This window comes from Nannobrachium achirus, assembly GCF_963921795.1.
Source record: "Nannobrachium achirus genome assembly, chromosome: 11".
Classification (NCBI taxonomy): domain Eukaryota; kingdom Metazoa; phylum Chordata; class Actinopteri; order Myctophiformes; family Myctophidae; genus Nannobrachium; species Nannobrachium achirus.
In genome coordinates, this window is record NC_137820.1 from 49,633,093 (window position 1) to 49,705,181 (window position 72,089).

A 72,089-nucleotide genomic window follows, 5' to 3' on the forward strand; every position below is an offset into this window, starting at 1 on the left:
GATCACCAAGGGTGTGCAGGTAGACCACATGACATGCCTCTAAAAATCTATAATTAAAATATAAAATATATGTCAATATGACATCAAGAAGGGCCTGTCAGCTGCCTTCGTGGCTTCTAAAGTAGGCAAACCTCCAATGCAATACTTTGTTCAAGAGTTAGTAGCATTACAAAGAACCTCAAAACCTACTGTACCACTTCCATACAGAATGGGATGAAGACATTCTCCCCAGTATTTCCCATTTATTTCCCCCTAAAATGTAACGCCAGTGCTGCTATTCCAAAGCCTCCCTCAGGCCCTCAGCATTTTGGATGGGTAGATCATGTTGAGCTAGTCATTTTAAAGTAGATCTCACGTCAGAAAAGTGTGGGCATCCCTGCCCTAGGGCCTAGGCCCTAGCTCTGGTCCATAGCATAAGAAGGAGTTGCCTCCTTAACACTATGGGCTGTATTTTGATTGTCTTAAGTACCAGCTCTTATGCCTTAACTTTAAGGCCTGTCCATACTGTCTCCGACCACCAAACCTTTCGTCAGAGAGTTCCAACTTTCCGACTTGCAGCTTTCCGAACTCTAATTCGGCGTAATGCTTTTCAAAAGATGAAAGTGACGTCATTCTGTAGTTGAACCGGACCTTTCTGACGAAAAGTTTGGTGGTCGGAGACAGTATGGACAGGCTTTTAAGTTAAGGCATAAGAGCTGGTACAAGACAATCATAATAGAGCCCTATTTCACTAACCTAATTTCACCTCACGTCTAAAATACACTTTTTGGCCAGAATAGAAAATATTTCACCGGAAGGTAAACATCTGGTCAATGGACATTTCTATTGACAAGATCTGTAGGGGCGCTGTGGAATAGATAAAATCTCCGGTTTCATGAGGCGTCAAGGTCAACCAAAGAATGTGTTTCTTGCAGAGGGTCGCCCCGCTGCATGGTCAATAGCAAAACACGTAAGACTCTAGGAGGTGCACTTATTCTGCCCCTCATTGGAACCTCATATGGTATCGCGAATTCGCGATGCCCCAATTGCCTTAAAATCAAAGCTACAAACAGCCCAAAACAAACTTATTAGGGTCCTGCTTGGTCTTCTTTCTCAGGCCCACCTCACTGCTTATTACTACATAAGCGTGGGGTGGCTCACGGTAGCTGACAGACTACAGCATCTTGCAATGGGCCTGGTGTACAAGATACACTACACCTCTAAGATGTACCTGACAAAATACTTCCTAAACGTGAAGGATGTCCACAATTGCAACACCAGGCACCTCCACAAATCACGTTCAACTCAGATTAAAATAAAAATTGGCACAAATTCGTTCTCCTGCTATAGCCCTAAAGGTAAAAAAGTAAATCCCAAAAGTAAATCCCTAACCTCCTTCAAAATTGGTCTGAAAAGTCACCTACTGTACAGACGGCTGCTACTCGAAACTTGTAATAGACTAAGCCCATACTTACCTCCCCTTTTCCACTATAAATATATTCCTTTTCTTTTTATTCTATTTCCCCTTTTTCTTCTTTTTGAATGCTTTTTTTACCCTTTTGTTATTGATGATATCCTATGCAAAGTTAATACATTCTTCAATCAATCAAACCAGATAAATGAATTAATTTGGCTTTTTCCAACTGCAGACTGTAGTCATGTGATCTTTGTCTTAGTGATGTAGCTTTTTTTAGTGTAGGCGTGGTGGTTATATTTTCTATTCATTGCAAGAGAAACCATGCTGTATATTTATCCTGTTGCGAGGAGATAGATACACAAACCGGCAGTTTTACCCTAGCATGGCCTCAATCTCAGCTCATCGAACGTTTAAGGTTTCAGAACAGAAAGGCTCTCAGGTGCCCTTGAAGCTCTCTGTCGTCATCGCATCACACGCGACATGGTGGCTGAAACGGAGAACGACTCTCGTGTTTCAGCCTAACGCCGCACCGCTGTTTGAGAGTGACACCGTTGACCTGGTATTTTTCATTGTACTCTTGAGATCCTCACACCCCTCAGACAAAGGGAAGATCATGTGAAACGAAGTTGTCCTGGGAGGTGGGGGATCAAATATTCAATAGCCCTAAAAACACTCATACACTGGGCGAGGAGGGGATTGACTTGAGGACACGCAAGGGTGGACGACCTCACGATGCAAGGTCATTGCTGTCCGCAAGACATCTGCTCACTGTCTCTCTCTATCCACCATGTGTGATTTGTCATATGATGCAAGCACTCTCACTCTCTCACACACACACACACACACACACACACACACACACACACACACACACACACACACACAGACACACACACACGCGCACACACACGCACATACAGACATACTGTAGGCCTAATTACATTACGGCACCTACACTAATAAATCAAAGAACTTAAAGTCCAATGTACCAGTAAGACTCCCTAATCAGGAGATAAGCGACCGTCAGGTCAGCAACCTCATGGTGGCGCTAGAAGAGGGGCATGTGAGAAAACAGGGAGTGGAGGTTTTGGTTTGCCAGTCAAGGAGTGTGTGTGCAAAGTTTGGCATGGATAGGTGCAACGGTGCCGGAGATAAGAGTGTGACGGACAAACAGCCGGTGGAGCTTTTCATAGTAACTTGCGACCTGACGGTCGTAAATCAAGTCCTGAATTATGGAGGAGAGATCAGAATCAGAAAGACTTTGTCAACTATTTGTCAATTTCCCTATGTAGGTCTACTAACATACCCAAAGAATTTGAAATACTGTTCCCTCAGCCCAGTGCAGTACAGCATAAAGATAAAGAATACAATGAGGGCATTGACAAAACAACTGTAAACTAGGTAAAGACCTTCATCAACAGCTGCTAGACAAGAATACTGTAGATAAGATTTCCTGGCAAAATAAGCAACAACGAACTGTGGGAACCAACAGAACAGAGGAATGTACAGAGGAGAAAGTGGGGGCAGAACAGCTAATTAATCCAGTCTCTGACCTGGAACCATCGGGGGGAAAGGAATAGAATAGGACACCCAAATGATACATGAAGGAGGGAGTGTTTGTTCCTTGACTGTGACAGAGAGACGCTCACCCAACATCAAGTTCACCAGAGATTGATGGCTTCAGAATCAGAATCCAGGGGTGTCGCACCAAATTCTGGGCCCTGGGTACAAGGATTCACTCCGGGCCCCCCCATGAATGTTCTTCATAGGGTGAGGGTGTTTAACCCATTTAGACTAGTGGGAACGCATTATTACGCATTATTTTGTGCTTCAACTATTGAAAAATAGCTCACAGCTCACAGTGCAGCACCGAGTGCCGCACGGCGAGCTTGAAGATCTGCTATTTCTGAAAAATCGTGAAAATGTGTGCACGTCTGGCCCGGCTCCATGTAGTATGACATCATAGGACTTTCACATAATGAATAACTGACTAAGCATGTTTGGGCTCTCACATCATATCTATAAGTACATGGATCTCCATAAATGGGTACCAGGGGTCTCCATATATGGGTAACTGGTCCGATATACATCACTGGCCAGATGGCCAAGACATGGCGCGACCTATGTCGCTTGTCGCCCTGAGACGTCTTACTAGTATAGTTTGGGCCAAGTTACTGTTAGAATAGACACCATAGATGTACTGTTGTAGCACCATTTTACAGCTGAATCCTCCTGTTGGTGCAAGGGATCAAAGCAGCAACCTTTGGATCTCTTGTCGGCCTGCCTGCGTCAAGATCCCCATTATGGGACAGGAGTCAGGACCCAGTGACGGTACCACTGCTGTCATGTCCCATAACACCTATGGGATCACCCCAGTATTTGCTTATCCAAAATGGAATCCACTACAGTATATAACCTCCCATAACCCTGAAAGATGTCTCTGCTCCCAAGATGCTGGAGGACTCACCATGAGACCAGGCACCCACCCTGCGGAACTCTCTATACCCCCCCATACACACCATGTGACAGAGCAGCCTCTGTCAGTTTAATAATGTAGATTCTCAGTCCCAAAGAAGGTGCACATTCTGTTGTGACTGGAAACGAATGTTTTGTTTATCTGTTCATCAGATGCTATATGGGGATGCTGCTTGAAGCCTAGCTGTATTTTGCCTTGAAGCCTAACTGTGGTGGCCAGTTAGGCTTCAAGGCAAAATACAGCTAGGCTACAGTGGTGCTGAATATTAAAGTACAAGTAATAGATTACTGTTGAAGTGTTGATTGCTACATGGGGAGCACCAGGGGTAGATTGCTACTACACCGGGGTTGGTTAATTTGAGCCAGAGGGTGGAGTCTTGAGTCTATATATTTGAGCTGAGCTCATTTGAGTGTGGGCTGCTGTGGGGAGAGGTGGACAGACACCTGTGCAAAGTTAAGTTCTGTTGTTTGATTTGCTGTATGTTTGAGTTCTAGTTCATTTCTGTTATCCAGGCCTGGAATGTAATAAATATCTTTATTATACCTACAAGCCTGCCTCATGTCCAATTCATGACATTTTGTATGGGTTTTAACTGACTTTTAAGCCTCTCTACAATCCCACTTGGTAACACACCACATGAGTCTGTGCAGATAAGTAGTAGGCTACCAGTAAGACTCCCTAATCGGGAGATAAGCGACCGTTGGTCGCTTATCTCCACAAAGAGGCCAAAAGTTTGTTTTACCAATTATTACACTCTATGTGAACATTTACATCAACAAATCCCAAGTACAGGGCATCATCTGGGATACAATCCCTTTTATGCCCATATATGGAGATCCCTAACATAATCCCTTTCATGCCCATATATGGAGATCCCTAACAGAATCCCTTTTATGCCCATATATGGAGATCCCTAACAGCATCCCTTTTATGCCCATATATGGAGATCACTAACAGCTAACAGAATCCCTTTTATGCCCATATATGGAGATCCCTAACAAAATCCCTTTTATGCCCATATATGGAGATCCCTAACAGAATCCCTTTTATGCCCATATATGGAGATCCCTAACATAATCCCTTTTATGCCCAGTTGGTTGCTAGGGTAAAAAAACATGGTTGCTATGGTAAACAGTTGGTTGCTAGGGTAAACAGTTGGTTGCTAGGGTAAAACCATGGTTGCTAAGGTGGTTGCTAACGTACACTAACAGACCAGCAACAACAGACTGTTGCCACAGCAACGTATACAAAGGTTTGTGTACACATGTGGTGTGATGTCATACTGAAGATATATGACATCACACCGTACACAAACAAAGGTGTGACGTGTGACGTGTGACGGACGGACGGACGGACGGACGGACGGCCGGTGGAGGTTTTCATAGTAAACTGCTCCCTGACGGTCGCAATCAAACTATCAGGTCTGCATCAGGCCCACCTCCATACATACTCACCATCCAGGAAATGCTGGTTTGACTCATGCTGATGATCACTTCTGCAGGTTTTACATTCTTGTGTCACTGTCCTTCAAGTTCAAGGTAAAAGAAGAATAAAAGTTTCAGTCTGATTTTTATCCTGGACTGACCTACAGGATTGTGCCTTCAGGGAGGCAGTGTTCTCCCATTCATTGTCTCTTTGTTTGTTTTCCATACCTTTCAGCTACTGTAGGTTGAGAAATCTGAAGAGGGAGTCCGTGTGTAGGAGATACGGAAGGGAACTTGGCAGGACTGGATTCTAGGCCAGCTGGGTGTGTGCATGTTGGTGCTTCTGACTGAGGCACGTGTGTTAACTGGTGCACCATCGACTGGAACGACCTCAAGGAGTGTCAGCTCTGCAGCAAATAGGCAAGTGCGGTTGTGACATGTATTTTGTAAAACAATAGCTGTGATTTTGGGTGTGAACCATTCTTCCTCTGCCTTCAGTGGATGCTGTGCTGATGAGGATTGTTTAGGGGGAGGGAGAGTATTCAACAGGAGAATAGAACATTAAGCCTAACTTATAGTCAATCACACAAGCTTGACTAAAAGAACAGCTCAAGGTCCTTGTTACTTTGGCTGTTGTAGTTATATTTCTTTATTTTTATAGGGCCTAAATGAAGGGAAAACCAAGTTTCTAATCACACGATTGTAAAAAGTTCACTGAAGCTCACTGCTCTGTGCTCTACATGTAGAATGGTATCTCCATTAACAGACAGAACAGGTGAAATGTTTAAGTAGAGTCTTTAATTGCACTGCAATTTGGCTCAGTGAACTGTTTTCCTGACCTCTCGTGTATAAGTCCTTCAAACACACACTCTCACGCACAGAGGCTTGCTGTGTCACACTAGGGCACATGAGTGAGAGTCTGAGAGAGCGGTACTGTTCTCTCTCCAGAGCAATACTCAGCATCTTTATAAGCTGATTGTCTCAATGTAATATGTTCCCTGTACTACCACAGCCTCATTGTTTCCAGGCAGGGAGCAGGCTTGCATGCACCCTCACACACTCTCTCTCTCTCTCTCTCTCTCTCTCTCTCTCTCGCACATACACATGCACACATGCACAACACACTCATGCGCGCGCGCGCGCGCACACACACACACACACACACACACACACACACACACACACACACACACACACACACACACACACACACACACACACACACACGTAATATGCACAAGGCTAGCTTGACCCACATCCCTGTACATAATCTTATAGCTATACTTTTCTGATGCCATGTGCGTTCCTTTATCAAGATATACTGGCCCAGTTATATACAGAAAGACAATGTTACTATAATATTAACTATTTTCTTTCTATTGTTGTTCATATCCTAGCTTGCCTACTTCTGTATAAACCATGACTCAACTATCTTCCAGTCCTGTAATGTGGAGCTTCATAAACCTGTGCGAGCTTCATAAACGTTAGAACACATCGTGTGACACTGCCTTGGTGTCATCTTGCTTCCTGAGCTCATGCTTGCTTGCTGAAGGGTAATTCAATCGAATGACCAGTCACCACCTCCGAGTAGAGGATTGCGATAAGGATCACAACAGCAGATTCTAAATCAGAACACACTCAGAGACACACTAAGTCAGCCACACACAACACACACACACACACACACACACACACATACACACACACACACACACACACACACACACACACACACACACACACACACACACACACACACACACACACACACACACACACACACACACACACACACACACAGCCTATAAGCTCCATGAATTTGTAGTGTATCAATTATATGTGTCAAGATATTGATTATAAATAAAGAAATGACAAAAATACATCCATCAATCCATCCAGGTACTGTGCAGCATGGAATAGTGTTGGATAGATTTGTATTTGTCTGTGTGTATTTGACCACTTAAAACCTGAGTTGGACTGCTTTTTTCCGTGACCGTCTACACCATGGGTCTTCAACAGAGGGTCCGGGACCCCTAGGGGGCTACTACAGGGTGTCCTCCAAATCTTTGGGTGATGGAAACATTATTTTTTATTTTTTAATAACCACTTGAACCCTAATGTCCATATTCGGAGAAGTTTAGCCAAAAATAGCAGATCTACAAGCTCACAACGCCTCGCGCTGCAAGGCGTTGTGAGCTTGTAGATCGGCTATTTTTGGCAAATAGGATTGGTGTAGAGGGGGAAAAGAGCAGACTAAGTACAGTGAAAAGTCAAGTTTATTAAGTATTGACGGTTCAAGTAGTTAAATATCTGAATACACACATTAACATGAATCCAAAATACACTGATGATTGTGCTGTCAAACGATGAAACTATATGGAATCTATGAGAAGGTTGTGTGGGTCCCTGCTTCATCTCTCTCTCAACTAAGGGGTCCTTGATCTGAAAACATTGAAGACCCCTGGTCTACACGGCAAATCTCTTCTCGTAAAAAAAAAAAAAAAAAAAAACAGAAGGGGCACGCTGGGGTTCAAGTGGTTAAATGTAGCAGCTGGGTGATCCAAGCCCTGTGGCACCAACAGAGCTGTGTTCTTGACTTCCTGCCTGCCCAGCTCTGGGCTTTATTACATAAGTCCTGTTGTCCCGTTTGCTGTAGAGGAGCCACATAACCTTCTGGAAGGCAGATGGGAAGGAAACGAACAGGGTTTCATTGTAAATGTCAGACGTCGTATCGGGATGATACTGTAAATGTGTTCATGAATATTGGACTAAAATGCACTTTGATGCTCTCTTTTACTCCCTCACTGTTGCATACAACCACTTAAACCCTAGTCTATACTTGGTTGAAAATAGCTGATCTGCTATTTTCCCCACAATATGGATGCTGGGGTTTAAGTGGATAATGTAGATAGACACATATAGTAGATACTGTATGCGCACTCGCACAGACACGCACACACGCACGCACACACAAAATATGGTAATGATTTCTAAGTCATTGCAGTGATGAATATTTAATACTGTTACATAAGCAGTACCATTAGCTAGCAGATAGAGTATCACACCACCAGTAATGTACAGTAGTTACACAATGCTTCACTGGAGAGACAATCTCTTTGACGCCCCCAGCATCCTTTTATACAATCTATAAATGGTGCCTTTGTCAGCAAGGTCATTGTAGTTTTGCATTTTGAGTTTATTTTTATTTCATTTTGATGTTTTGTTTTAGTTCGTAAAGTGGATTTGCTAGATTATAATTTTTATTTCTTTCAGGGCTTAGATTTAGTTCAGTTTTTTATTGTGATATGTGGTATTTATCAGTTAAGATAACAAAAAACAAGTCACAATGCGACACGTTTGAGCTTGTAAATCATCAAAGATGGCTATTAAGGACTAAAACTAAGGAGATTTTCTCTGTGATTTTAGTTTGAAAGAAAACCACTGATGCTACCAAGTCTGAAGTCATTAAATAAATAAAATAATAAAATAAAATGATGAACCAACTGTAAGCTATGGCATAGCTGTTTTCTTTTACTCTCCTAACTGGTGAAGTACTGTCATCTCAGCACTTCTTGTACAGAACATACATTGTACCACTTCAGTTCATACAGCATGCCATAAATAAAGTCATCCAAGATTTTCATGCATGTTTGGAAATGGGTTTAATTTGCATTGGTTGCAACCGAAGGTCGCAGTTTACCATGACAAATGTCACAGCTTGTCCGCGTGTAGACGCAAAGCCGTGTGTGTACACATTTTTACAGTCTATGGGTTGGTTCCCTTGACACATGACAGGTGATATCACAGCACCTACAGTATGTAAAAGTCCATATATGGGTATTCCCCAGAATCGCTTTTATGCCCATATATGGAGATCCCTGATGTCATCGATATACTGTATATCACTGGCCAGATGGCCAAGATATGGCCCATATCTGTGTGGCTGGTTCAGATAGGGATCTCCATGTATGGGCATAAAATAGATTGTATGTTGTGATGTCATGGGAACCACTCTAACAGAATCCCATTTATGCCCATTTATGGAGATCCCTGATGTCATCAATATTAAGCCCATATCTAACAGGACTTCATATGGGAATGCCCATATAAGTGCGGCTGGTTCAGACGGGGATCTCCATGTATGGGCTTGAAAGGGATGTACTATATACAGTACATGGATCTCCATATATGGGTAACTGGTCCGAAATACATCACTGGCCAGATGGCCAAGAATTGGCATGACCTCAGGCTTCTGCTCATTTCTATTCAATTGAAGGAATGAAAACTTGCTGTGTTTGAGGTTGACTCCCAACACAGGACTGCAACAATGTCTTTGAACTAAGAGCATGGACAGTTAAACTGTTCTCTCCATTAAACAGACAGAACAGGTGAAAGCTCTGGAGGACACAGTTACAGAAGGACCTTTAAGCCTTTAATTCAATGCAAGGTGTTCTGTATTGCTGCGTGTGTGAGTGTGTGCATAACAATGTTATCTTCCTGTACTTTTTGGCCAGGATCCACTACATCTGTAGGCTACTATTGAAACACATAGAATGGTACAACACATCACTCTCTCGCCATCTTTCTCTCTCTCTCTCACACACACACACACACGCACGCACGCACGCACGCACGCACGCACCAACACTGGGTTCCAGAGAAGACAACCATGCAGAGTAATTCCCATGGATTACAATGGCCCAGGCAGAACTTGCCGAAATTAGCCTGTTCTCTCTCTGCCTGGCCTTGCGCTCTCTTCCTGTCCAGAGCGCTGCAGGAAGGGCAGAGGATCGTGGGAACTGGCGGCCCCGAAGCCTCCTTCCAGGAGGAGGACAACATGACAAAACCCTGAAAACTGCAAAGACGAAAAGGAAAGAAAGGAGAAACCCAGGAGGAAACTGGAGAACAATGGAGAAATGGATGTTATACTACCGCCAGGGCCCACTATGCTAGACCAGGCTTGCTAGGCCAGACTGGGTTTGGGTGGGAACCTAAAGGCCTTGTTGTACTACAGTACAACGGGAACCCAGGCTGTCCAAACTCATTGACAAAAAACAAGACGTAGTTCCCACACTGACCTTTCCCACGCTGTTGCTCTGCACAGCATGTTTGTGTTTGTCTCTCGTTGAAGCGCTTCCCCTCTGACTCGGATAAGACAATGAAAAAATAGACTGGATTGTTTGTCTTTCCTTATCTTGATGAACTTGTTTTGCTTTTGCCGTTCCTTTGGAATTGAGACCCTTTTTGATTTATGGTCTTTGTTTTATTTGGAGATATTTCAGTGGTTTTAATTGGATTAAAAGGATTATTTAAAAAGCAAATTCCTCTGTCCCCTCTGTTAGCTCTTGTTTATTTTCTGTTCTTTCCGTTACAAGTTGTAAATAAAAGCGTTGGCTGAATGCTTAGATGTTGGCACCTGAATTTCTGATTCCACATGTTCACAATGGAAACATAGTTTTAATATACAGTATATGTACATGAAGGTTGAATGTTTTCTTGTCAGTCATTGATCTCAAAATTCCTCCCTTAAGGGACCCTCCAAAGACTTTGGAAACTGTTTCTCAGAATGTCACCAGTCCCTGTCCCTCAATGTCTCTCAGGCTTCCTTTTAAGTCAGACACAACCCCTCTCAAACTGTTTTGCAGCATCTTATGTTGAAAGAATTGCCCTCTCTGTGTAGAGATCAATGCCGTTACGCCACATCTCCGGTATTCACTTGATTATGCTTAGTTCAGTGTGGTATCAAGCACCGAAAATAGCCGACCTCCAAGCTCACAACGCGTCGCAGCGCGTTGTGAGCTTGGAGGTCTGCTATTTTCGATATTTTCACCAAAAGGCCCTTTTAGAAATGTCAGCCCCTGCCTCTCTAACGTTCTCTGCAAGTCCCTGAATGACACAGTTTGACCCCATTACAGTCAATGGTGTGACCGCTGCACTTTTCCGAGCAAGTTCGCGAGCTAGCTACGTGTTGTGATTCTTGTCATCTCCGCTGACAAAGCCAACTTTACAGGAAGCTATGCCAGATATGTCCGGGCAGCCACTGCCTTTCCACTATATGTAGAATAACAGTTTCACCAGACAATCCCTGATCGCCACAAACAAGACCAAGGCGAACAAAAAGGGGGATTTGAGCAAGTCCATGGATGGCAGTTGTGCCGACTCCAGGGAAATTCTTTCCATACTTGCCTTCTGGTGAGTCACCCCACGCCTGACTGCCCATGGGCAAAACAAGGCCGGAGTGTGGGTCCAAAGCAAAACACAGTGTGTGTAATTGGTGATGTGTGTTTCTGTGTCAGGTCAGTGGAAGTTTTCCAGGCCGGATTACAGTTTAACAAGGTTTTAAAGTACTTGTGTTTGTTTCAGCTCAGCCAGTTTACAGTGTAAAGTTATTTAGATACTGTATGTTAAAGCAATACAATATGTTTAACTGTATATGTTTATTGAACGGTAGGACCTGATAAATGACCCTATGACTTAATTGTCATCACTATTGATCAATCACTCAATAAAAGAAGCTTTACAAAAATGTATCACCAGCAGAATAGAGTTATACTTAGGGTATAACCCCAGGACTGCTGTTAACACCAACTGGTCACCCCCATCCACTGCCCCAGTAGCCAGCCAACATTGCTGGTCACATGCCACTGACTCTCATGCCCTCCATTGTTGGCTGAGTGTAAAGTGACCTGGACATAAGAGGCTTTTATGTTATGTACATCCACAGCCTTGCAACATTTCACTGAATGATAACTAAACATAAACAACCTCTCATATGGCAGGTGACAGTGCTTTATAATACTTCAACTAAACTCTGTGAAATGACATTACTTTACCCAGACTAATCTCAGTGTCTGTCAGAGCGAGTGAGAGAATGAGATCCCAGCAACACTGGAGAAGCAGAGGTCAGCTGTGTTTAGGAATAACGGCTCTTCTCACGATCTCTGCAAACTCCTAAACGGCACAACCACATTTCCGGAGCATCGGCCTCAGGGTGATTCCTAAAGTTAATTTGATCTTATAAATACTTTTCTAATGTATTGCTGATGTGCACCCTCTGGCACTCAAGGCCTCACTGTGGCTGTATTTGGCCTTGTTAAATCATTTATGGATGTTGAGTTGAGAACAAAAACAAGCAATCTCTTCCCCAGCCATCCTGGAGAAAACAATATGGCCAACAGTAGAAGATGGTGGTTGGTTGTACTGGGTAGCTCCTATTATGACCAACAATAGAAGACATAAGTGGTACTATGTGAAGGTCTCAGTGACCAATAACAGAAGACTGGGCAGGTCCAGGTGTGACAGTGTCTAGTCAGGTCCACTCCAGACCCAATTACATTTCTCATGTCATATAGGTGATGGAGGGTCTGAATCTCAAGTCAGCATTTACCAGAAAGAAATCTCAGGTAAGCCTACGATGGTTTGAGCCTTAGAACAAGGTTTCTCAAAAGTGGTGATATTACACTCAAAAGAAGTCTGGGTTTCCGAGGCTACACTGATTGTGAATCTGTTTTTGAGGTAATTGTTCATTACCCAAAATCACAAAGGCTAATTTGACCTTTGGGATACATAAATAAGTCCATGTGTCCAAAAATGTAGTTACTGTACTTTGGCTTTGTAGGGCAGATTAGGCTACATCTCTTCACCAAAAATAGCATATCTACAAGCTCACAACGCGTCACGTAGATCGGCTATTTTTGGTGAATGTTGATCCCCCAGAATAGGGATGCTGGGGTTTAAGTGGTTAAACGCCAAGTATAAAAGTTATTTTCCATCTGTCCTTGTGACATAAACTGTATCTTAGGTGGAAATATTTACATATTTTACATAAATGTAAGATACTAGTCTGTAATACAGGGGTGCCTAGATGAAAAGGTTATTTACAGGGGTACCCTGAGCCAAAAAGGTTTGAGAACCACTAGCCTAGGATACTGCAGCATTCCTTTTTGACAGGTACTTACTTATATAGTCTACATTCATTCCAATATAATAGTCTATATTGCCTACACACGTCTCGACTACTATAGTCCAACAACTACTGCTACATGTACTGACCTACTTAAATAGACAATATGGCCTAAAGCTATAAGTATTTTCACATAATTCTAATCACTTTGGGTGGAGGTTTCAAAACATGACGGTACAATAAGTAGTACAAGATTTAGACAATCACAGGGACATATTTGAAAGTCAACTTAGCGTACTTTTTCTGATTTACAACTTGCCCCACACAATCTTATTTGTGTCAGGCAATATAATAAACTCCACCCAACTGGTAGACCTTACTCAATCAAGCAAGTTAAAATCAAAGGCCAATTTTAAGATGCCATTTCCTAACTCTAAGTGCAGTTCCCTAGTTTAACCATGCACTTGAGCACTAACATCTCTATTCTGGGTGAACATTCAGAGAAAATAGATCTAAAAGCTCATAATGCATCGATCTTGTAAATTGGCTATATTCTGACTACTGTAGAGTGAAAACAGGAGAGTGCCCCTTGGGAATCCGGTCAACAAAGTATAAGGTTCAAGTAAAGTTGCACTCTGTAATGTTCATTTATAAACCCAGGTCGCTCACACAAGTGCTGAATTCTATTTTATTAGAGCATGCTTTCTTGGTCAGAGGACATAAAATCTTTTACTTTCCAGGCATGCCTCTTGTCAACCAGTAGTGGTCCCACCAGACCACAGGATCTACATTTCTCAACAGAAGAGCAGGGAAACCAAATACAACCACCTCAGTGTGTTAGTTGTTGCGACCGAAGGTCGTAGTTTATGAGAAACAGCACGTCATGCCCGTGTCCTCTTTTTTACTGTCTATGGGTTTGCCACTTTGACATCACACGGACTCTCACTCTCTGACATCACTGTGATGTCAGGGGAACAAATCCCTTTTTATACCTATAGGCCTATATGGAGATCCCTGTGATGACAGGGGAACCAAACCCTTTTATGCCCATATATGGAGAGACAGCCGCTGACTGGGAGACATATATGGAGATATGGAGATCCCTGTGATGCCACAGGAACCAAATCCCTTAATGCCCATATATGGAGATCCCTGATGTCATCAATATTAAGCCCATATCATTAATTCAAAATGTTTTGTTTACAACTGATTTTGATAGGCTGTACATTAATTATGAGGTCTTTAAAACGGCAGAATGTTTCTAGAGCCTGGAGTAGATGACAACCTCAGCTTTTCAAATAGGAGCTTGAGAATTGAAGTTGGTTATTCGTTTGTGAATTGTTACATTGGTTCATTGTCTTTGTCAAATGAAATGTATAAGTGTCCTGTAAGTCCATATGGGCTGGGCTTCCTTGGAATCATGACACTTTAATAAAGAAAAATCAATCAATGTACATAACCTTTATTTCCTTCTTTAGAAACATTTTCTTTCACATCATTAGACTCACTCACCAATAACCCACCTATCTCCCAGACTTCCTCCCAAGTCAGTTATCAGTTTGGGGACTTAATTTAACTGTCTTAATATTAATATATGAATATTTAATTTGAAAGGAAAAAGCCTCGCTCTCACACTTATGCCAGTAATCACCCACCCTTGTGCCATGCCGAGGTTCAGGTTGCCTACCCCTGCTGTAGGACAATGCTACAGTAAATGCCTGGATCCTGAGGCCAATGCTACAGTAATGTGGTGTGAGGGAGACCTCTACAGTCCTGTTAAAGTCATTGTCAGTTTACTAGTGTACATACTGTATGTCTGCAACAATATCAGTTCACTTCCTTAATTTAAGTTTGACTAAGACATGTTTTGCGCAATAAATACGTTCATACAAGTATTATAAATAATGTGTTGCCCTTTGGGGCAACCACACTAATTAAATGAACTTATTTTGTAACCTGAAAATGCATTTAACTGATGTGGTTTGAGTCCAATAACATAAATGAATTTTGCTGAGCGAGAACAGGGCAGTAGTAAAATAACTCAGTATATTTCCATACTGTACCTTCAAGTTAATCAGCATGACTGAATTAACCTCATTCATGATTCTCATAAGAACATTGGAATCAACATTTTCAGTTAAGAGCTAAAACCGGAATAAGTGTAGATAAAGTGTAGGACAGCTGGATAAATGGCACAATAACTTTCAAAAACACATTTTAACAAAAGTTGGATCCTTTAATTCAAGATTTCATTTCTGTCTTTACAAAATATGCAGAGAGCAGTTAACAGTGCAACATGGAATGCTCGTTGGTAGAAGCTGAACTGCCATGATTGTTTCGCTGTGTTCTCTTGTTTGTTCTGGCGTGTAAGACTGGCAGCCGCCGCCTCCAGATGGACCCAAGCCCCTCCCATTATCCTCCACCAACACCACCAACCAGCAGGGGTAGGAGTGACAACACAGTTTGCCTGTATATTTCCCTGACCCCCTCCCACCCCGTCCCCAGTCCAGTATCCCATGATCCTCCCCTCTCCAGGAGAGCCGTCCTACTCCTTGGGCACGGCGAATGGTTTCTCCACCTCGATCACCCCGCTGTCATGGATGAGGACGTCTTTAAGAGGCTTGTCCCGCCCGTCAGTCTTGGTACCCTCGATCTTCTTCACCACATCCTGTGAGGAAGAGGATGAGCAGGAGGGTGGAAGAAAGATTTTAGTTTGTGAGCTGGAGGCCCATTTTTTTCCTTTTAAGAAAATAGGCATTTGATACAGTACTTTATTAGAATAGGAAGAGTGGACATAGAGCCGTTAGGATACATTGAGACGTTAGGATATACTACACAGGAAACACCGGTGCAAACAGGGAATCAAACTGGTTAGTGCAGTGTTTCCTCAGTTCCACAGAGCCCCCAACAAAATATCCCTGCTCAGTGCTGAGATTCCAACATATTGATCCTATATAATGGCATTCCTGCCTGGTGTGGGTGTGTCAGTAAAGTTTGACTAAGTAGACCGGTACCCGTTTGGTAACCACCTATTTGTACAATAGGCGTATCAGTCGGATCACCGATTCTGGACAAGCGCCCATCAGACCGACTCCGGACACTGCCCTGTGCCCTCCCTCAGGTCGTCTGTGTATAATGACACCCAACTTGCCGATTTTGAAGTTGGTCGGTCGAACGGTTCTCGAGATGTGTGAATTACAGACGTACGTACAGAGATTCAGTGCATTTATTTTATGATGACAGCTGCAACCAGCTAATGAATAGCATGTCCCTCTTCACCATTATGTATATGTAGAACCACGTACAAAGCAGATTGTTGTGCTTGTAGATTGGCAATTTTCAAAATGTTTGCTGAATTTGCTACATTTGGTCAATGTTTGGCCATTTCTTGGACAGGCACTGTAGGTGTGTGTGTGGGGGTGACACATGACGAGAGCAGGTCCTTGTGATGGTCAATGCAACTGGCTGGGACGCCACTTACATCAGTGGTTCTCAACCTGTGGGTCGGCACCCCCGGGGGGTCCCCAAATTATTTTGGGGCCAAAATTGTCAAATATTAAGAGGCAGAAATTGTGAAAATAGCAGATCTACAACACCTCACCGCAACTCACAACACCTCGCAACGCAATAGAACCGTGTTATACAAAATGTAATGCCTCAACTCTTAGTGCTCATAGGGTGACGGGTCCCCAGTTAAAATATGATTATTTTGGGGGTCTCAGCCTGAAAAGGTTGAGAACCACTGACTTACATGACCCACTTTAGTGTTCTAGATGTAACCCACTGTTGTCAAAATGAGAAAAACTTTATGTTACTTAATGTTTAAAAGACAAATATTTAATAGCATTGAAGTGGACTGCCGTCACATTTCCCAAAAATGTTTGATACAGTTGATCACATATTACAGAATACCCACCATTCCCTCCAGGATTTTCCCAAAGACAACATGTTTGCCATCGAGCCAGGGCGTCTGGACAGTTGTGATGAAGAACTGAGATCCGTTGGTGTCTTTGCCAGCGTTTGCCATGCTCAGCCAGAAAGGGCCGTAGTGCTTCAGCTTAAAGTTCTCGTCGGGGAAACGGTCACCGTAGATGCTCTTGCCTGGGCAGAGAGAGAGAACAGTTAAACTATTACAGCATCACAGCTTAACCACAGACAAAATGTCAATCTACAAGTTCACAATACATTGTGTTGTGGCGCACTGCAATGGGTTATGTTTGCCCTGAAAAAACACTTACAGGCGGCAGCCGTTCGCAACTGGTAATAACAAACCTAGCCCAGCTACTGACCCCTCTTTGTATATACTGTTTTTTTGTTTATTCTTTCTTTTTTTCCCCTGACTATATCTACTGCATAGTACCGTGTTCTATCCATCTGTCATTCAATGTTATATGAGATACTTTAATGGTTTCCTGTGGAAATAAGCTTAGTCTTTTCTTGGATATCCTTTTAGTAGACCTTGTACCAGTGAACTGTACCTTTTTCTATGCAAACTTCAATAAAGTCTTCAATCAATCAATATGAGCTTGTAGATTTTCTATTCTATTTTCAGCAAAGACATTAGGTGTAGAGTAAAAACATGTGGAGGCCCTTGAGACTCAGGTCAACTACATACCGTATATAGTATACTGTAGTGTTTAAGTGGTGAAGTGCTTTCGAGAGTAGTATACAGTACGTGTATTGCAGGAGGCCATACATTAGTTCCTCTGGTTCTGAGAATTGTGCCTTTAAACTAAAGAGTAAAGTAAATAACCACAATCTTCCTCAACACATACTGTACAGTGTCCCTGTATGCCTTCGACAAAGACACTTTAACTTGCATTTTCCTCCAGAGTAAAAAGTAGAAGGCTGGATGTACTGGGCAGCTGTCAAAGTTGACAATTGACAATGTTGAAACATTGGCACCATCATTGTCTAAATAAAATGGTGGAGCATCAGTCAAAGAGCGGCATGCCACCTTTATGATTACAGCTGTGTCTTATGCAGTTTGGCTCAGAACCAGAGAAAAGGATTTGCATAAGAAATGTAATGAGCAGCATCCAGGAGTGAATTTATGAAATTTAGTGAGAATTAGGGTATTGCTGTTACAGGGCATAAGGTACACATAATGAGAGGCCTGCTGTCCTCCTGTCGGAAACATATTGAATTTTTTTTAAGTACGGCACGACATCACAGGTTCAACCCTTTTTCTTGAGCTTTTGGGCCTGTGGGTCCCCAACTATAAACATTTATCCATGGACGAATAGAGGTTAAGGTTAAAAGGTCAATTTACCTCCAGTTCCATCTCCTCTGGTGAAGTCTCCTCCCTGAATCATGAAGTCTTTGATGCATCTGTGGAATTTGCTGCCTTTGTAGCCAAATCCTTTCTGTGAAAGGAAGGGGGGGGGGGGGTTTATTGTTGAGAAACATTTGAATACGAGCAGATGATATCAATTCATCAAGGTTCTCATCAGTACTGTACATAATGAAGGTTATTTTACCACATGGACCCTAGCTTACTTATTCTGGGCGAACATATTTGGCAAATATGGCAGCTCTACAACTACTTATAACTACTTGATTCGATGTAAAGAGGAAAAGGACGTGGCCTATACACCCCTTGGGGCCTCCAGTCGAGGAATATAGAATAATAGGGTTTAAGTGATTACGCTCATTTGAGCTCTATATACTGTACATACTGTTGTCTCGAGTAATTTCACTTTGTCAACCGACAGTTGTCTAATGTGTAACCACCATAATCCAAATGTAAACTTTGCATTAGGGCAAATGCACTTTACAATTTCTCCTGTAATTGTCCATTAACCCTGCAAGACCCGAATTAATTTCTACTCAGTGGTGTTTGGGTAGAAATGTATAATGTTTGTGTAAGGTTTTATAGCCATAAATCATAAATCATGCTCTAATTAGCATTTTGGGGATATTTTTCACAATAATAACACATGTACATGTTCTAGACATTCTAATGATCACGAAAAAATATATAACAGGCATTTTACTTATGTTTTAGTGAGGAATAGCTTCAGTTAAAAAGTGAGATGTTGTTCGTCCAGACGCTGGAATTTCAACTTCTCTGGGAGGTGTGAATGTCATTCTCTGTGGGAGGTATTTATATGCAAATATCGTGGCCAATGGCATTGTAATACTAAACAATAGGATTTAATGGTGATGTTAATGTGAAAAAAGAACAGGAAAACTAATTATAACATTTTTTAAAAAATGATTTAAAACATTTTGCCAAAAAGCAACGCTGGGCCTTGGAAAGCAAAGGTTCCCGAGTCATGTGGCCCTGCTGGCCCATAGTTCAGGAGAGGAGACGTTCTCCCATTTCTGTACCATTTCAAGTACACCCCCTGGACATGATGTCTCTGGGATTACCCCCAATCCAACACTTGATGCTGCTGAATGCAAAGCAGGGAGGCATGAGGCATCGAGTACCATTTTTATAGTCTTTAGTACGTAATCTACGTATGACTCAACCAGGTACAGTACATTTAATAATCAATAATTCATGTCAAAACAACTATAACTACAGGTAGTTTTATTTTGTACTGTACTTTTGTGGCCATTTTACCTTGTCATAAAGATAAGGGCTTTTTTGCCTTTATTGGACAGAGCAGTTGACTTGAGAATGACTAAACGGGGAGAGAGAGATGGGGAGCGAAACACAGCAAAGGTAGTCTGGCTCAGGAATCAAACACATGACTCCCTCTGACCATGTCGTTTGTCGACTTGGGTTAATGCCATTTACTCTGATCTTTCACAGTGGATAGGAGTGTCTGAGAAAACTAAATTGTAAATAACTAGAAGTTCGCGTGCTGTATCGCTACTTGTGAAACTAAATTGTGAATAACTAGAAGTTCGCGTGCTGTATCGCTACTTGTGGCAGCAGAGCGTGCAAGTACTGCGTTCGACTGCGTATGTAGGTGTAGCCGTGTGTGTTTAAGCCCGTAGCCCAATCAGGGACCAGCATTTCTGGCAATGTCATCATTAACAGCAAATGAGGGACCAGCATTCCTGGTGATGCCAGTGGTGAGCACACCTCATGGTGCGCTCTGCTGCCGCACAAGTAGGCCATATGTGGCCTACTTGTGCATAAGACGCAAGTTGGCACCTCGACAGCGTGCAGTTATAGTTCTATTCTGTTCTACTACATACAATAATGCTGGACAATATTATTAGATGTCTTTTATACAGACCAAAGACCCTAAAATGTCATACAACGCTGTGATTAGACAAATGTATAGGTTTAATATAAAGCATTAAAGTTAAAATCCTCAGTCAGGCAAGTGGTTAGGTTGTAATAGCCAACTTAACATACTATACCCACACATACTCAACCACTGCTTCATCACCATAGGTCATCAAATGTGAGGTCCCAGAACAACAGCTTGGTTTTTACAAGTAAACACATTTCCTTAATGATTTGCATATCACCAGCCTCATTTGAAGCACACCTCCAGCTCCAGCACATCAACCAGCTCTGTGGCCTTGTGTCCGCCCAGACACTGGGAGGCCAAGGTTCAATTCCTGCCATTACCCCGAGTAAGGCTGTTGCTCGAAATGTTAATTCTTAAATAAATGATTTGCCTCTCTCTTTTTAAACATTATTATCTGTTGGGGTCAGCACAGGCGTGCACTCCATCCTTTGTGTTTACCCAACATCAATCCCTGGCCAAGTCATAACAAGACTATAAAAATGGTACCCACTGCCTCCCTGCTTGGTCATCAGCATCAACTGTTGGATTGGGGGTATGGAAAGAAGCGTACCACCTACGTAGATGCAGTGTGGCACAACAGCTTAGCTAACAACATAGTAGAACTCTAAGACCCTGATGTTAGATAGGAGAGTGTGGAGGGAGGCCATCCAGGAGTCCCGAGTTAGTGTTGGCTAGACCACACTGCCGCATCGCAGGTATGTCACGGTCCCTGTGACATACTAGCCTCTTATCCACATGGTGTACTTGTACAACAAGCTGCCTCACGCTACGGAAATAATAGATAAACTCCTGACCCATGTGCTACATGGCTCAGAGGGTTACTTCGATCACGCCATGCTCAGATATTCGATCACGCCAGGCTCAGATATTCTAACAGTGGCAACTACTGACAACAGATTTGAAAGGATTTTAGCTTCTTACCTCCCCTGTCGCCAACTGCACAAAGTTCTCAACTGTTTTGGGGACAGTTTTCCCAAAGACTCCAATAACGATTCTGCCAACGTCTTCATCTCCAATCCTCATGTCAAAATAAACCTGAAATAAGAAATGGTAGATTCTTGTTTGAATGAGAAAATATGGAGTATAAATGCATTTTACGTTTAACCTCAACCAAATGGCTCCCGTTATAAGACATACACAATTTTACCATGCTCTATATATGTGGTTTGAAGGTTTGCTGGCTGTGGTCTTGTACATGTGCATATTTTGAAAAAAAAAAAAAAAAAAAAAAAAAGTGTTCAAGTTCATTTGGTAGTTTTACGATTTACATATTAGTTTGTGCTTACCCCTACCTCACTCAATACAAATTGTTGATTAATTAATCCAAAGGATTGTACTATCAAGCCCTTTATAAGTTTAGCCAGGAAGCTTTTTCGTCCTATTGATTGGCTTTCTAGGATCTCCTTTTAGTTGACCTTGTACCAGTGATTTGTACTGTCATGAAACTGTACTTTTTTCTATTGCAAACTTCTAATAAATTCTTCAATCAATCAATCAAAAAGCCAGGAAGCTTTTTCGTCCTAAAACATGAAACAGAGTTTGCAATGAATTTCCTCCTCAGGTTTCTAATGCTTAATTTATTACAATATGGGTTTCAATGTATTTTATGCAGGAAATCAGGTCTATGGTCAGGTTAACATAAACCTAAGAGTTTCATGTATTGTCATTTGATATACATTACACACCAGTTATACCTAACATTTGATGTGATAATTTAAAAAAAAGTAAAACTAAAATGTAAATATAATAATAATCCATTTAGAAATCTGCAATGAGAACCACTGATTTGTTGGCCTACAAGAAGTCATCCCTGTAGGCTGAAGCCATCCCATTGGATAACTTGGAATCGCTAGTCAAATGCTGGACCAATGGGCACAGTGCACGATGCAGCTTCCTGCATTGTAAACGTGGCCAAAACACAGACACATAGGGTGACTTATTACCCCGTAAGCCGAATAACAAGGCAGGTTTGAAAACAGTCCCCGTTTAAAACACTGTTTGCATGCATGGATCATTCAAAAGACAGGTGTTAAAAGTCAATAATAAAACAGCAGCGCCAGCTTTCAGCGTCAGACAAAGCTGGTGAACGCTCAAAATAAACACTGCAAAAAGAAAAAAATTGATTAGCATTGTAGGCAATCTAGGCATAGGAACAAGCAACCATTGCATCCATGTTTGCCAACTAATGTCTATTTTTGAATTACATTATTACTGTCAAATAGTAAACAATTCGGTTTTCAAAAAATGCCGGCAAGTGGCTTTTTCCTTCATGCTAGTGCCACGAAACCTAGCCCAATGCTAGAACGGCTGATATTCCCTAAAACACTGCTTGTGCCTGCAAATAACTAAAGTCAACAGCAGTATGGTTGAAGGCATATGTTAATTTATTTAATTAGCTTGGTCCTGGCACATTAGCAGATTAGCCATCTAGCTCACTAAAACGGGCCCTGCTGAGAACCGCAATAGCTAATCAGCTGTACACTGACGTGGCTGTTGAATTGAAATGCTAAAAGCTAGCGGCTATCAAGGCTCTATAGCTTTGATGTGATCGTAATGTGCGATTAGACCGCTGCAGCTGGTTTGCTCCTACCTTGGCCGTGACTTTGGGTCCCTTTTTCTTCTCGTCGGCATCGGAACCGCTTGGGAACAGAAGGAAAACTACTGAGCCCACAATCACTGTAACAGCTACCAGGAACTTCATCCTCCTCTCGCAGATCCGAACCATTAACAAGGGCAGGGGAAAGCAGACGGCCTATTTATTCTGTACGTTTATATGTGCCGATGATGATGGGGGAGAAAAGAGGAGGTGTCCTGGGGTACACACTAGGAAGAAGATATCAAGGATGTAACAGTGACGTCGCTGCTAAATAGGGGCCCATTGCAGGCCACGAAGCACGTCCGTATGCCGATGACATCAATGACGAATCCTCGCTTGCCAAAGTTGCCATCTTTATTCTACAGGGTAGTGTGAAGATCCCATAGCCCATCTGTGTCATTGGCTAAAAGTTTATAGTTGCCAGTTGCCACGGAGACAAATAATCTGTCTGCAATTTACAGTTACTTATATGCACATTATGGAATATCTGTTGTTCGGACATCATAGTAGCTTATGTATTAACAGAATGTAGAATGTATTAACCAAGTATCCAATCACAGCACTACTAGCCTTCTGTTAACTTGGAGCAATGGGATCTAGGCTACAATGCTTCTGATTTGCTCACGCTGGGCATATGATAAATGATAGCTCCTCCTCCTCCAGGACGAGCACGCGTTTCGAAAATGGCACCCACCAGTCCCAGACCAGAGAAGAACGACAACAAACACAAAATGCAAAACAAGCCAAAAGACAACGTCGTCAAGCTTCTCACACGCGGACAGCTGTCGGGAAAGTTTGCTCAGCACCTTTTCAGGGAGCTGCCACCTCTGGTACGTGTCCCCTTGAAGAACATTGTCACTGAAGAAGACAGAGCACGACACACTTTTATTGGCTTTACCAAATGTGGCCGATACGTTCTCTCCTACTGCAAAAGCACCCACGGCTGGACTTACGCCTACCATCTGTACTGGTGGGAGTTTAATCTGCACAGCAAACTCAAACTGGTCCGACGTGAGCTGCTTTATGTAGACTACAAAGGGATCATCACCGAAGACCTGTATCTTACTGTGTGTGAGTGGCCCAATGACGACTCCAAAATTGTAATATTTGGCTCCGATGCAAGCTCTACCTGCGTGCTCTTCGTCACCATTACTTCCAAGCCTCCATCTGCACCATGCTCTCACTGCTGTCCAATCCCGGCGTCAGCAACCTCAACCTTACGCACAGACACAGGTAGAGGGTTAGGGTTAGAATGTCTGGAGCATGGCTATATGCTCACTAGAATTGACATTGATGGCACCCTTGTCTGCCAGGCAGACTTTCACATGAAAAAGGACAAGGTCATCCTGTGGGACACCCAAGGATCCCTGATAGCCTTTGGTATCTCATTCTGTCCAGAAGGTGGGCATAGGCAGTCACCTAAGATCTTCACAGCCATAACTCCTCCTCCATCAGGATCAGGATCCACCTCGTCCTCTCCTTCATCCATGGTACCTCAGGGTTCCCCCATAGGCAGGCAGAGATTAACCTGGTCACCCTCCTCCTCCTTGTCCTCATCTTCATCTACCCCGCCAACCTCACCCTGGCCCTTATCCTCACCTCAGCCAACCTCACCCTGGCCCTTATCCTCACCTCAGCCAACCTCAGGCTCAGCCTGGCCCTTAATATCCTCACCTCAAGAGGCAAGTCTCAGTGAGCCCACTTATGTCAACTACACACACCTGCACTACTGCCTCCCAGGGGCAGCGGAGCAGGATGATGATGTACTTTTTGTGGATGGCGAGATGCTGTTCACTGTCACAGATCTGACAGGAAGGGATTTGCACATTTCCCGTGGTTCGGATGAAAGCCCATGTGTGTGCGTGGAGCAGTTGACACTGCGCTATGAACCTCTGATCAGGAATGTGATCATGAGCGGTACCTGGGGCCGTCAGATCTCTCCCTGTGACTATGACTACTATGACCCTGTCATACTGGAGGTGTGTCCAGAGACCAACCAGGTGATTATCGACATTGGCCTGCTTTTGTTGGACTCGGAAGAAGAGCCCAAAGAGTACCGATCCAACCTGCAGGTCAGCTGGGACCTCAACACTGGGTTGTGCTGTACCATTGGGGTCGGTGACCTCACAGAATTCAACGATATCACAGGGGATTTGAAGGGTTCTCACAGGAGGTCCTGTGAGAAGACTAAGTGTCGAGTAGTTCCTGAGAACAGCTACGTCCACTGCATGAGTAACAAAGATCTGGAAGAAGGAATGTTGGCAGACAGTGAACGATGCACCTCGATTGTATTTTGAAGAGTGACAGTTACATTTGCATATAACAGGCCACACAATTAAGATACAAAATGGACACACAAGGCCTGATCTTTATTTTAATAAAATATTCATGTGTGAGCAACATTGTCTTCTGTGTACTAGAGAAAATTACGTTTTTGCGTTTGTCCCTTTGAGGTATAATTAAGAGCTTGGTTGGCCTATGGCAGAATTTCAAAATGAACAGTGGGCAAAGTAACTAAGTACATTTACTTAAGTACTGTACTTAACTACAAGTTTTAGGTATTTGTACTTAACTTGAGTATTTCCAATTTCCAATACTTTTACTTCTACTCCACTACATCTGTGATCCAAATATTGTACTTTTACTCCACTACATTTATTTCAAAACTTTAGTTACTAGTTACTTTGTAGATATACATTATAATATTATTAATAGGGCTGGGATGCGATAAAAAAATTTAATCTAATTAATTACAGGCTCTGTGATTAATTAATCGCAATTAATCGCATTTTAATCGCACATCGATATTTGACCTGGGAAGCATTTTTTTTTTCAAGTAAAACACATTTTGTTGTACGAGTGAATCATGAACAGGCTTTTTCAAAAAGAAAATGTATGTCACCTCATGTCCATATATGGTCACTCCAGTCCAGAATGAACAGGTTTTTTCTGTCCCGTACGTCCAGAATATCAGTCCAGAATGAATAGGCTTTTCAAAAAGCAAAATGTGTGTCCCATGTCCATATGGCCATTTCAGTTCAGAATGAACAGGTTTTATCTGTCACGTCCGTCCGTCCGTCCGTCCGTCCGTCCGTCCGTCCGTCCGTCCGTACGTACGTACGTACGTACGTACGTACGTCCGTCCGTACGTACGTGTGTAGTGTCCGTCCCGGTCTGATGATTGGATACTTTGAGGATTGATCAAGCTTCACATGACAATTCGGCCCTCCAGATAAAATCATTAATTCATTCAGAATATAAAGAATGTATAGATCACAGAGTTCATAACTCTAGAACACATAGAATAAAAGTTCACCGCTTCACTTCGAACTCCAATGAGTGGCTTTGTGTCCCACGCCCATATATGGTCATTTCAGTCCAGAATGAACAGGTTTTTTCAAAAACAAAATGTGTGTAACATGTCCATATATGGTCATTTCAGTCCAGAATGAACAGGCTTTTTCTAAAACAAAATGTCTGTCACCTCATGTCTATATGGTCATTCCAGTCCAGAATGAACAGTTTTTATCTGTCCCGTACGTCCAGAATATCAGTCCAGAATGAATAGGGTTTTTCAAAAACAAAATGTGTGTCCCATTTCCATATATGGCCATTTCAGTTCAGAATGAACAGGTTTTATCTGTCCTGTACGTCCAGAATATGTGTGTAGTGTCCCTCCCGGTCTGATTGGATACTTTGAGGATTGGTCAAGCTTCACATGATAATTCGGCCCTCCAGATAAAATCATTAATTCATTCAGAATATATAAAGAATGTAGAATTCAGAATATATAAAGAATGTATAGATCACAGAGTTCATAACTCTAGAACACATAGAATAAAAGTTCACCGCTTCACTTCGAACTCCAATGAGTGGCTTTGTGTCCCACGCCCATATATGGTCATTTCAGTCCAGAATGAACAGGTTTTTTCAAAAACAAAATGTGTGTAACATGTCCATATATGGTCATTTCAGTCCAGAATGAACAGGCTTTTTCTAAAACAAAATGTCTGTCACCTCATGTCTATATGGTCATTCCAGTCCAGAATGAACAGTTTTTATCTGTCCCGTACGTCCAGAATATCAGTCCAGAATGAATAGGGTTTTTCAAAAACAAAATGTGTGTCCCATGTCCATATATGGCCATTTCAGTTCAGAATGAACAGGTTTTATCTGTCCTGTACGTCCAGAATATGTGTGTAGTGTCCCTCCCGGTCTGATTGGATACTTTGAGGATTGGTCAAGCTTCACATGATAATTCAGCCCTCCAGATAAAATCATTAATTCATTCAGAATATATAAAGAATGTAGAATTCAGAATATATAAAGAATGTATAGATCACAGAGTTCATAACTCTAGAACACATAGAATAAAAGTTCACCGCTTCACTTCGAACCGAGGTTTGATTTTTATTTATTATGCATATACATCTTAATGACAAAACTAGTACAATGACAAATAAGTGATCTGACTGTTACAAATGTTAAACTACCAAAAACAAACAAAAAAAACATATCAGTAAACTTGAATTATATTGTACCTGCCAATAACAAAACATGTTGAAAACATTGGGGAAATGATTCACCTCGACAGATGCCTTCTTCAAGCTGCCATTTACACTAGTGCAAAGAAACCATTCTGGTAACTATTGCATTTGAGGTATACAAACATTGATCTGGCAGTCAAACATCCTGAATTGAGGGCATCATTTACATCTTATTTCGCAATCAAAACATCTCTGCTAAAGGATATTTATCTTATTACTATACTAGTTCAAGAATATGAAGATGATTGAGCAATCTTGCATCGATTTCTCATGACAGACTTTGAGTGCTTACTGTGCTTTGGACGTTATTGTGGAGTGTGATGACGTTTTATTATTCATTCAATTTACATTTGTAGGAAGCAGATGAAAACTATAGTGTTGAAGTGACATTTTACCAAGTAGGTACTCATACTTCTTCCCTGGCATGGCATCCTCCAACATAATCCTGAAAATGTATCTAGCCATTATTGCTGTTCTAAAATACTTGGTTTTGACGTTGTTCCAAATGTGTGTCAAAATTTGGTAACTCATTTTGAAATGATACCAGACGACCTCTTCATTATACATCAAAGGGACAAACGCCAAAAGGTCATTTTTCTCTAGTACACAGAAGACACATTGTCGCTCACGTGAATAAGTGCAAAGGTTTATTTATAGAAAATAAAGACCAGGCCTTGTGTGCATTTTTGTGTACATTTTGTACTTTGTGTGGCCTGTTATATGCAAATGTCAGTCATTCAAAATACAATTGAGGTGCATCGGTCCCTGTCTACCAACATTCCTTCTTCCTGAGCTGTGTTATCCATGCAGTGGATGTAGCTGTTATCAGGGACTACAGGACACTTTGCACAGGAGCTCCTGTGAGAACTCTTCCAATCCCCTGTGAGTTCCCTGTTGAATTCCGTGAGGTCACCGACCCCAATGGTCCGGGACTTCCCAGTGTTGAGGTCCAGGCTGACCTGCAGGTTGGATCGGTACTCTTTGCGCTCTACTGAGTGCAGCAAAAGCAGGCCAATGTCGATAATCACTTGGTTGGTCTCTGGACACACATCCAGTATGACAGGGTCATAGTCATTATAGTCACAGATGTCACAGATCTGGTCACCCCAGGTACCATTCCTGATCACATTATTGATCAGCGTCTCATAGTGCAGTGTCAACTGCTCCACACAGACACATGGGATTTTATGTGAAGCACTGAAAAAGTGCAGGTCCCTTCCTGTCAGATCTGTGGGATAAAAAAGCATCCCCTCCTCATCCAACTCCTCATCCAGAGCCACAAAACGTAGATCATCAATCCGAAACTCTGCCCTTGGGAAGCAGTAGTGCAGGTGTTTGTAGTCGACATCATCAGTGGGCTGTCCGGCACCAAGATGCAGGGCCCACATACAGGGCGAGGATGGCGGGGGGGTTGGGGTACATGAAGATGGGGATAAGGAACAGGCAGGGAAGGACGCCCAGTTTGATCTCTGCCTGCCTCTGTGAGGTAAACTAGAAGACGACGACCACAAAGAAGAAGGAGATGACGAGGTGGAAACAGGGTCATAGTCCCCTGACTCCCCCACCCCCAAGGAGGGTGACCAGGTGAATCTCTGCCTGCCTTCGGGGGATCCCTGAGGTACCATGGAAGAAGGAGAGGACGAGGAGGAAACACGATCATAGTCCCCGACTGATAATTCTGATCCTGATTCTAATGGAGGAGTTACGGAGGTGAAGTCGAAGATCTCAGGTGAGTGCCTTTCTTCGGGGGATACCATGGAAGAAGAAGGAGGAGGAGAGGACAAGGTGGATCCTGATTCTGATGGAGGAGGAGTTACGGAGGCGAAGATCTTAGGTGACTGCCTATGCCCACCTTCTGGACAGAATGAGATACCACAGACTATCAGGGAATCTTGGGTGTCCCACAGGAAGACCTGGTCCTTTTTCATCTGTAAGGCTGCATGGAGGATGAGGGTGCCATTCACTTCGTCACTGTTAGTGAGCATATACCCATGCCTCAGACATTCCCCTCTACCTGTGTCTGTTCTTAGGGTTGGTGAGTTTGATGACACTGGGATAGGAGTAGGACAGCAGTTAGAGCAAGGTGCAGATGGGGGCGTGGGAACAATGGTGACGAAGAGCACCTTAGTATGGCTCGCATCGAAGGCAAAGATGACAATTTTGGAGTCGTCATTGGGCCACTCACACACTGTAAAATACAGGTCTTCTTCTGTGATGATCTCTTTGTGGTCAACAAGCTGCACACGTTGGACCAGTTTGAGTTTGCTGTGCAGATTAAACTCCCACCAGTACAGATGGTAGGCGACGGCGTAAATCCAGCCTTGGGTGCTGCTGGTGCAGTAGGAGAGAACGTATCGGCCACATTTGGTAAAGCCAATAAAAGTGTGTCGTGCTCTGTCTTCTTCAGTGACAATGTTCTTCAAGGGGACACGTACCAGAGGTGGCAGCTCCCTGAAAAGGTGTTGAGCAAACTTTCCCGACAGCTTTCCGCGTGTGAGAAGCTTGACGACGTTGTCTTTATGCATTTTGTGTTTGTTGTCGTTCTTCTCTGGGTTGGGGCTGGTGGTGGGTGCCATCTTCAAAACATGTGCTCGTCCTGGAGGAGGAGGAGCTCTTATCATATGCCCGCCCACAGCAGCGTGAGCAGCAAATCAGAAAGAAGCATTGTATCTCTAGGTCCCATAGCTACAACAGAAGGCGTGCTGTGATTGGATACTTGGTTGTGGTTGTCAAACCAACGGGGGCTGGGCTGATCATAAAGTTATATGGGGCTTGGAGGCTGATGAACTCATAGGATGAACTGTACACTTACTTTGTTTCATATCATGAAACAAACTTGGGGAGGTTGTTTAATACCGCCAGGTGTGTGAAGGTGTAAATGTAATCTTCCACTTCTATTTTAGGAATGGTAAAGGGTTTAAGATATTAACTGTTATGTTTGTAATAATATGAATATCTAAAATATTGGTTAATATAGTGGTTCCGCACGAAAAGCTTAATAGGATCTCCTTTTAGTTGACCTTGTACATTATGTAGTCAGTGGCCAAGAGTTGTCAATGAAACAATAATATAGGCTACCCACGAATGCTTAAACAGTAGGGTATAGTATTACTATCCACTTCTTATCTGATATTTAGACTGAATGGCCATTTTGTTGCCTAAAACCTTTAAAGTATTAAAATTGGCAAAGGGCATGTCAAAGCTCTTGTGTTTGTGTAACAGGATGCAGAGTAGGGAAAGATACAAGTCAAATTAAATTGCATTGCACTCCAGATCACCCCTAGACATGACAATGAGATGGATAAATAAGAGTATTAAACCTGGGTTATAGAGTAGCCTGTATACATTAACCTCATGTTCTGTAAATCTATCAGTGCCCACAACTTTTAGAAAGACGCCAAGTCCACACCTAAAAGTCTACATTTTTATTTACTATGCATAGGTCTATACATCTTAATGACAAACTAGAACAAGGACAAATAAATGATCTGACAGTTACAAATGTTAAAAGAAAACATCTTGAAAACATTGGGGAGATGATTCACCCCAATGTTTTAATTTGCCTAAGATTTTAGGCAACAAAATGGCCATTCAGTCTAAATATCAGATAAGAAGTGGATAGTATAAATACCCTATACTGTTTAAGCATTCGTGGGTAGCCTATATTGTTTCATTGACAACTCTTGGCCACTGAGCACTGACTACATAATGTACAAGGTCAACTAAAAGGAGATCCTATAAGCTTTTCGAGCGGAACCACTATATTAACCAATATATTTTAGATATTATTCATATTAACTGTTACAAACAACTATCTTAAACCCTTTACCGTTCCTAAAATAGAAGTGGAAGATTACATTTACACCTTCACACACTTGGCGGTATTAAACAACCTTCCCAAGTTTGTTTCATGATATGAAACAAAAGTTTGCTCTATGTGTGCAGTTCATCCTTTGAGTTCATCAGCCCCCGATCAGCCCCCGTTGGACTGACAACCACATCCAAGTATCCAATCACAGCACGCCTTCTGTTGTAGCTATGGGATCTAGAGATACCATGCTTCTTTCTGATTTGCTGCTCACGCTGCTGTGGGCGGGCATATGATAAGAGCTCCTCCTCCTCCAGGATGAGCACATGTTTTGAAGATGGCACCCACCACCAGCTCCAACCCAGAGAAGAACGACAACAAACACAAAATGCAAAAGGACAACGTAGTCAAGCTTCTCACACGCGGAAAGCTGTCGGGAAAGTTAGCTCAACACCTTTTCAGGGAGCTGCCACCTCTGGTACGTGTCCCCTTGAAGAACATTGTCACTGAAGAAGACAGAGCACGACACACTTTTATTGGCTTTACTAAATGTGGCCGATACGTTCTCTCCTACTGCATCAGCAGCACCCAAGGCTGGACTAATTACGCCTACCATCTGTACTGGTGGGAGTTTAATCTGCACAGCAAACTCAAACTGGTCCAACGTGTGCAGCTTGTTGACCACAAAGAGATCATCACAGAAGAAGACCTGTATTTTACAGTGTGTGAGTGGCCCAATGACGACTCCAAAATTGTCATATTTGCTTTCGATGCGAGCCATACCAAGGTGCTCTTCGTCACCATTTCTTCCAAGCCCCCATCTGCACCTTGCTCTAACTGCTATCCTATCCCAGTGTCAGCAACCTCACCAATCATAAGCACAGACACAGTTAGAGGGGAATGTCTGAGGCATGGATATAGGCTCACTAACAGTGACAAAGTGGATGGCACCCTCATCTTCCATGCAGCCTTACAGATGAAAAAGGACCAGGTTTTCCTGTGGGACACCCAAGATTCCCTGATAGTCTGTGGTATCTCATTCTGTCCAGAAGGTGGGCATAGGCAGTCACCTAAGATGTTTGCCTCCGTTACTCCTCCATCAGAATCAGGATCAGAATTATCAGTCGGGGACTGTGACCGTTTTTCCACCTCATCATCTCCTTCTTCTTTGTCGTCTTCTTCCAGTTTACCTCATAGATACCCAGAAGGCAGGCAGAGATCAAACTGGGCATCCTTCCCCTCCTGGTCCTCCTCATCCTCGTCCCCATCTTCATGTACCCTAACCCCCCCCGGCCCCCCGCCAATCTCGCCCTGTATGTGGGCCCTGAGTCTTGGTGAGCCCACTGATGATGTCGACTACAGACACCTGCACTACTGCTTCTCAAGTGCAGCGTTTCAGACTGATGATGATCGACTTTATTGGGATGAGGAGGAGATGCTTTTTTATCCCACAGATCTGACAGGAAGGGACCTGCACTTTTTCAGTGGTTCGCATAAAAGCCCATGTGTCTGTGTGGAGCAGTTGACACTGCACTATGAGACACTGATCAATAATTTGATCAGGAACGGTACCTGGGGCGATCAGATCTGTGACATCTGTGACTATAATGACTATGACCCTGTCATACTGGATGTGTGTCCAGAGACCAACCAAGTGATTATCGACATTGGCCTACTTTTGCTGCACTTAGTAGAGCCCAAAGAGTACCGATCCAACCTGCAGGTCAGCCTGGACCTCAACACTGGGATGTGCTGGACCATTGGGGTCGGTGACCTCACAGAATTCAACAGGGAAATCACAGGGGATTGGAAGAGTTCTCACAGGAGCTCCTGTGCAAAGTGTCCTGTAGTCCCTGATAACAGCTACATCCACTGCATGGATAACACAGCTCAGGAAGAAGGAATGTTGGTAGACAGGGACCGATGCACCTCAATTGTATTTTGAATGACCGTGACATTTGCATATAACAGGCCACACAAGTAAAGTACAAAATGTACACAAGGCCTGGTCTTTATTTTCTATAAATAAACCTTTGCACTTATTCACATGTGAGCGACAATGTGTCTTCTGTGTACTAGAGAAAAATGACCTTTTGGCGTTTGTCCCTTTGATGTATAATGAAGAGGTCGGTCTGGTATAATTTCAAAATGAGCTACCAAATTTTGAATATACAGAATCATCCACACAGCACTAATATTGACCTTAAGAAGTAGATGGTGTATATCAGCTTAATATGTAATTAAATCGTTTCAACAACTCATTCATGAATTTATCTTGCCTACCCAGGATATTAATGCAACCTTAATGAATGGGGAAACATATGGAACCATCTAACAGAACAGCTTTTTATAAGATGTGAAGAAGAAAAGTCGAAGGAATTATTTAATGAAGATTCTGGAGCAACCCTAACCCTAACCCTGTAACAAACTCTTTAATATTTGGATGGTAAAAAATAAAACAAGTGGGGACTGAACTGTAATTTATGAAAATGAATGGGATGAAAATGTGCTTGACTGATCAAAACAATCAAATAGTCCAAATTAGATAGATTTACTGGAACATCAAAACCAAGTATTTTAGAACAGCCATAATGGCTACTGTAAATACCTCTTCAGGATTATGTTGGAGGATGCCATGCCAGGGAAGCATGAGTACTTGGTAAAGTGCCACCTAACATAACTGTATAGAGGGTAATCTATGCACGTGACATCACGTGACGTTATGTGGGAATGCCTACCGACTGTACCGAGTGGAAAAAACTACTTTCTGGCCTTTGAACAGCCCATACACCCAAACAGAAAAGTCCTATCGGATTGCATTAAACGACGTTAAACTCACTTTGCCACTCGATTTGCCATCGACTTTATGCATGAGCATACCCTCTATATATGGGCATGTCAAAGCTCCAACAGGATGCATAGTAGGGAAAGATACAAGTCAAATTAAATTGCATTGTAATCCAGATGACCCCTATATATTGAAAATGAGATGGATAAATAAGTTATAGATCAGTATGTGACTACATACATTAAACCTTGTATTTGTAAATATCAGTGCCCACAACTTAAAGAAAGACGCACCAAGTACACACCTACAGCCAAATACTATTTTTATATACTCTTCATATACATCTTAATGACAAAAACTACAAGGAAAAAGAAATGATCCGCCTTACAAATGTTAAAAACATATCAGTAAACTTGAATTAGATTGTACTTGCCAGTAACAAAACATGTTGAAAACATAGGGGAAATGTGGCTACATTCACCTCAGCAGATGCCTTCTTCAAAGCACAACTGCCACTTACACTAGTGCAAAGAAACCATTCTGGTAAAGAACAGAAGATGTCATACAAAGGTCTTGTATTTCATAAGACTATTATTGCATGCCTTCAGTGGCCGTTTGAGGTATACAAGCATTGATCTGGCAGTCAAACATCCAACTGAATTGAGGGCATAATTTACGTCTTATTCTGCAATCAAACCATCTCTGCGAAAGGATATTTACCTTATTACTAGTTCCAGAATATTGATGATTGAGCAATCTTGCATCGATTTCTCATGACATACTTGGAGTGCTTTGGACGTTATCGTGGAGTGTGATGACGTTTTATTATTCATTCAATTTACATTTGTAGGCATCAGATGAAAACCATAGTGTACGCTACTCTCTGTCCTCAAAACAATAGCATTTACGGAGTAGTCAAATTGAGAAAATGACTTCAAACTATCCTAACCAAAGTACTTGCCTGGCTCCCGACCCCCAATTCTACCATTTGTAAATAGACAACCTTTCAAATTTTAATACCCCTTAACGATTTTTGGCAACAAAATGGCCATTCATTCTAAATATCAGGTAAGAAGTGGATACTAGTATACTGTTTAGAAGGATTCGTGGGTATATTGTTTCATTGACAATCTCTTGGCCACTGAGTTGGCATCTGATTCTTAAGTACAGTATTACTGCATAATGTGTCTATCCAATCCCCTGCATAGCAACATAACAGTTAATATCTTAAACCCTTTACCGTTCTTAAAATAGAAGTGGAAGATTAAATTTACACCTTCACCAGGCGGTATTAAACTGGCCCAAAATTCATGATATGATAAACAGTTATCAGGACGACACCTTTGTTTGCTCTATGTGCAGTTCATTAAAAGCTTGAGTCAGAAAGTTAAGATAAACATCTAGCATGTATTCATTCCTAGTTTTTTGCCCTTTCATCCAAAAGGTAGATTTACAGAACAAAACATGACAGGTCAAGTATATTCAAGGAGCAAATGCATACTGAACACTTCTAAGGTGGTGAGTACAAGTTCCACTGGAAGAAATGTTCATTCTTCAAGCTCCCACGGTGGAAATAAAGACAATATTAGAGTTAAGATACCCGTGTGAGAAGACGTTCTGTGATACTCTTTTTTTCCTCAGTTTCATCTGACCTTCCTAGTGCTTGTATTAAGCGAATGCACCAAAGGATGTACACATGAGCTATACAGAAAAAAAAGAAGAGAATGTAACACCAACATAGCACATAAACCCCTAGAAATAACTAATGTGTTACATGATGTTTATCAGCAGCCAGTCTAATGACCCGTTTCTAGGCCATATTCTTCCAGCAACCAGGGGCTAATAATGAGATGCAATGCATTATCCATTAGTGGTTGGCTCTGAAATATGAATAAACATTTAACATATTCTATAATAGATTCACAACAATTTGTTTCTTTCAAGGCACTGCATACTTAATATATGCCAGTCAAAAAATGGAACCAGGTGACCCAAATAAAAGTTACACTCTTTGGAGTTGTGTGGGAGAATGCCTTCAGAACTACTGCCCACTGTGCATAGTTTCTGGCCAACATTCTAGATTGTACAAAGAGGACCCCCATCACCCAGTTCTAGAATGTCTCTCATCCAAATTCCACGTATGTCCACAGAATTCCAGAAACAGGAGGAGAGAAGGAAGACCCGACCAAGTGATCAAAAACAGGGATTGAAAAAGAGAAAAAGATGAAACACTGATCCAGAATTTCCGATGGAATGGGTGAGAATTCCACACCTTCAACGCAGCAATGAAACCTACAGCCCAAACGTCAGTGTAAGGGTGGGGGTGGGGGGTCTTCACTGCCTTGTTAACTTTGCTTTGCCTATTAATGGTGTGGACGTTAAGACACTTGCCTGAGGACCCACACGTTGACCTTGGAGACAGCCCGGGAGTCAAACCCCACCAGAGCTCACTCTTATGTAACTCTCCTATATTTTCTCCCTCCTCGTTCTCTGTATGGTCTCAATAAAAGGCAGTGGGGTGGGTGTGTGTGTGTGTGTGTGTGTGTGTGTGTGTGTGTGTGTGTGTGTGTGTGTGTGTGTGTGTGTGTGTGGGGCATAGGGATAACAATTCCGAAACTCCTGTTTAACAAAAAACAACAACAAAAAGCTTTGTTCAGCGGAATCAGAGCGCTTTGGGAATTGAATGGAAACCCTAGGATACTCTCAAAATCGCTGTTGTGGTTTCAACTCGGAGTAGACGAGTCCCTCTGCCGAAATGGCATCCCCCAGACCCACGGTCCGCAACGGCTGCTTGCAGACCAGCACCGGTGTGAGGTGGAAGATGACGTTGCCGCGGGCCCACACTGTCACGGGTTGTGCGGGGTCGAGGGTCAGCCTCGCTTTGTCCTCGGCGTCGAACGAGCTGTGGAATTCCAAGGGCGATTTGAGCTCCACCTTGCTGACGTCGACCACGTGGAGGCCGCAAGCCTGGGTGCTCGCCACTCGAGCCCCGGCCATCACAGCGGCCGCCTGGTTCCCCCAGTAGCCGTCCACGGCGGCGATGATGTGGTAGGCAAGGGTGTGGAAGTGTATCCGTGTCAGGTCCGCTTCGGATGAGGGGTCGACGCGGCCGTGCTCGTCCAGGATCCAGAGGAGGATGTCTGCAACTCTGCCCACGTCCGGGATGCCCTTCCAGGCCGGGAGGTCGGCGTGAGGACCCCCTCCGGCTTGAGAGAGGAACAACAGCTCCTGCTCATTCAGACCGATGGAGCTGACGATGGGCATGACCTGCTAACAGGAACACAACAGCCTTTAATGAAACACTGGATTAATAATTAGGAACTAGGAATGTGCAATTTTGGGAAAAAGTGTGGTTGCGCCGACGCGAGTCATGGGTTGCGCCACCGAGACCAGAGGAAAATGCTAGGACCTGAGGAAAACGTTGGGAGGGTTACCGTTGGAGGCCATGCAACGTGCAGATCCTGCGTTTGTGATGAATGGTGTTTTGTTTTTAAGAAATAGGCTCTTCCCACAAGCCAATTACATTGTCACGTAACTCCAGGAGGAAAGAGGGGTCTAACTAGGGGTTTGTCATGATGCTGAATCCATTGCAAGCATTTGTTTTGGCCCCAGAAAACGATGGTTTAGTGATGAAAAGTTTTTTGTGGGCGTTTTCTTGGGCCATTTATAGCCCAAGGAATGTTTCTTGTGCAAAACAAATGCGTGTAATGGATTCAGCATCATGACAAACCCCTAGTTAGAGGGCCCTCACATCCTACTTAAAGCAGATTCTTTTCTGGGTATAGAAAGTCGATGGGAGCCCAACTTGATTTGGCCGCTGTGGCGACCCCGAAGGTCGCCGACTCGGGTGCCCTAGCTAAATCATTAGAGCATGCCCTGGGCTACATCTGTACAAAATGTGGCGCTTTCAGACTAATATAGCACAAAATATATACTAACCCCCCATTACTTTGGAAGCCTATTACGGACGAATGGTATGGACTACATTTCACTTGAATATGTTTATCACATAGGTCGAGAGATCATGTGTACCGATCTTTGTGAGATTTGGAGATAATTTGTAGGAGAGGGAGCAAAAGTGTGTTTTGAAGAAAATTCAAAATGGTGGAAAATCTTTACTGACGCAAATGGGTGTGTTCTATATAGGGAGATGCGTCACATCCCAATGAATCCAGGGGAAAATACATTTAAATTTTAAGACCTACTTATCAGCAGAAACATAAAGTGGGCTGATATAGCGCCACCATGAGGCTGACTGGCGTAATCTTTTAATTATTTTTGTTATCATTCTGAAGCTACCCCCAAGTTTTAAACTGTAGCCCTTATGGTTTCTGAGATAAAAATACTTGAATGGGAGTCTTCTCGATTCCCATATAAGTCAATGGGAAAAATGTATACACTAATATATTAATATCAATTAAACTATACAACCTGAGTCTACGCATAATGCAAGCACACAATTCCCTGTGAAGCCGTCCATTTGAAATATGGCTTGAGTGCGTGCCACAAAAACTGTGGGAGGAGTAGCGCGGCAAAATAAAGTTAGTGCGGAATAATTAAGTCGGATAAGTTGCCCTGTTAGGGCAACCACACCAATAGTTATATTACTGGACTTTGCTTGTTAACAGAAGAAACATGATGCGTTCAATTAAATATGACAATTAATTAATTTTGAAAAAAAAAAAAAAAAAAAAGATCTCTGTTTTAGGCACAGAGTGTGTTAACTCATTTAGTGCCCATGAAATTAACGGATTATAAAGTCCACGATGCCACCTTCAGGCTGGCATCACCACCGTTATCTTATTTTGAAGGCCAGAAGTCCACAGCGCAATCACTTCCGGTCTGACGTCATCGGGTCCTGCGCCGGAACCGATCCTTGTCCACGTGGAGTTGTGTAATGGCGGACCGGGAGCTTTTATACATGTGTAACATAAGCGAGCATCTGCCTCCATCCTAGCTTCTAAAGTGTAGTTTTGAGATAATGGACATTAAAGATGAGATCCCCCGTCCACCTCAATGTTATGGATGGGACTATTTTGTGCTTGTGGAGCTGTGATGATGCGAAATCAGCGACGGATTTCGTCTCCGGACCTCCGGCCATTCTTCTCGGTAATGTACTCGCCGTTACAGTAATATATTACTTTTCGCGAGATATCTCGGGAATGGCACTACAGATACTCGAGTACATTTCGCGAGATATCTCGGGAATGGCACTAAATCGGTTAAGTGCAGTGAATTAACTACCGGTATTAAATAAAAATCACACTTGGTGTGAAGTGGACCGCAGCCTCTTGCCCGCAATAAACCGTATAAATGATATACAATAATAAACCTGTGTCCATGTACCTCCTGCATTATGGTGTTCATGTAATCTCTGTCTGTCATGCTGGCCAGCTCCAGGTGAACAGGAACCTCTTTGCGAATGTCTGATATGATCGCCACCGCCTGACAAACAGGAAGCAAGAGGAGGTTAGACACACCAAAAGATTACATGGAGAAATGCCACACCAAGATGTTTCACTGAATGTCCCCTACTTTAGTTATGAAGCCCTGCAAACTGATTTGCTGCAAACATCGAAAAGGTGACTTTCCGGGAGTAAAGACGATGCATTTCAGTTGTTTAACAGGGACTCCTTCACTCTTTTGACGACAATGTACTAGGCTATGGTCTTACTATATTTCATGCCCTACAGTATGCCAACAATGTTAACTTGTTTTCCTCTACACAAGGCAAGACCAGCTACATTAACGGTTATCAACCACCACCCTTATCATATAATACAATGCAACCACACTCAGGCAATTGGCAGAAAGAATTGTCATTGCAACCACACTCAGGCAATTGGCAGAAAGAATTGAGGTGCCTCTGGAGGATCTATCATTAGAATCATTCTGAACATTATAATGCTGCCTGTGAACCAATGCCACAAACACACACACATACTCTTGTGATTCAGAATCTAAATGTAAGGGGTAGGTGGCTTCAGCAGACCTCTTTAAGTCTGTCCTCCCACAGCTGTCTTCCCTGTCCCTCCATCATGTGCAGTCCAGACAGGACCACCAGTTCGGGCTGGAAGTCCTCCAGGCTGGCTGCGAAGGCCTCCAGGGAGCTCATCCCCCCGTTGGAGACGTCATGGGAGAAGATGAAGCGGTTGGCCTGTGGAGCCTGTGTTGGACCCCACTGTTCACCTGGAAACCACAAGACATTTAGCTTTTTTTCAGCTTAGCCTTGTTCTTAGTCCAGGGGTCTTCGACCTTTTCAGGTCAAGGACCGCTTAGCTGAGAGAGAGATGAAGCAGGGACCCCCTCTACATATTGTATAAATGTGTGATGCAGACTTTCATCGATTTCATGGATAGATTCATAGACTTGTTTGACAGCACTGTCATCAGTCTATGTTGGATTCATGTTAATGTTTTGTAAACTTGACCTTTCACTATGTACTTGTTCTGCTCTTTTTTACGTCTACACCAACCTATTTGCTGAAAATAGCCGATCTACAAGCTCTCAACGCCTCGTGCTGCGAGGAGTTGAGAGCTTGTAGATCTGCAATTTTTGGCTAAAGTTCTCAGCGGACTAGGGATGCGAGCGTTCAAGTTGTTAATTTAAAAGAATGATCCTACCACAGAAGGATTTGGTGGACCTCCTGTAGCTGTAGTAACTCTGAGGACCCCCTAGGGGTCCCGGACCCCCTGTTGAAGACTTCTGGCCTAGCACATTTTCATAATTTTATGTCATAATAAAACTTCTCTTTGAGTTAGCTCTTGGATCTCAGTTTATCAGCCAAACAAGGGGAGGTGGTTCACCACAAAGATGAACTGGTAAACAACCGTGTACTTCAATGGGTGATGCAGACTATGGTGTTGGTTTTCACCTGCTTTGTACTCCAGGATGAGGTGGTATTCGTCTACCTCCTGAAGGGAGCCTGGAGGGACGTGGATCTGCTCGTCCAACATCTCATGGAGTTTAGGACCAATTGGACCGCATAACAACACCTGGGGGAGGAAAGTAGTTCCACATTAAGCATGATGCCTTTTTGGTTTTGTATTAAACATTATAAAGTTAGTTACCTTACACAGAATCAAAGACTTCTATGGTAATACAGTAATCATCCAGGCAACAAAGCCACATTATCATTTTACACCACACAAGCAAATTAATTGAGATCAACCAACATAACGTGAAGGTTGTTTGCTTCTGAGTAAAAAAGCTAAGTCAGCATTAATAACAGATATTCTATACATCCCTAGAGAGGTTTATAATAATAAAAACACAAGCCATGTACCGAAAGTCTGGGGTAGGAGGCAAACTTCTGTCCAATGAGAGCAGCATTTCCACCCACATACAGCTGGGAGAGGAGAGAATGATAAAGAAGAAAACGGGACATGTAAATCTAAACTCTATAATGGCTGAGACAACAGCAGACTTATGAGACTGTATAAATGAATCACTGAAGGTCACTGAATTTTACATTACTGTATGAAATCTAGGTTGATCCACTTCAAAACAGAACATGTATAATTATTCCATGTACTTGCAGTCGTATTTAGAATCTATCCCAGTGATTCTTTATAAATAAGACTTTTTATCTTCAAGACATCGCAGGTTCGAGTTTTCAGTCTTGGCTCCCTGGTTTCTAGTCGAGTTCCTCATATTCCCACAAAACGAATTAAGATCTCTACAGGTTTTGCACTAGGAGAGACCAGAATTTTGCATCTATCATGAAGTAAAATAACAATACTCATACTAATGGAACTTATTCTTTGTCTGTGAACCCTGATCCACAGGCTGAGAAAAATTGGTCTGTATGACATTATTTTGTAAATAAATAAATAGGATGCTTAGTAGTACACCTGCTTAGTCATTTAACACAGTATGTAAACTAGATTAGTGAAAAGGTTCACCTTGGCACCAGGGTACTCTGCCGCTGCTCGCGCAATCCTCTGAAAGACCTCCTCATCGCTGAAGAAACGCTCGGCAGCCGCCCCCCTTCCCATGTAATGGATGAATGCCTCCTTCAGGTCCTCTTTGGAGTGTAACACTTCATGGTCCATGCCAGCCCCTGGGTCCACAGCCATGGCCTGCAGGAGTCCTACTCCAGACACCACCACATCTACACATGCATTCACACTGGAGGGAAGTGAAGAGGGGAACTTGATGTGAAGTGCCATTACATCACAGGATTCAACTCAAGCTTCAACTTCACTTTATTGTCACATCATAGTTTTACGCCAGGCATAAACGAGAGTCTTTAGTGTAAGCTTACAACAAATTGCAGTTGCATTTAAAATAAGAATGGGAGTAAAAATATCAAATATCAAAACAACATATTGAATATACATAAATAAAGTGTGTAATAAAGACAGAGTCCCCCAGTCTCGCCAATAAGTCTCGTCAAATAAGCATAAAATGTATGGGAATTGGAATTATTTACATGTTATGTATACATAAGGTTAGAGTACCAATATAATGGGTGAATGTAATCACTGTAATTACTCTGCCTGCAGCAATACAAGGCAAGGTATTATAATCGCTCATTCTGTATCGTGAAAAGAATACGCTGAGAACGGATGGGCAGATTTTCATGACATTTGAAGGCAATGCAGTCTGCCCTGAAGAGATGATTAACTTTTGGGGCTGTAATGTAATGATGGCTATGTTGGTCAGTCAGACTTATCTCGAAAACTCCCGGCTGGTTTACAAAGATGTACCTTTCTTCATCCCCAAGGGCTAAGAGTTCTAAACTTGTAATCCCTATCTGAGTGGATCAGATTTGGATTTGGGATGTTACAGTTAAAACATTATTTGATTAATCAAACATATACTTCTTATTTACATATCTTTTGCTACTGTATGTTCACAGAAACATATTGATTCTAAAGCTGTTTTCTGGTTTTCAACAAACCAAAATCCAAATCCCAGTGGCCTATCCTCTAGCACCCACATTAGGACAAATGTCCTAATAATACAAAGTTGTCTCAAAATCTAATAATCAGATTGACATGAAACTTGCTGAGTGCATTGATGCTCCTGAACCCCAACTATTTGAGTGACCCCATGACCTTCCCTATAGCACCACCTTCAGGCCGATATTCTGGCATTGCATACATGCTATCTCATTCTTAAATGTGTTTTCCACTGGAATATTATAACATGGATAAAAGATAAACATAAATTGCTGGCATAGGCAGTTGAGAGTTTCTCATCTTTATGATTACGTACTATCATGTTACCAATCCCAAGTTAGATGAATGTTAAGGGTTCAGTACGTAATACTCAATCAAGGTGTCCCAAATTATGCAAAACTAGGTATTTGATCAAATATGGGGTGAACAAAAAATTGCTTTCATCTGCAGGCTGGCAAATGTAACTATTTTCTGGTCGCATGATATTCAGCGAAAAATATCTTTCTTATGAAGCATTCTGTCAACAGTTTTGCAAGGCAGTCTCACTTTCACTCTCCACCAGTACGCGGCACGCAAGAGCTCAATGTATGTAAATGTTTTTTTTTTGTTCGTTTTTTCAGTGAATCTCTTACACCAAGATTGTGTTCATGAAGCATTTTGTTCACAGAAGAACAGTTTGTTCATACAACTAAAGTATCTTACATACTGTAAGTACCACCACTGTAAGTACCACAGGCACCATGTTGACTCTACCAGTAAACAGATGCTTTTCATTCCCACTGCAGCTGTGGGAGTAATCTGCCTAATTACCAGAGATTACTGCCTTTACATGCAAGAAGTTGTAAATTAGTTCAATAGGCAGATCCAAGGATGAACCCTATGGATTTGCGCCGTTTACACTTTTAGTCTTGTTTAATTTATCTAAAGTAATCTTTCTGTGATATTGAGAAACTAATAGTAACACAGAATGCTGGTAAATAGCTGCCTCATGTGATGTGATGTCTACAGATATCGCCACTCACTAGACTCATCCTTGTCCCACTTCACCTGTAACTTTTTCATGCAGCAGAATGTGTAAGGCAGAGTGAATTCCAGTATATTGGTCACATGGTGCTGGTGAGAGATGGGTTGATGGTTCGCGCTCCAGCTATGTTGGTTACGAAAGCACTGGAGTAAGAAGAACACTCCACAATCAACTCACCCCACGGCCACTTTACTCCACTGTCGAGTAGGCAGGGTGATCAGCGTCTCCCAGGCAGTGGCGATGGCCTGCTCAAAGCTGGGCCTGCTGTTCTGGTTCTGAGGGTCAGGCTGGAAGGGTGCCATGGTGGTGATGTACTGCAGGATGTCTGCTGGCAGGTCGGGGGTGGTGTGGTAGAAGTAGCCCACAGTCAGAGCTAGCAGGGCAGCTAGTGACGCCTTCCTCCACATGGTTCAACCTCAAACACACTCCTGGAATGAAAGATGTTTTCATTACAATCGGTGTTGAACGCCACTCCGGTTATGCAATACTGTTGTACTTGTGTGGTTCCCCTGACATCACAGTGACATCAGAGCATGATGTCAGAGCGACCAACCCATAGAACCACAGTGGCAGGCGGTGACAGAGATATACACAGTACAGGTACATACATACATACATACAAACAGACAAGCTGTGACCGTTTACATACTAATCTGCGACCTACGGTCACAATGAGGAGGTCTAAAATGACACTTTATTTACAGTGTGCTGTCTGTGAATAGAATACATTAGAAAACCTCCACTACCTTAAGTAAAAAACATGTCCAAACACGTTGTTTTACATGAACTGGTTATCCAGCACCTTTCAGCGTGAAAAAACTGGGTTGCATGTCAGATTTTCACATCTTCTTCTTTCATGTCATCGTCCTTGATGATTGGTTGACAACATTTTATTTCACAAGATTTCTTGTTACTTAGGGGAGGCCATGAGGTGGCTGTCGTCTTCTCCCCATTGCTGACGTCGGCCTAGGCAGGGTTTGAACCACTCGCCTTCCGCATGAAGGGCATATGCAGATTCTGCACTAACCACTAAACCCACATCACGCCCCCAGATTTTCACATGTACTCCATGTACTCCCAACAACCGCAAAAGCTTCAGGCAAGCATTAATAACCTTCCAATTCCAATAATTATGTCCTTTTGTTGAATACAGGATTACAGGTAAATGTGAATTTAGGCACAGGTCAGTCACTTTACAGGCTAGTTCGTTATCTAAGATTTTCTATCAAACTTTTGAGAAGATTCTCAATATGTCCCCAAGTTTTGAAAATGAGAAAGAACTATGTACATAAAACAATAACATAAAAGAGCAACCTGTCATCTGATCAGTACTGATGTAATGGCTGTAATCTAAAGCTTGGGTTTTCAACAGGGCATTAAAGTGTTGTGTGATAGGATTTTATTTGTATTATTAGCAAATATCACACAAACAAAACATTTAATTTACAAAACGCTGATGATGGTGAAACCATCAACGTTGCACAACATCACTAGGAGGAAATCTAACTAAGAAAAGGGGGGGGGGGGGCAGCAATGAACCCACTGACTCACAAGGCAAAAATACAGAGATCACAAACTCAAACCAAGCCTGTCATATTTTGTGCTAGAATCTAGCACAAAATACTAGGACTTGTGCCCTCACTGCCCTGTGCCTGCATGTCTATCTATCAGCTAGATAGACATTCAGGAACTCTGAGTCCTAGGATGAATGGGTTGAAGCTGGTAAAGGACAATAGATAAGAGAATCTCTCCATCCCAGAGATAAAAATTATATAACTGTACATTTACCGCTGACGCTGATAACATGAAGATATTAAAAACTGGCCAAATGTTTTCATGTTTTCAAGATCCAAAACTGGACATTTTTCTGCAGCAATTCTATCAATCCTGGACCAGGAAATGTCCCCATACCAATAAAATGACCCTCATGGTCACTCCGCCCTTCAAAGATTCCTCATCATCACTGCATCCCATTCATTCACAACTCCACAGTACTGCACAGTTGATGACTGACACGACAACTTCAACTCCTTATTCTTGGGATTCTTAGGTTGGGACCAGTGTCTCCAGTTAACTTTATAATAACCAATACTAATATAGCATTTATGCATCATATTTAATTATATGGGTTCTCCTTTAAGTTGTCTTTATGCTGTGTAAGCCCCGTCCATCGCCACATCTGACGTGGACCCCAGCACTGGATCCCACACGGTATAATGTTACAGCGAACGTGGAAGCGCCTGAATGGCTGCCCCTCAGAGCTGCGTTGCAGTTCATGAGGGCACAATCCATAATACTTGTGGCTTAAACTACACCAGAATAGCATGGCTTTTAATCTATATCGCTACACACAAGTTTAAGTCTTCAGCTTCCTATTAAGCTGGGTAAGCTAATAAAAGCTGGTAACAGTTACCAGGTAACAAGGACTAGACAGTTAGCAGTAGTATTACTATACATACCCGAATTCAAGCTCTTGGTAATCAGGAAAGGGGAGATTGTTGACAGTTGAGAGTTAATGTTCTTGCAGGAACGGTATTTTAACTGGTTGTTGTTGGGAGCCGCCGCTGACAGGAGAAGATAAAGAAGAACATTGAAGTGAATAGATGCATGTAGAGACAGTCTATCCCACCAGCAGCAGGCAGACTGTGGAGATGAGAACAGAAAAACAGTGTCGCTTCCGCCTACCTCGCAATGCGCATGCGCCCCAAACAAGCTCAGAGGCGTCAATTGGGTATGGCAGCTGCCATACCTTGGCTACAGAGGAAAGTCAGGAGGAAACAAAATAAAATGTACTTCTTAAAATACATTCATAATGCCTGTTGCTAAGGTATGGCAGCATGAGTGGTGTCTTGCACGCGCGTGCAAGACACCAGTCATGTTGCCATATCTTAGCTTTTGCTGAACTGACGCCACTGAACAAGCTGTCAAGTGGCCGGGGTCCAGGCATAGGGTACTTTCTTTTACCTCTCACAGGGTAATTTCATGCCAACTCTAGGGGTTTCATGGTCTAGCTCCAAGAATCCTGCCACCACTCTTATTTATTCTAAAACACAACTAAAGACCAATTCTTGCCACTGCCTTAGTTATTTTTCTCTTTTCTTTACTCTTCTGCACTGTAACTGTATCTATTCATTTTCATTCAGTTTTATGTATCCATGTAATTTTAAAATTGCGTTTCCTTCCTTTACTTGATGTTCTGTGTAAAGCACATTGAATTGCCTTGTTATTGAAATGTGCTATATATATATCCTGCAAATAAAACTGATTTGACTAACTTGCCAAGGAATGCAAGAAATGACACAGTGGTATTACTAGATCTAGGCTACTACTGTAGATCTGTTTAAAGTACCATGCATAGTCGAGAGAAAAGCACTCTACATTTGAGTACTGTATCATCTTTTTATAATTGTTTAGATTTTTTGTTTGACTATACAGCTTGCACAAGAAAAGTCAAGTAGCCTAACATTAATCACAGTTAGGCGTACCAAAGCCAGTGAAGCCTTAGGCCTATTAGACAGGATTAATATACATGTATCTGCAAGTAGGCTTGCTGAGTGTGAGCATGGAGGGGAGCTTGGTCACTCAACCAGGTGAAATGTCTTCTCGTTCCCAGACGTTATCCCTAAACCACCAATTCTTTACTTAAATTATTTTCAGACTATAATGTTCTTGTCAGTACTTGTCAACTGTTTTGCCTGAGGCTGCGCTAATAAATGGAAAGGATTGTGTTCAGAAGTTGCTCTGGTTACACTTAAATCTGGGCAGTCAAGTGAACTGAACTTACAAAGATCTACCTACCGTAATGGTGTAAAATCATCTTTGCCAACTTTTATTTTGAGTCATCCAGAAACATTTATGAGTAGTTCACAGAAGTGTCATTTCCATTTTATTATTCCAACAACACTCACAGTAATTCCACAAACGTACATAAAAAAGAACTTAAAGAAGCCATCTTTAACATTGAAGAGGCAAAGACATTTAGCTGAGAACTGCTTTAAAAAACACTATGAAACAATTATATACAATAAAAAGAATAAAAGTCTTTAACTTGGTTGGCTGCATGACACTGCCATCTCTTCACTGTGTTCATGCTTAAGAAAACAGACTCGCACAAGCCTGTGCAAGATGTTTGAAATGTAGCTCCAGTAGTCAACTATTGCTCAGTACACACACTTTGACTAAAAAAACCTAGCTGCACATCTTTTGTCATATACACATATTTTATCACATATCTGACACATATTTTAGCATTTTCCTGACCCCGTTATTAAAATATAACATAAGCAGGTAACGTTCAACTTGCTCAAGAACACAAACCACTATGTTGACCAGGTCCCTTTTTGGAAACCAGACAAATCTGCCATTGCATGAAACAAAATTGCCCTCTGCTGATTTGGTCTGACACCGCTCAGTTGTGATTGGATTTCACTCCCTCCGAAGTAGTGAGGGACAAATCAAGGCCCAGTATGCAAATATGGGGTGGATTTATCACCAGAGGCATTTGTTTTAACTCGGACCTTGGAAAAGCTTGGTCTGTTTGTACACACCCCGACTATCATGAGTACAAGGCTTTTAACCACTTTAAACAACCCATCTTTTGGACATGTCATTATTGGCAAACATAAAACACTTTTTACTTAAAAAGAAAATAGAGGAAGTAGACAACTAGACAATATACAAGCCCGACACATCACAATCTAACGCATTGTAACTATGCACATGACAAAATAGGGGATAATTTGCCTAAAATAGGTGAATATTTTGCAGACAATAACAGCTCTACAAACGTGTAAAATCATCTGTTTTTGGCAAATATTTGGTGTAGAGGTGAAGGAGGAGGGGCCAAGTAGACCCCTGGGCGACACAGGTCAACAATGTAAAGGGTTTAAGAGAGACAAGGGGATCAAACCCATACCCTTTGAGCCACAGAGTGAGGTTGAGAGACCATGGCTACTGAAGGTCACAGGTTCAATCCCTGCGAATAGAAAGGAGTTCATCACAGCTAAAGTGCCACTGAGCAAGCCAGTAGGACCCCATACCTGCTCCAAATATCCAGGGGCATCACGCGTATCTCACTCTGGTCAACTAAACCTCCTCATTCCAGTGTGTGCAAATTGACAGTTGTCATATTTTTAATGACATCATTGACAAGATTTTGTGAACCATATGTTTTTGAAAAAAAAAAAAGCTCTATAGGGAGGTACTGGGGCCAGTCTGGGACAGACTGGGAGAACTGGGTTTGGTGCAGGTGGTGAAGCTGACCCTGACATCCCTTGGATAGAAGCCCTGGAGAACCCCGTCCACCACCACATCAGGAAGGTCTGTGGGGGGAAATGGTTGGTTAGTCTACAAAATCTCTTCTGTCCATTACATGTTTGTTACATTAGGTTCGGTCAATTATGTCTCCCCTTCAGTAATACCAATTGGTATAGTGTTTTATAGGCCAAGGACCCCTTAGTTGAGAGAGAGATGAAGCAGGGACCCCCACAACCTTTTCGTAGATTCCATATAGTTTCATCGTTTGACAGCACAATCGTCAAGTGTATTTAGGATTCACGTCAATTTGTGTTTTCAGATATTTAACCACCTGAACCGTCAGCGTCAATACTTAATAAACCTGACCTTTCACTCAGTACTTAGTCTGCTCTTTTTCCCCTCTACACGAAAGCTCTTTGCCGAAAATAGCCTAGTGATCTGCTATTTTTGTCTAAAGTTCTCAGAATATGGACGTTAGGGTTCAAGTTGTTAATATAAAAAAGGAGAACAAAGGTTTCTATCACACAACGATTTGGAGGACCCCCTGTAGTAACTCTGAGGACCCCCTAGGGGTCCCGTACCCCCTGCTGAAGACCCCTGTTTTAAACCATTTTTATCGTTGATTAGTCACCTTTACAATAATAATCATAATTGTAAGGATAGTGCAATTTGTATTACTGAAGGGAAGAAAGAATCGACCAAAGTCAAGTTTACAAACCTTTTGTGGACAGTTTATAATAACACTGCAATTCCAATAAGAAAACCAATAAGAAAAAAGTAATACCTAACAATAATCAATATTCATTTTTGGTCTGCATGTCTCTCCCACCCTCTCCGGCCTTACTTGCCATTTCTCTCCATAGTCCAAACAATCAATACAATACCATAAAAATATACTCCATAAATTCAGAGAGCACAGTAAAATTATCACTGTTAATTTGTAAAAATTTGCTACTTTTGAAAGGGATCGGCATCACTGGGCGTATCCATTGTGGGGAATTGCGACATTGTGTGTACAACTACGCATTTTGCATGAGAAATACATAGACGTTATAGGGCATTTTCCCCACTGTATGTGCTCACATCAGAACAATAGGGTATTTTATACCTGATATACAGTCAGACAGGTATGGGTCCCGTTCATATCCCACCACACGCTGATGCTGTTGCTGCCAGCTGAAAGAACACAGGATAATTACTGTCCACAGATGTTAACATTACTCCAGAAGATGATGGATACAAATGAACAGAAATGTCGTTTTTGTTGAAGGCATACATCTTTCATATGATGCCGCTTATGTTTTTTAACAAATTTGTACTAAAACACTTTAGCTTTTTACCCTATTTTCTACCTAATTTAGTCCTTATGCCAGCCTTCCTCCCCACACACATTTGTTTGTTGTCACTGGCACTGCTGTTGTTTCCTATTTCCTACTGACTGACCTACCAGTGAGGAGCCCCCACTGGGAGGACATAGAGCGGCCATCCTACTCCTCTCACCCAAAATTCCCTGCCACCCCAGCCCGCAGGAGTACAGTACTATTATCACTCTTGCCACTCTTGAGGGATTCTGTTCTGTGGCTTTTACATTTTCTTCCTTCCCTTATTTTACTCTCAGGGGCTCCGCCAGGCAAAAGAAAACCTGGAAGGCCAAAAACCACCTGGCGCAGAACAGTGAAACAAGAGCTGGAACAGATGAACCTGTCATGGGGAGAGGCGCAACATGCTGCCAGGGATCGAATGCAATGGAGATCGCTCATTGAAGCCTTATGTCCCATAGGGGACGAAGAGGAGTAAGTAAGTACGTTATTTTACTCTCTGCTGCCCCCAAACACATTCCTTGGGGTTGTTTTTTTGTTTATTGATTATGCCGCCTCAGTAAATTGGTCAGTAATGCTTGTCTTACCTGTAAGAGTCAGAGTCATCCACCAGAGACCTGAAAAAATAATGTCACTTTTAGTCACTTTTCTTATCTCAGAGAAAGTTAGCTCACAAGGAGGTTAAGGATCATACATATAATAAAACAAAGAACATTTTCCTGTTAAAGGCTGTACATTCTTTTTTTCTCCCATAGTTCTGATGTCACACAAATGCAAACAATACAGAATCCCCCAATATGTATCATCACATTACCCGGTATGGCAAAATCAATTTTACGATTGGATCCACATCTTAAAAAATAAAAAGCCATACTGAGGTTTGTGATGTTATATGTTGTCAGCTTTGTATGGGTTTGTTTGTGTGCTAAAGAGTGAGTTTCAGAGCTGTTTCACCATACAATGCAAGTAAATGAGGAGAGCAAAATATCTTGTCAATGGTAACATGTCATTAGGTCAAACACCCTTTGGATCTACCACCAAAACCTAACCTTACCCCTAACCTCAGTAAAACTATGCCTAAACTTAACCCTAACCCTAACCTCAGTAACCGCGACGCGGGTGATTATCTAACCTGCCGACGCTGTTCGACCCAACGGGAGTTCGACCTATGGGGCAGTCCCCCTCAATTGGACTTGTTAAATTATGAGAAGAGAATTACACAACCAAAACCATGGAACTACACAACCAAAATGTCTACTAACATGTCATTGCGCTTTATTAAGTAATGGATGTTTCTTCCATAAATCAGGGGACTATTTTAGGATAGTTTCCTCCTCATTTCCATCTCAGAGAGCCAGTAGCACTGCACAAATCTAGCAGGAGAAACTGCTTTTTTATGCTGCCCTGCTCTCCATCTACAAATAGAAAAGCTAGATATAGTCTAGACATGCATCTTAAAACTTTGGTTGGAGTAGGCCATAAGAGTGTGCTGCCCTATAAAGACTTTTTAAAATGTCCCGGGGTCATAAATTGGGTTTAGTGTACCAAAATAAAATAATTTTGGGGGGACAGGACTCAGGAAGTGTCAAAAGGCCAGTGCCATTCTCAGGTGTGGAAGGGGCATGCTGTTCTAGATGTTTAAGGGACAGTCCAATATATGAGCTGAGTCTTATTAAACTCATGTTTATAGAGGTTTCTCACATTTAAGATGATAAAACTACACCCTACAAATGTTCTGTTCAAATGTCCTAATGTTGCAGATACACCACCCTTATGTGAGGCCTTACTCTATGCTGCTAAAGGCTAATAAACAATACAGTGGTTTTGTTTATGGTACATCTGGTAGAGATCTTGAGGTAATTCTCCGTTTCTCTGACTGCTTTCTGTTACCGTTTGTCTGTGAGCTGCTTATCGCTTTTACTCAAAACAAACCCTCCACTTCTATATTGTCAGTACTTCTAGTTGGACACGATACGCATTGAAATAATTTCTCTTAGCACTACAGTACTCATGCTGTTACTGTTCCATGTGTGTGTTTACAGAGTTACAGGACTTACTCCAGACTGCTGATCTTGTTGCCAGTGTGGAAGTGTTTTACATGCAGGAAGTCTAACAGCACCTGAGGCACATCTTCATTCTGGTACAGGATATCCTAGACAAATCCGAGTCACAATGAAGTTTAATGACCTTGTGTTACTTGTGAGTTAATGCTGTGGATGAAGTGTCACATACAGTGCAATGCATGCACTGTATGCGACACTTTCATCTCTAACTCAATGTCTGACATCTGGTGCTTTTTCATGGTCAGAGGTTAAAGTCGAGTCAACTATGTATTAGTTAATACATTGTCATTTCATATGGCATACCAAACACTGCTAAACTAATAACACATAAAACAACATGTGTTGGTAAGATGTTTATACGTTTTATCCAATGGTTTCTCCTGTTCTGAGCTCCTACAACTGTACCTGGATTAGGGTTGGGGACGGTAACCGCCGTACCGCCGTACCGCGGTATACCGAGGTCTACCGCGGTGTCAGTGTGCTTACCGCGGTAAAAAAAGACAAAAAGAAGTCTATTTTTTATTGGAAAACAAGCGAGTTTTAAAACAGGGGAGAAGCGAGGACCGCATGCGCTCCATGCCGCTCTGCTCTGGGCCGTGTACCACATGTTTGGAAGCCACATACGTCACTCGGAGACACAGACCTGCAAAGCCTGGGCAGGCAGCAGCCTCGTAGATGTAGAGGAGTACAGAGCAGCGTAAACTTTCTCTGTAATCCACACGACACAAGGATGTTAATACATACCTTGTGTTGTGGCAGTTTATTTTTTATTCATACGGATTACTGGCGGAGGGTGGGCCGCGTGGACTAAAACCGAAAAAGAAACTATTTTACTTTTTCCACCGCGTCGCACCCCGTCCGGCGGCGCGTCAGCGATTTTATAACCTTTTCTGTCAAGTCTTGTAACTAAAACCTGTATATAGCAGCACTCAATCACTGCGATTTGAGAGTTGAGACGTGACGTGAGTTTACAGAATCACTGTACACGATCTGACTAACCATCCTCTTCTGGTTTGTTCACACACCGCTGTTTGTGTCTGAAAAGCCCAAGTAGCTAGCCTACGTTACTATGGTAACCCGACAGTGCATAGATATAAAAGCTCAGAACGCGTCGCGGATGCGATGTGTTGTGAGCTTGTAGATCTGCTCCTTTCAAAGCCAGACCCGCTGTGCTGTACGGAGAAGTCGGGCTGTGGAGAGGCGACTTTTGGGAAGATGATTGCAATATTTTGGCTTATCGCCGAACCTTAATTAATAGATACGGGGGTGCGGTAATTACCGCAATACCGGCAGTAAATGGGAAGACGGTAATCGCGGTAACAAAATGTCGATACCGCCCCAGCCCTAACCTGGATGTAGTCTTCAAGTTCCTGTCTCCTCTGCTCCAATGGCTTGGTCCTCAGATGGGGGTTCCTTTTACTTGGGAAGTCTGGAGTCTGGATAATCTTCCTCAGCTGAACAAAACACATGAAGCCCTTAATATAGTTACACTTTCCTGGAAACCACAAACCCTTTAAGAAAATGTCTGGGATTTTACTGCCAGCACATCACTGTTGAGCTCTATAGTGATATACAACACATGATCCTGTTTCAGTCAAGTACAAATTGAACTTTGGCTCTATACAATTCAAGATGACAGAGGAATTCTGTAAAGAAAGAAGAGAAAAAACCTTCATCATCATCATCATCATCATCATCCAAAAAGACATCACCTTGGTGGTTGCATTAACTTTACAAACGGCTTTGTGAAAACAGACTGTTACTGATGCCGATTGAGATTTCAGTTCCTTCATCCTGCTTTGTTTCAGTTCACAGTCGGTTGGAAAAGTCTTGTCAGATGATTTGTGGTTTGTTAGAAGTTATCGTTCCAAGTTCCCTTACTTTGCCGCCCATCACTGTGCAGTTGCTACATTTGAGACAAATAGGCTACATTTTCCATTCTTCATGATGAAAAAAGATTATCTTCCCATTCTGCATGCCAATGACTCACTCTCTAGGGCTAGGCGTTTCATTCCCGAACTCGTTCTCAATACTGTTGTCTCGTCTTGTTAGCCGTGTTTGGAATGTAGTAGTAGCCAAGTACTAAAAAGGTAACACACCTGGGCAACTCATGTTGCCAGGGTCATTCTATGGTTCACCACTCCCCTTATGGAGGACACACACATCAACATACAGACACAGAGTAGAATTGATAAAACAATCACAAAACCAATGCAGCAGACATGATACACACTCACTCGCGCGCACACTCACTCTCTCTCTCTCACACACACACACACACACACACACACACACACACACACACACACACACACACACACACACACACACACACACACACACACACACACACACACACACACACACACACACACACACACACACACACACAAAATTGTTATAAACACTGAACAGGGTTGACGTTGGTATGTCATTTAACAATGACAGGACAATAAACTGTGAAGTACCTTTCTGTGGAGGGTCTGGAACTCGCTGGATCTTCTCAGCACATAGTGCTTCCTCCCATTAAACAAGATCTCTACTCTGAAAAGCTGGGGCAGCAGACAGACAGACAGACAGACAGACAGACAGACAGACAGACAGACAGACAGACAGACAGACAGTCAGAACAGAGGGGGGGGGGGGGGGGGGGGTGTCTTTCCAATTAATTGCTGTCACAATAAAAAAAAAAGAGTCTGAAGTGTATAGGAAAACAACAACAAGAAACACTATTCCTATTTCCTAAATGATCAAAATGGACCAAATTGAATACTAAAATGTGTATTGTGAGCATCACATGCACCAGGGGGAGACAGAAAGCAGCACAGAGACACTAGGAATTCAGTGAAAGTTGTCCTGGATACTCTCAGTGAAAGTTGTCCTGGATACAAGACTGTACACAAACTGAAATGCACAATTTTGGACAATTATGAGAAAATAAAGCCACACTATGGCACATGGTTGTTTTAAAGTATATATTCTTACTTCCAGAGCTGTGCTGTCCTGTGTTGTTCGATTAGACAAGAGAACCACATTAGCCTGAAGAGGACATTTAGGCTATTCAGATTTATAGACAGTGACTGACAGGCCTGTGACACTTAATGGGAGACTCTGTGGGTCATGACATGGTCATGTTACTGATCTAACTACCATGATGTCTAAACTATGAACACGATGTCTGGCTTTTTACAGTCTGCATGCACAGGAATTACTCTGCTGATGTTGTCTTACAGACACAAACATGTACAGACAGTTTGTCCTTTTATTAAGAACCAGAATTTCATGGTTAATGAATCCAGTGTTTCTCAAACTTTCACATTTCAAGGTCTCCCCTTAACTCCGACAGTGTACAAATGAAACCTCATTTTTACACTGTCAGAGTTACAGACTTCAGACTTGTATGGGTCAATTTAGGCCCCCTAAAGGAACACACATAGTCCCTCTGAAGACACTTTGAGAACCACTGAATTAAACCATCAAAATGTCTCCATTCAAAATTCCAAACAAAGATGAGAGACCTAACTGGACTGCATACATTTGCACAGAGTGCATGTGTTTATTTATTTGTAATTTAAGAATTGATGTTAATTTATTTAAAGGAGTAGGCCATAAAGAGACAATTTCTGCATACAGGAAATGTTATACATTATGTTTGAGGGTATAGGACAACTTATGCATTCCTTATTTTAAAAACCAACCAACCAACCAACCAATGCAATGACCAGAAAAGACCAGAGTCACCAGACAGCCAAGACATTATGTCCCTAGAGTGCAGTATGTGTGACATCCACAACAAATTCCACAGCCTTTAGTGAATTCCTGTCATTTTTGAGTCTAGGTGTAGTCTTTAACACAGTTTATGAGAACTTGACAAGCACATAACATGCTTGTGCCCTGCAGGCTGCACGTCTACCATTAAAACTCTCGAGGGAAAAAAAAGAAGGAAAAAACGAAAATCTGTTTCGCTGGGCTCATCATAGTAGAAAGCTCGGGATTTTTTCAAAAAGTATTTTTCCCAGAAGATATGCCCAAAACATGAACGGTTGGTCCAGACTCCAGGCTTCTTATTAACAACACTTTTTTCAAATAGTGATCAGCGACCAAAACACTTCTATTTGTTTCATGTATTTTCAAGTGTTCAACTGTCCAATATCATTATCAAACTACCAAACTTTGTTCTAAAATATGTCTGGCCGGCCAGGTCTGGTTTAAGGATTTTTTATCCAGATAAAATACTAGAGCCAGCCTGCCCTGCACAGCTCCCGTAGGCTGTCAACAACTTACCTGCCTGTCCTGTCCAACCATAACCCGTCAAATTGATCACGCGTCGTTGACACGTCAACTTTGTCTACACGTTCTCAAGTTTCAATAACCAGAGTCAATGTAGGGCATTATTTAGAGATCACATTCGACAATATTACGAAGCCGACAACTTAAGATATCAGAGACAGAGAGATGAAATCACACCGCCGTCCTCACCTTTCTCGACTTTCCAGAATCATCAACTTCCCTCTCCAGCGAAGGGATCGACACTTCTATCATGAGGGAAATCTGCTGCAGCATCGTAAGAATGAATTAGCTACTGTATCTGTGTGAGATCGGACACGATTGAGGGTCTCTTTCCTCGCTTTAAGCACTTTGTTTTGTGTTGAGCAACTGAAATGGAGGGGTTTGATGTTTCTCTCCGTGAGAAATCCTCCCTGGCTGCGACGCTGTGCTCCACCTACAAACTAATGAATGGGTGGCTGGCTGGCACGCCCACGCTCATGACATGTTTGACAGCAGGAATATACAGTGGGCCTCAGTTTTTATTTTTGTCAAGGAAACCCAAATTGCTATTTATCCACGGACCCACTTTTCAAAAGATTTTGTGCCAGGCAGGGACCCCCACAGATTTGTGTTTTGTTGTTGTTGTTGTTGTTGTTGTTGTTGTTGTTGTTGTTGTTGTTGAGGAATCACAATTCAAAAATAATCAGATCTACAGTTTCACACTTCACAGAGTAGCCTATCTCATTGCAAAGCATTGCATGCTTATAGATATCCGATTAAGCCGAAGTATTGTAAAATAGGATTAAATTGCTGTTTTTTATATGCTATTAACTAATTTTGCTGGGGACCCAGACCCCCTCCTCAAGAACTTCTGGGGGTTGTTGGAACCCAGTTTGAGCATCACTGCTATAGTATACTTGAACCTGAGGTGCAGCCCCAATTTTCTTTTTTGAGTCTCAAAGTTACACAAAAACGAGACATAAAGCTATAGGGCTATAATATCATATCACATTATAATATAAACTGTAAAACACCTATCATACATGAAAACAACAAAAAAGTTGACAGGAAAACATCAACTCTATTACCAATACGTTTCAGAGTAGGTGAAAAGTTGATGGTTCAACATTATAGAGAACATGTTTGTTATTGCAAACTATGAGGTGCCAGAATTTGCATTGGCACATCATCAGCGACAGGCCAACTTAAAGCAACATAATAGTCTACTGACAAAGTACATGTCAATACAGGACTTACACTGGTACAGACATTGAACAGACATGAAACAACCGCTTCTGTTTCTTTCTGCCACATTACACAGACTGAATACAGTATAGGCATACAACATTTATAATAAAGCCTTTGTTCTGGAACAGACATCACAAACCCTTTGAAATCTAGAATCACTTCCCGATGTAGCCTATACATGAACAGGAACGCAAAGTAAAACTGACAGAAATAAGGATGTAAGACTGAGATAAGCAGTGGTTCCAAAACCTTTTACTCAAAACGTGAAAGAGGAATTAGTTTGCCCGGGACCCAAACTAGTGACAATAGCAGATCTACAAGCTCACAACATGTCACTTTGTGCCACGTTGTGAACATTTATTGATGCCAATTATTTGATTTTATGGTTTTATTTGTGACATACTTTTGTTTATAATTGATGAAAAGTTGTGATTTCTTTTTGTTTTAAACTTTTTTAATTATTTTGAAATAATATCCTTATTTTTCTAAATGTAGGCTATAGGAAACAAACCAAAAAGTGGACATTTACTCGCAACCCTTAGTAATTCACTGTTTGGGAAACAGTGATCTATTCTAAAGAACAAAACCATTGAAATCCTGACCAACACAGATCTCTGGAGTCTGCTCATTTGTCAACAATACAGGTTTGACTCACTGGTGCGAGATTTCAACCCCAATGTTCTCACAGGGAAACGTTATTGTTTCGGAGTCAGATTTGTTTACAATCCCCTTGAGGGCAGGATTAGGGTTAGTTGTTCTTTCTTTGTCATTTGTAGGCCACATGCTTAGACCTACTCAAACTTGTGTTACAACTTTTAAAACATCTGGATATTTTTCAGAGTTAGAAACATTTGTTTCATACTGTGGTGAAGTCCCTACCATCATACCATGAAACCAAATCTCCTCAAACTCTAGACTAATTTGCAGTTTACAGTCTCTCTCTACCTTGAGAGAAGAATCACAACCAACACGTAATTTTAACAAGGCACTAAACATGCACGTCCTGAGTCACAGCAGTTACATTGTTGTCATCAAGATGTGATTTACAGATCTACAATTCACCCTCAGTCTTATATTCCTTTATGGAAATTAAATTACCAAAGAAATGACAAGGCAGTGTCATTTTAATGCCAGACCAGTGAGTCTTAGCTGTTTTACTTCTTGAGCTATGCTATTATCAATTTCAAGACTCTGAAAACTCACCTATTCAAAATTGCCTTTCCCAACTGACCTCGGACCTACTCTTGTTTTATTGTTATATTGTTTTTATTGTATCTTCTTACCTTAACCTAGTTTTTTCCCCCTAATAAAGTTTGTATCTGCCGCATACACACATGCACACACACAAACACTCTTGTAAAGCGACTTTGAGTACTTAGAAAAGCGCTATATACATTTCAGTTATTATTATTATTATACTTATTAATTTCAGAAGAACTAGCAATTATTGGCATTTCCATTGCTAAATGGTTCTAAACAACAACTGATCAAATTGAAAGAATAATTAAAGTAAGTAAATAAAGTAATTTAGCAAACAGGCAGTGAGCTGATTGATTGATTAAATTAACATTCAATCAATCTTCATCAATCAACATGTTGCAAATGGTACAGTGGTATGATTATGCATTGATGCTAAAAGGATTAAACCCCAAAAAGCCCCAGGGCTTGTTTCCATTGTGGCCCTGGCCCCTGTGTATTCTGTGTATTCAGCTAATAACTTCTAACAAAAGTACGGTTTCAGTCACTCTGTTCAGAGCAGTGGTCTGGTGGTCTCATGTGAATGGAGGATCTGTCTGTCCAATTGAGTTCATCTCCATGGTGACACAGAATCACATGTGCTTCCTGTGAGCATGTGACCTGTGATTTGTGTCTTTGCTTCCTGGTTGATTCATGGCCTGTGTTTTATTTAAGCCGCAAATGAAGCAACTCAGTCAGCACAATGTGTGACCTTCTGGAGTCACAGTTCAGCGGAGTTAAAGAAGAAAGACATCAGTCAGCGTTGGTGTGTGTGTGTGTGTGTGTGTGTGTGTGTGTGTGTGTGTGTGTGTGTGTGTGTGTGTGTGTGTGTGTGTGTGTGTGTGTGTGTGTGTGTGTTGCTTGCATCATGATATTTTGTTATGGTCAGTTGTGTGTGCGATACGTGCGTGTGTGTATGAGTGCACACGTGCAGCTGTAGTGTCAGACTTCCTTGACCGCTAGTGTACAATCATTGTCTCAAGTCACAGTGTCAGCAGAACCACACTTGTACGCATTAACAAGGAAGTTGCACTTGACTTTGAAAGTGGAAAGGTTTATTGCTTTTTATTTACACCCCCCCACCCTTGCAATAACTTTCACAGACTCAGATATACATGGTCATACTATATACATGCATGCACAGCAAGTTTCTCTCACACAAACACACAAAAAATAGGTAAACATAAAGTATACCGTTAAGTAATGTGGACCAAAATGTATTTTGTACTCTTTGGGCACAATGACACATTGTCCAGCAGCCAACTACTTGGCCAGTACTCCTATGATTGGCTAACAGGGATAACACTGGGCCAATCAGCAAGGGTAAACTGACAGTTTACCATCAGTGTGTGTGTGTGTGTGTGCGTGCGTGCGTGCGTGCGTGCGTGTGTGTGTGTGACGTGCATGCGTCTGCCTGTGTCTGCGTGCGCCTGTGTGTCTGCGACTCTGCGTTGAATACCAGCAGTAGGCTACCATGATGTTGACCACAGAATATTTCTCTCTGACTTCCTTTCCGTTCAGCACGAAGTGTCCAATTTAAGGGGCTAAACAGAGCCTGGCACAGAACCAGAACAAAAGAATGTGCACGCTAATACAGTTAGCCACAGTGACAGTGGTCTCTTTATCACTCACTCTCTCACACACCCCCACCCACTCACCCACACACACACGCACGCACGGACGCACGCACGCACGCACGCACACACACACACACACACACACACACACACACACACACACACACACACACACTGAACCTAATCCTAATCCTGACCCTGACCCTGACCCTGACCCTATACCCTAACCTTAAAGGTTGACTTCACCCATTTTCAACCTATCTTCATATAATTGGTCCTCATTAATGCTCGTGACGAAACGGTTCAATTCTTTTCTACTCTGTCTGTGTCGTCTCATGGGAGGGCTGTGGACACTTCAGAAACCCGCCTATACCAGTGACATCGTCATTAGTCAGGGTTATTTTTAAAACAACTATTTCAAATGTTTTATTTTAGGAATAGAGGAATCGAAAGCCTGCTGCTTCTATTGGCTTGGTTTCCCCATTGATGATGTCACTGGTAGGCAGGTTTTTGAACGTTTCTGAATATGGTACAATAATATAATGAGCATGAGTGAGGACCAATAGGCCTATGAAGGTTAAAAATGGGTGAAGTTCTCCTTTAACCTAACAACAACCACAATCTAACCGTTAGGGTTAGACGTTATGAATGTTAGAACCAATCAAAATTGATCTAATACACAGTGTATCAATAAATGCAAGAAAATTAAATAGCTCTAAATACCATTAACAACATTCTAAGTCTAGAACTAATTAAACTAGCTCTAAGTATCCTTAATTACAACAACATTTGAATCCAGATGTCAGAACTAATTTGGCCTGTCTCAAAATAAGCAAAATAAACCTTAGGCCTAAACTTATCCCTTTAAAACCATGCCTAAAAAACTAACACTTTAACCCCAAAACAAAGGTCTAATAACCTAATAAAGAACATGTCTACTTTTATTTTTGTTGGCACACATTTTAGGATTTTAGCATTGGGAATAAATGGCCTCCGCAACACCTCCTTCCCTGTTCATCAACACAGTTCACTCCCAGATGTTTTTCTGGTCTTTAACAGAGAAGCAGCGATGGAGATACCAAAGTACCAAAGGTGTGCAGAATGTTACATTTCACAGGTTACAAATGTATAAAATGAATAAAAAATATTTTGAAAATAGCTCACAAGCATCGCTTCACAACACATTGTAGATTGGATATTTTCAAATAACCGAAATTTAAATAGAGCTGAAGTGGTTAATGTGGCCTATATGTTTTGTAATAATAATCAAAATCTACAAACTAATAACTAATGTGTTCTAATTTATTATGAGTGAAAAATATAATATTTGACTCTGAGTAGGCCTAATAGCAGAGTAGAAGTAAAAGTATAATTTCTTTTTAAATAGGCCTACTCCTATACAGTATAAGAAAATGTAGGCTATACTTAGTTACTTTCGATCTGGCAAAATATATATTTGTTTATTCATTTATTTGTCAGGGGCAATGCACATTAATCAACACGTCAGTTTTCACATCAATATAAATGGGCCAGAGCCAGAAGCTAGTTCATCTGTGGTCTCTGAGATAAGGACAATAAGCTTGGAAGTCCTTGATATTCTTTTCAAATATCTATTTTAGTCAATTTTGTGTCGAGACACAGGCTAGGCTATCTGAACCATATTGTACACTGTGTGAAATGTATTGTGGGGTTCAGAGATCCACATCCACTTGAGATGACGGGTCAAGTTTGTTCACACCATTTCATTTGAGCAGCACCTGGCGGCTGCAGCCAGGTAGTCTTGGAGCATTTTGCAACGAATCCATGTGGTAATGGTTGGTACTCCCTTGCTCTGGTCCATAGCGTTAGAAGGAGTCCATCCCTAATCCCTAGATTACCACCTAGTGGTCATAGTATGTAACTGTAACTGGTCTGGAGAGAGACTGGTGAGCTTGTTCTGCTAGAGTAGTGGAAAGATGCGCAGGGAAGCAGGAGAGGGAGAGGTGTATAGTTATTATCCGCTAGACCGCTACTTTTTATTATTATTATTATTTAAAATCTTTGTTCTACCTTTTAGATTTTGTCACCAGACCTGTGGCTAGGCCGGGGTAGTTTGTTGGTTAGTGACAGTGGCAAGCAATTTGGTAAAAATCAAAGCAGCAATAAAAAACATCATTAAAGACAACATTCATAATCTCAAAGTTAGATTTCACTACTGCCTACTGTTTTCTTTTTTTAATGAGTATTTATCTCGTATAAGAACATGAACATAAAAACATACCTTGGCTTGGAATTTAGCTAAATTCCTACAAACATGATCCCAAAGTAGGCAATTTCCTAGAATTGTTTAGTACAAGTAGTTTAAATATCTATCCATCCATCCATCCATCCATCCATCTTTACCCTGATAGTATGGTACCCCTGCCCAAACTTAAGGAAACTGGGGTCACCTCTGTAGGTTACCTACTTCATGTGCATATGGTGGCCAGACTAGAGCATCCTTGTTGTTTTGCCAAGCTGTTCTGTGTGAACGCTGATTCCATAGCCTGGGCGGATGGTCATGCTGTGATTGGATTGTTTGTTGGTTATTATCAGAGGAGAAGTTTCTATCTCTGGCTGGCATGTCTAAAATGTTAAAATGAATTAACGTGATTTTGGCTAACGGTGGGATTAATGTTTGTTTCAAATTCGCTAAACAAAAACACCAATAAGATGTCTGTGTCGCTTGACTCGCTTCACAACCAATTAACCAATGAGCGCGGCTGTCCGGACTGGCTATGGGATCTGGACTCCATACAGCACTATTCTAATTCTCCATCGCTGTGAAGGAGATTTCAGGCCACAAAAACCATGTCCGCCAGCTCCGCGTTCAACGATGAGAAAGGAGGCTCCTCCAGCGTCGGGGAGCCCGAATACGGCCACGACCCGGCCAGTGGGGGGATTTTTTCCTCCGACTACAAAAGGTCTGTTCTTGTTTCGTTTTTATAGGCCTACTGGGCCATTATTTTCTATTTCTCATTGTGAGATATTGCATTGTATAGGGGCAGCCTATGGGGGAGGTGCGTGGATGTAATTTCCTGCCTGGCATTAGATGCATTAAATCAGGATAGTTAAATCGCATCGAGAACTGTCTCTAAAATGTTATTCGTCTAAAAATCACAACAACGGCCTGTCTGAACTTTCTCAGACCCCTGTGATGTGATTGACACAATAACGGTGTCAACTCCAGATAGCCAAACGTCTGTAGCCTATATACCGTGATTACATGTTTTTCCCACACAGGAGCCTAACATTATTATAATTTTGCTGTCCGTTGTCCTATTCTATGATCTCGAGGACATATTGACGTTATTATTAGGAAGCGGATCTTGGCGTGATTCAGGGGCAAGAACATAAGCATTATCTCTCTAGCCTACTGAGTGTATAGGCTACTGTTGTTTAGCAGGCTACTGTATATTGCTCGTGGTGAGGCTGTAATGTGCAATCTGTTTTAGTTATTTCTTACTCTTTTGTCTGTTTGTTTCATAGGATGATCTGATTTGGTTGTTGTTTTTCGGTTCGCCCGTTATAACCTTATAATAACATTCAAACGGGCTGGTGCCTGACAGGCCTCGCGCTATAGGGCAGCTCGTGCCGTTTCAGCACCACCCCTGTTGGACAGCGCGCGAGCAGCAGCAGCATCAGCATCAGTGGACCAATTTAACTGAAGAATGTTTCTTTTGGAATATTTCTTTTGGCTTTGATTTTATCAGGCCATTGACATTAAAATATTAATGTCAACATCGGGCCTGGCCAAGAAAGATGCAGCACGGCTATTTACAAAGCAAATAAAGCAAGTTAGCTATTTCAAACAACTCATTTCGGAGTCAAGCATGATCTAGGCCAGTGGTTCTCAAACTTGGGGTCGGGACCCCAAGTGGGGTCCCAAAATGATTTTGTGGGGTCCCCAGATGATTAGCTTAATGTAATTTATTTTCTCACTCAACGGTAAACAAACCAACACACAGTATACGTGTTCTGTATACAGGGTATCTGCATATTTATATAAAGTGACAATTTAAGAGCAAACTAGCCAAGCTGTCAAATATTAAGTAAGCAAGAGGCGAACATTGTGAAAATAGCCGATCTACATGCTCACAACGCCTCACAGTGTGTGAGGCGTTGTGAGCATGTAGATCTGCTATTTTCACAATATTTATCTGTGGAACCAAGTCACATTAAATGTAATACCTACAATTCCAAGTGCTTGTCAGGGTGGGGGTCCCCAGTTCAAATATGTTTATTTTAGGGGTCACATCCTAAAAAGGTTTGAGAACCCCTGATCTAGGCTATGTTTTGTTTCAGAAAAGTTCATTTTAAGAAAAATAAGCACCCTAATTACAAGAGAACCATTTAATGGACTTGGACTTGGTGCTGATATTACTGGTTGTAAAAGTCCCTATTTTTAGGCCACTGCACTGCTGTTATTATTGCTGTAGAAAAACTACCGGTGAACCATAATATGCCAAAGTCCCTCTTAATCTATCTTTACTGTTACTAGTCCTGCAACAGTTAATGTGGCCTGGTCTTTATACTGCACCCTCGAAAACAAAACTGCATCTCAAGGGGTTAGTTTATTGTGCGTTTATTTAAGCTGTTTTTACTTCTCTGTACTGCACAATACACTTTAGCACTTTTACTGCTCTACTTCTGAAGAATTATTCAGAAAATTCAAATTGTGTTCCCATTTCCACCTGCTGGTACAAACAAAGAATGGTTTCACAGGTTATTTCACAGATACAATTAACCAGTAACTTAAGACGCCCTAAGGGCGAGAAGCAGGACGAGGTCGCGCTGAAACAACAGAGACTGACACAATATGTCCATATATGGGAATTCCCAGATATGAGCTTAATATTGATGACATCAGGCATCTCTATATATGGGCACAAAAGGGACAAGGACGGAATTCATTCATTCAAGTGTGACTCGTGTCGCGACAACCACACTGGTTATATCACGAGGCTGACACAATATGTCCATATATGGGCAGATATGGACTTAATATTGATGACATCAGGGATCTTGGACATATATGGAGTGTGGCATGAGGCATGACACACACACTCACATGATCTGCAGGTTTTTGTTTTCGAGGGTGTTAATATCTATTATACAACATTGGATAAAGACCAGGCCACATGAACTGTTGCAGCACTAGCAGTAAAGATAGATTAAGAGGGACCTTTTCATATTATGGCTGTTACCGGTAGTTTTTTCTTCAGCCGTGGTCCTGGGAAATCACAGCACCACACTGGTTTAGGACTAATTTAGACCAGGGACACTGTGAATGCATTAAACTGCACCATCACCAGAGAGTGTACAAATGTATCCTTAATGGATATGATTACAGTATATACTATCCATAATTGTCTGTTGACCTGTCTTGATTCGATAGCGAGGAGTTGTTGACGTCTTTCTGCTACATAACATTACTGTGAATCTTGCCATGATTCAGGAGAAACACAGAATCATTATGTCTCTCTCTAGCCTCCTGTATACTAGGCTACAGCCTGTGTATGTCACTTTTTGCTATACAATAGTGAGGCTATAATATGCTAATTTGACAGATGTGATTTGACAGTGTTGTTTTTCAGTTGAGCACAATTAACATTCAACAGGGATCGTGCCTGACAGGCCTCGTGCTGTTTCAGCTTCACCCCTGTTGTCAATTACACTTTTTTTAAACTAGATTATGCTGTGTAGTGTACCTGGTAGATTAGAAACGTAGCAGAAGTCTTGTGACTGGGACCCAGGGTCAGTCAGCTACAGTACCAAAGTGAGCCAAAGCCTTTTGACCAGCAGGGGGAGCCTGCTCACTGAATGTTGTGGTCAGTAGTAGCCTACTGATCATTGGGAGTGGTCTTTTTAGATCTACAAGCTCACATGGTGGCACTGAGTGCCGCGCTGTGAGCTTGTAGATTTGTTATTTTTGAAAAATTGTGAACATTTGTGCAAGTCTTTGAATATTTCAAATCCTTCTAATGTTTCTATGTCAGTGGTGCTCAAACTTTTTCATGTGAAGGACCCCCAAAATAATATGTATTTGGCCACGGACCCCCATCTCAAAATATTTAGTTCCAGGGACCCCCCAGAAGCAAAATTTGAGTTACAAATGTTCGATTCAAAGATTTGTACACATTTTCACAACTTTTCAAAAATAGCAGATCTACAAGCTCACAACCTGTGAGATTAAATGGTGAACTTTGTGGTGCTCGGGTGGCGGCGGCGCAGGGGTAAAACATCTCTCCATCCGGTGCATCCGTCTTGGCCGAGCATCTATATCATCACTGTCGGGTAGAAACCTCCAAGTTTAAAATGTTTTCCCCCGTAAAGTAAAGCCCTGCTTCATCATACAAAAGTGTCACACAAAAGTAGTGAAAATAGCCGATCTACAAGCACACAGCGCCTCGCGATGTGAGGCGTTGTGTGCTTGTAGATCGGCTATTTTCACTATTTTAAATCTTTAAAATAATTACAAAAAAGGAAGGTTTCCACACGACAACGACGATATACATAACTGTCCATGTTGGGTGGAGGGAATCGGGCGGGATCTTTAACTCTGCACTAATGACTCGGGCTCCTAGCGGTTGGGGTGGCACTTGCTGGGTGTGGGTGGTGTTGAACAGGAGGAGTGGATGGAGGTGGATGTAGGCGCCACACTGGCAGGTGAGCCAGTGGTGTGTTCTAGATTTAATATTTTGCAGGTCACACTACGTATACAGCGTAACACGCTAGAACACACAACTGACTGGCATTAGCATGCTGTGGCAATGCAGAAATGTGTGGGGAGTGGCTATGTCCGCTAAGGCGTTTGTTTGTTTGAGCACAGGTTATGTTTTGAATTGTCTTCAATGGGAGCTGCTGTTTATTCTGTGCTGCGCAGTCAAGTGTTATTATACGCGTTATCTCCTCTGAATTTTAAAAAGTAAATGATGAGTTGTTGCAACTACTGTTACTGCACATAAAGGATAGGTTGTCTGATTTTCAACCCAGACCTTATTAAAATGTTGATTCACATTATTTATTTATAGGCATGCCTAGCACAACTTCACCCATAGCATTAGTGCTGAGACATTTACCACATAGCTGCAGATTCTCACAGTCTGGCTGTGTTGTGTATTTAGGCCTTCAGAATCTATTATAAGTCAACAATTTTTAAAGCCGGAAACTCACAGTACTTGTGTGTATTTGACTAGTTTATTTTTATTCAGACCATGATTTGAATTACTGTCATATACAGTAATAATGTCATTTGGAAATATCTTTTCAATTTGCTGTAGTTCATCCAAACCATTAAACCTCTGCACTAGATTTCTCGAGAGAAGGAAGCTCAAATTTGTTTTCCGGACAGTTAATTCTTTGGTCACCATGCAACACTCTGCAAGACCAGTACCGATGCACTGCAACCATTTTATTTCTGTAGAATTGGAATATATACAACATGATTATTTAGAGTTTCCTATTTCGTAGTTGCGTCTTGCGTGTTTGTTTGCTTGTCATCATGATGTGTGTATTTCTGTCTGTTTGTTTGCCCTGCGGCGAGATGTTTTCCCGAGCTGAAAATGTGGCCAAATTCTCCCGAGACAACATTGAGTACAATACTGTCACTCTGCCCATTAATTCCGCCTCCAGTTCATTGTTAATGGAACAGCTGCCAGGCTGCATCTCCTGGTGACATCACAGGGTGGAATAGTTGCCCTATTGTTCGTGTTGACAAACCAGACAGGACTGAACCGCCATCAAAGCTCACAGGAGCAGAACCGAGTAAATACTGCTTCAGGGTGAGATCTCCCTTTAAGTCAACATGAATGAAGACAGGAGCAAGAGAGGGGGGGGGGGAGAAACAGAGAGAGAGAGAGAGAGAGAGAGAGAGAGGGAGAGAGAGAAGCAGACAGAAAGAGAGGTATCAGGAAGGAGAGTGAGAACAAGAGGCAGAAAAACAGAGGATAAAGCGACAGGAGTGAGAGAGGGAGCAAGAGGAATTAGCCTAAAACAGAAACAGAGAGAGATTTCCAACAATGAGACCAGCATGAAAGCTGAGTCATGTCAGAACACAATACAGATTTGAGAGGGGTGCACTGGTAAACAACCGGTTAATATGTCCACTGTGGAATCACGATGTGCACGGTTCAATAGTGTCCAGGAGTGGGAGTGGCAGTGGATGGAGGATGTGGCGAGTGCTTAACGTGGTGACTGGGAGGCAGCTCTGCGTTGATGTGTCATCACTGCGAAAGAGAGAGAGGAGAGTGTGTGTGGGTGGAGCAGGGACGTGCAGAGAATGTTAGAGAGGCAGGGGCTGACATTTCTAAAAGGGCCTTTTGGTGAAAATGTTGAAAATAGCAGACCTCCAAGCTCACAATGCGTCACAGCTTAATTCCACACTAAACTCAGCATGAAAAAGACAATACTGGAGATGTGGCTTACAGCATGGATTTCTACACAGAGAGGGCAATTCTTTCAACATAAGATGCTGCATTCAAGTTCAGGAGAGTTTGTACAGGTATGGCATGGAAAGAGGGCATTTGCATTTCTTTCACCATAGTGAAAACTGCATTCATGGTCTGGAGAGGGCACTTTTTACAGGCTGTTAAAAGGGCAGGGGCTCAAGCCCCCTTTGATGTCTATGTGTGCACGTGCCTGGGGTGGAGGATGTGTGGGGGGGAGTGCTAACGTGGCGACTGGGAGGCAACGATGCATTTGTGTCATCATCATCATCACTGTAGCAGAGCTCAGAACACATACCAGCCCCAAACACACTAAGAGGGAGACAGAGACACGAGTATCCAAAGGAATAGCACCGCCTCAGAGGAGAATGCACAGCAGAAGGGAGAGGAGGCAAACAGAAACTCCATGCCCCTCCTCTCTCCTTCTCCCCTCCTCTCCTCACACTGAGCTCACCGTCGCCTCACTGGTTCCATTTCATCTGATACATTTCACACAGCAGGCTGATGCTGTTGTCCAGGGCGACTCGGAGCGAGAGAGAGCGACCATAAAATAAGCTGCAGTTCCTGGAACAGCTCCTGCAGCCACAGGCTCATTGCGAGGCTCCACTGCGGTCCACAGACGTTTTGTGGATACTGACCGACGAACCCTGCTGTCAACAGGCTCATCACCGTTCACGCATCCTGGGAAACGTCCCCGTAGAAGACAACATCAGCAGCAACATAAGAAATTCACAAACACTGGATGTAATTCAGCTGAAGGCATGTTCTACTCATAACAGCAGACAGGATTGGATGTGCGACAAAGTGTGTCTGTGACGGAGCCGGAGGATTTCACGCATGAGACCTCTACACATTTCTTGGATCACTGGAACAGCTGAGAGACTAAGACTCAACAAGCTACATTGAACTGCTCTCCCTACTCCTACCCTGGATTCTACAGGTTGCTTTGTTGCGTTGTTTTAGACGGGGTTCAAATTGATATCTTGTTCCTTCCTCTCCAAAAGAGAGTAGGTAATCCTTTTGTATTATTTTTTAAAATTCATACTGTTCAGAAAGAGGCAGAGAGGAAACGGCGGGCCCAGGAGGAAGGCTGTGTCGATATCCGATAGGGTCAGCTAAGGTGGCCTTACATGCAGGTTTGGAGGAGGAAATCTTAGCCATTCCACCATCGTCAGGAACCCTCCAAGCCCAGTTTCTAGAGGTGTACACTACTTGCTCGAGAGGACGTCACCGGTGAACTTCGCACATGCTTTTTTCTGTATACCTACATTACACAAGTCTTGACTACATGACCATCGGTGTATAAACCTTGTTTTCTGAATTGAGCAATTTTTGAAGCATTTCCAACGATTCCTGAACTTAGTTCGTTGGCAGTAGAAAGTTTCAAAGATGACTCCCATGCAGAGGCTGACTCAGCTGCATGCGAGCGCGGCGAACATGGTGAAGACGGTGCAGAGCCATGTCCAGGGCACGGATGAGGACAAGAGCCCCGTTCTGTCCCCGGACAATGCTCAGCAGAACTGGTACAATGCAATGCACGAACCCGACGAGCTACGACAGCTCCGACCTGTAGGAGGAGGTGGAGGAGGAGGTGGTGGTGGAGGAGGAGGGTTCGGAGGAGGGTTTGGCGGAGGAGATCAGGAGACGACGGCAGAAGATGGAGGAGAAGGTGGACTCAGCGGAGACATTAACAGTACTCAGCCACTGCGGTAGGATATTGAGACGGAACAGGAACCCAGGCCTGCATAAATCCACAAACCCTACAGTACAATAACAATCCAGCTGACGTTTATTTCTCCACATTGACTAACAATGTGTACAAGAGAGTAAGATTCAGCTCCTAGATGGCCTCAACCCAGATGATAAACTAGTGGTTCACAAGGGTTTAGACTTCATACACCTGTAAAATACATACAGTACAACCTCAAATTAAATACAGTAGTCATACTTGATTGATCACTGAGATTTGGCCTTTGTCAATTATGGGAGGGTGAATAAGTAATGATAGTAAGGACACATTAGTCCTTCTTATCATATTGAATTTGAAACCCATTCAGTCATGTTTTAATGCAATCTGAAAAAGGTGTTTATATTATGATATATTGCTCTCACAGAAGCAGACTGAAATAATTTTCCCTCAGCCTTGATATCTCTCCTAGGAGTGTCATCAGCATTAGTGTCATCCTAGAAATGTTTCTCTCAGTTCTACTGAGGTCCGTCCTTGTCAAGATTCGTATTATTTTGGATCACCAAGTTGCACAGAAGACATAAAACATAGGCTATTGACAACTCAACAAAGTACTGCATGTACTACAAAGTAGCAAAGGGGAAGGGGTGAAATGTATATTATGCTACACCCTTCACTCCAATGATATCCTTTCAGCAACGAATGTAAATCAAATATATGTCTATACAATAAGCAAATGGACATCTAGTGTATATGGACAGCATAATTCCAACAATTCTATATTATTCATTAAAAACAAAAACAGAAGAAAGGTTTGAAATTTACACAGCATTGATTCAAATAATACCAAGGATCTGGAAATGATAAACGACTACTGTATGTAC

The 72,089-nt window shown here is 42.2% G+C and overlaps 3 protein-coding genes across 3 annotated transcripts; all 3 read right to left on the bottom strand.

The window, feature by feature from the left end:
- Nucleotides 1–15,412: 15,412 nt before the first annotated feature.
- Nucleotides 15,413–23,228, bottom strand: ppib (peptidylprolyl isomerase B (cyclophilin B)). The gene is made up of 5 exons (XM_080737280.1): nt 23,007–23,228; nt 21,338–21,451; nt 18,472–18,565; nt 17,116–17,300; nt 15,413–15,867 (listed from the first exon to the last, which is right to left on the bottom strand). The coding sequence occupies exons 1-5, from the start codon at nt 23,139–23,141 to the stop codon at nt 15,745–15,747; spliced, it is 651 nt and encodes a 216-aa protein (XP_080593406.1). The 5' UTR covers nt 23,142–23,228; the 3' UTR covers nt 15,413–15,744.
- An 11,358-nt stretch (nt 23,229–34,586) lies between these two features.
- On the bottom strand, nt 34,587–46,668 carry adpgk (ADP-dependent glucokinase). The gene is made up of 8 exons (XM_080736506.1): nt 46,545–46,668; nt 44,263–44,513; nt 42,060–42,285; nt 41,441–41,503; nt 41,030–41,150; nt 40,148–40,344; nt 39,502–39,600; nt 34,587–37,422 (listed from the first exon to the last, which is right to left on the bottom strand). Exons 2-8 carry the CDS (start codon nt 44,490–44,492, stop codon nt 36,859–36,861), a joined length of 1,500 nt encoding a protein of 499 aa, XP_080592632.1. The 5' UTR covers nt 44,493–44,513; nt 46,545–46,668; the 3' UTR covers nt 34,587–36,858.
- Nucleotides 46,669–49,275: 2,607 nt separating this feature from the next.
- snx22 (sorting nexin 22) lies at nt 49,276–57,286 on the bottom strand (the record flags this gene model as incomplete). Its single annotated transcript, XM_080737141.1, is given in 7 exon segments — nt 49,276–49,406; nt 50,450–50,517; nt 52,681–52,712; nt 52,717–52,812; nt 54,073–54,177; nt 55,192–55,275; nt 57,203–57,286. Coding segments are annotated over 7 exon segments (600 nt in total).
- Between the last annotated feature and the right edge of the window lie 14,803 nt (nt 57,287–72,089).

What these genes read in the sequence shown, in the direction of transcription:
- ppib (XM_080737280.1), bottom strand. Translation starts at nt 23,141, where the DNA reads ATGGTTCGGATCTGCGAGAGGAGGATGAAGTTCCTGGTAGCTGTTACA. An exon ending in GACCCAAAGTCACGGCCAAG is followed by an intron (nt 21,452 to 23,006) that starts GTAGGAGCAAAC and finishes TTCTTATTTCAG; the next exon opens with GTTTATTTTGACATGAGGAT. An exon ending in TGCAGTTGGCGACAGGGGAG is followed by an intron (nt 18,566 to 21,337) that starts GTAAGAAGCTAA and finishes TTCCTTTCACAG; the next exon opens with AAAGGATTTGGCTACAAAGG.
- adpgk (XM_080736506.1), bottom strand. Translation starts at nt 44,492, where the DNA reads ATGTGGAGGAAGGCGTCACTAGCTGCCCTGCTAGCTCTGACTGTGGGC. An exon ending in TGGAGTAAAGTGGCCGTGGG is followed by an intron (nt 42,286 to 44,262) that starts GTGAGTTGATTG and finishes ACTTCCCTCCAG; the next exon opens with TGTGAATGCATGTGTAGATG. An exon ending in TGAACACCATAATGCAGGAG is followed by an intron (nt 37,423 to 39,501) that starts GTACATGGACAC and finishes TCCTGTTAGCAG; the next exon opens with GTCATGCCCATCGTCAGCTC.